The sequence below is a fragment of the Mytilus californianus genome, unplaced genomic scaffold (assembly GCF_021869535.1).
Source record: "Mytilus californianus isolate M0D057914Y unplaced genomic scaffold, xbMytCali1.0.p SCAF_5, whole genome shotgun sequence".
Classification (NCBI taxonomy): Eukaryota; Metazoa; Mollusca; class Bivalvia; order Mytilida; family Mytilidae; genus Mytilus; species Mytilus californianus.
Genome location: NW_026262701.1, coordinates 84,515,294 through 84,587,382, shown reverse-complemented (window position 1 = coordinate 84,587,382; position 72,089 = coordinate 84,515,294). Strand labels below are relative to the sequence as shown.

Here is a 72,089-nt window from a genome sequence, read left to right as displayed (position 1 = left end):
ATGGTAGCTGCTGGTGAAAACATATTTATTGGTATAAAGCGGTGTTTTACTATACATGTTCTTCTTTACATGATAAGATGACAAAATAAATTGACCAAAAGCAGGCAATAATTAAATTGCAGTGGAAGCTTTAAATGTCTTGAAACATTTTTCAATTTCACAGTAAAACTAAAGCTATAATAAATTTGAAACATATAGATAGTATGCAGTGGCGGATCCAGGGAGGGGGTTATGGGAATTGAAAAACCCCCTTTTTTGGACGATCAATGCTTTTGAATGGGGACGTATGGTTGGAACCCCCCCCCCCCCCCCCGTATCCTGGGTTGGAAACCCCTTTTAAAAATGGCTGGATCCGCCCCTGGTATGTCCCCGAAGATAGTCTAGCGGATAGTCATTAAAAAGCAACTACCAATAGATCAAAGATACTAGGGTTTATATTTTTTTTTCGAAGTAAAAACTAAAAGATGTATCAGAACATGTATATACATATATATATAGGTGGCACATTCTCTCCAGACATTATTACGGGTTTTCAATTCTTGACATCGTCCTGAACATGCATGAAATATTTGCCACTGGACATTAAGCAAACAATAATCAACCAATCAATCAATTCATGACAAAATAGATCAAGTTGCCTGAATTTCCCTTTACAAGATTTCATAGTACACACTTTTTTGTGTACAAAGTAATTGCATGGATGATAAATCATACTATTAAGATGGCGTTGTTCTCTAATCAAGGTATAAAGAACCATATGTGTTACTCTTTATTTAAATGAAAGAAACTTGCAATCGTCAAACACTTTTTGTTTTAGATCTAAAGGTATTTAAAATCAATGTAAAAACTAATTACAAACTATGTTATTTAATTTGGAACACAGCATTTAATTTAAAATAGCCAGTGGCAATTTTTGTTTTAATATCTTGATTACGATACAATGAAATCTTACCCTTGTGGTCATTCATGCGTAGTTACTTAGTACACGGAAAAGGTATGTACTATGAAAATTAGAGGGCAAATTCAAGCAATTTGATTGGACGAGAAGTTGTAAGTATGTGCTAACTCTTTTATCGTTTCTATTCTTAATTACATGATTAATTGTATCCTTAACATTCATGATGTACAGGTATATTCCTTAGGGAACGACCATTTAACTTCAATGGGAGGTTTATGGTTTTTCCCTAAAAAAGTATTCTGATCCCCAATTTGATGAAAAAAAATATTGTGGTCAAGCAGATGACAAAAAGAACTATTCTGAATCCAGATTTTCCCCATACTTTATAGTGTTAAATTTTGAAGAAAAAAAATAATTTGATTGATAGTGTCGAAAAACTAAAAAAAAAAATTCTGACTCGGACAAAAAACCATAACCCCGCCACCTTTGAAGTTAAATGGTTGCTCCCTTATTTTCATTTATTTATCTTTGATATATGATTCCAATGAAATGTCAAAGAGATCTAAAAGATTTCTTTTATCATTGCTTCAAAACAAAATCGATTTCCTCATTTATAAAAAAAAACAAGTTGCTTTCTTTATAAAAAGAAAAGCAATACGTGAACCCAAGACCGCTGACTGGTCACCAAAAAATTGTTGCTGAATTTTTGTTTGCTTTTGAATTGAAATAATAAATTGTGAATAGAATAAGATAATGATGATGTTAAAACACCTTTATTAAAAATAAGTAATTGTGTGTAAATTCTTGCACAAGTCAATTGAAAGCAATGTTGGATAGTTGTGAATAGAAAAGTGTATATATACAGCTACTATTTGAATATACATTTTAAAGCTCGACTATTTCATTTATTACTTGGGAATGTACATCATTTTTTCATAATGCTTTTGCAAATCCCAGTTTCTACAAACCGGATATCTAATGCAAATTGCACAAACCAATCGCAAAATAAATTTAAGCACTCAGTTTGCTTTATATTCTGGATGCATTTATTTTATCTATCATATTTTCATATTTTGTTTCCTGCATGCATATGGATGCCTTCAATTTTAAGGATTTCCTGATTTTACTTAAATCAATCCAAATATTCTACAGGAAAACTTGGTTTTGAAGAATATCTTATCTTCAGAAGTTTTATGAATACCTGCCGGAACATGCTCTCAAAAGAACCAATTTATATAAAAAGATATGTAGATATAAAAAGATATGAGGATTAAAATGTTGTACGCCAGATGCGAGTTAATTCTACAAAGAATCGTCAGTGACGGTCGAATAAAAAAAAGTTAAAAAGGCCAAATAAAGTACGAAGTTAAGTAATCTATTCATTGGGTAGAAAATCCTTAGCATTTCGAAAATGTCGAAGTTTATAATAGGACAGTGACTGAAAAAAGAAAAAAAAAAGAGTCAGAATACCGTAAGTAATGATGACCGTGCTTGAAAGTCACATGTCAAGCTTTTACTGTCGTGTCCTAAATTTAGATAAGAAAACCGATAATTCGCATTCACGAGTGAAATTAATATTTATGCATGCACGTGATATTTTTGCGCAAGAAATAGTAAATAGAAAGCATACGCACTGATACTCTGGATAAGAATACGCATTTGCGTCATCCAATATATATTAATCTTATAGTTGAATTCGGATGTCAAACTACCTACCTCAAGTGTTTTGACTCCGGATTCATTGACATTTTATCCGGAATTTTTGTGAACGCAAACAGATAGTGTGCGTGTAAACAGGGTGATGTATAATGTGAATGAATCAAGACGTGTAGGATAGCTGGTCAACACAATGAATACAGTTTTCAAAATCGTACCATAGTACAAATATTAAGATGCTATAAGGTTGAACTATTAAAACAAACAAACAAAAAAAGAATTGAAATTTTATAATAAACATACATTCCTATTAGTGATTTTTTTCCGAAAATTTCGAATATATAAAATCAATAACAGCAATGAAACTCTAGACAACTATGATGTTATGAAGATATTTACATGTGCATGTACATGTATATCTACATATATGATCAATGTTGAAGATTGTTTATGCCAGGTCTCATCATGTCGACTAGTCCGACAAGTTTTGGTTCAGCTTTTAGACAGGAATAATTATAAACTTGCCAGCAGTTCAAACACATGAATACTAGTTATTATTAAGTGCACCTATCGGTCTAGCAATTTTTATTATTGTGCACCAAGAATTATGCCTAGTAATCCGAAACTTTTTGCATGAAGTAATATAAAGATAGTGGAGTTCATGATACTGATGCATTGTGCAGAAACATGAAATATTTTAGTTTGTATTCTTAACAATCCCAGAGTAAGGTTAAATTGTACCAAGGAGATTTACTTATTACCATAATTACGCAGCAGTATTTTGATTGTGGATTCTTTTCAATTTTATTATTTACTGAATGCATATTTGTCACTTGTTAAATGCCTTGTTCAAACGTAAGTTTAATTTGAATTGAATGCGAACCAAGTTCACACAATATTCTTTTTTTTTTTTATTTTGAATTGAATTCAAATCTAATGCGAATCGAATTCGCTAATCACATTCACACACTCTTCTTATTTTAATTCAAATCTAATTCAAATTGGCTAATTTACATTATCCAATTCTCATTAGCACATACTTACAACTTCTCGTCCAATCATATTGCTCGAATATGCTTTATAATTTTCATAGTACATACTTTTTCCGTGAACTAAGTAACTACGCATGAATGACCACAAGGGTAAGATTTCATTGTATCGTAATCAAGATATGAAAATAAAAATTGCCATTGGCTATTTTGAAATTACATGCTGTGTTCCAAATTAAATTAATTAGTTTGTGATTAGTTTTCAAATTGGTTTTTAAATATACAGCTATTAAAAATTTTGGATCTAAAAAATCTTCTTGACAATTGCAAGTTTTTTTTCCATTTAAATAAAGAGTAACACATACGGTTCTTTATACCTTGATTAGAGTACAACGCTATCGTAAAATTGTAATAATTTATCATCCATATGCAATTATATTTTGTACACAAAAAAAGTGTGTACTATGAATTATTGTGAAGGGAAATTAAGGCAACTTGGTGATTTTATTAACTTTCTTGGGGAAATTGATCTATTTCGTCATGAATTAATTGATTGATTATTGGTTGCTTAATGTCCAGTAGCAAATATTTCATGCATGTCTTGAATTGAAAAAACCGTGATCATGTCTGAAGAGAATGTGCCACCTATATATATATATATACATATATACATATTCTGATAAATCTTTTTGTTTTTACTTTGAAAAAAAACACACAAAACCTATAACCTCTGATCTATAATTATTAGTAGTTACTTTTTAATGCTATCCGCTAGACTTTCTATTGGGACAAATATCTATATGTTTCAAATAATTTTAATTTATTATAGCTTTAGTTTTACTGTGAAATTGAAAAGTGTTTTCAAAACATGTATAGTTTCCACTTCAATTTAATTATTGTCTGCTTTTGGTCAATTCATTTTGTCATCTTACCATGAAAAGAAGTACAGGTATAGTAAAACACCGCTTTATATCAATATACATACTTACACCAGCAGCTACCATCTTTTTATTCTGGAGTCACTAGGGCCCGTTTTGAAATAACATATCTTACAATGATACTAGTGAGTAGATTTACAAAACATAAAATTCGTTAATGAGCTCTGTTTTACAAACACCTGTGATACAAGTAGTCAGCCAAAATAAACTATCAATAGACCAATTAAAAGATTACTCAAGTTGTAAATTTGTGCTAAATTGGATAGTCTATGAAAAGGTATATACTATGAAATTAAGAGCTCGGGGCAAGCCCCTCGCTCTAAATTTCATAGTATATACCTTTCCATAGACTAACCTAGACTTAGAAATACATTTTTGAGTTAATTCGATTAAACTTTGGTTTGAACTTTCTAAATTGTAATTCAAATTAATCTATAATAGATTAATTGATAAATTGAATTAAAAGTTAACGTCATTTGGACAGTAAAGCAATGTTTTCAATTTAGACTTGTATATATATATATATATATATATACAAGTCTACATTGAAAACAACGTTCAAACCTATGATTGCGTTGGATAAAAACCACAATTTTTATACGTGTGCATGTAAAACAAATTTCTTGGTAGAGGGGTCTAAATACAGCACAAACAACATTTTCCAAAAGACCAAAAAAAAGTGAAAAAGTCTATTTTAACAAAACGCATTTGACTAGCAGGTCGAACAACGGATGTTCTTAAACCCTGCTGACTGCCATGGCGATTGCCAAATAAACGGATCACAGATGTAACACAATGGATCTTAATCATATTAATTTAATACCAAACAGAAAACAATAAACTTGCGGAAAAGATGGTATACCGCAAACATGAGGTGCAAAAATTTGTACACCATATCCGGATTTCTACAATTAATGTCTCTTCAGTGATGTTAGGAATCGAAACGGTAATTGGAAGGCCATATAACTTACCTCAATTTGGGATTGACTCCAAAATATATATATATAGGCATGCTGTTTTGGCAGCATTAACAATGTATTAGTCAGTGATTTTGTGATAAGGTCTAGGTTATGGTAGGTCAATGATATTAAGTAAGCAGTTGTGTAAGCATAGGCACATCTCATTACCATGGAGAATATTTGGCCCCACCCTCTTAGTCATGGTCTATTGACTTTGAAACTTTGCATAGTTTATATATGTATAAGTTTGTGATTATGTCATTTTAGGGGGAACCAATAGTATTAGGTCAATGCTATTTGGTGTGCAGTTGTATAAACTTTGTCATTTCTAATTTCCATTGAGATTATTTGGCCCCGGCCGCCCCCTCAACATGCTCTTTTTACTTGGAACTTTATCATGCTTATGTTACTTTGAAAATTCATTCATTAGCTTTTGATTAGGTTAGTATTAGGGAAACCAATAGTGGTAGGTCAATGATAATTGGCATGCAGGTGTAGAAGCATTAGTGAGCCTCATTTCCATAGAGGATATTTGGTCCTATACCCCTCAGTCATATGCATGATCTATTGACTTTGAAACTTTTACCTAGTTTACATGATTTAGTTTGTGATTATTATGATGATGTCAGTTTAATATTACCAGTAATCTTAAGTCAAAGCTATTTGGTATGCAAATGTATTGGTATTTAAAAGGTTCATTTCCATGGATATTATTTAACCCCACCTCCTTATTGACAAATGTAAAACAATAAAACTGAAGCATCCTGATTTATGTACAAAACAATTATGAAAAATAAATATGATATACAGCAACAATCACCAAATTAGTGGGTCCTCACTATGGACAGGTATATACAGAATGTGGCGTCTTAAACATGTTAACTGGCAAAAAACTCTCCACTAACATGGGACAGTGTATGTGCATAATCTCAGACATTGAATCTTTAAAAATATAAATTGGAAATAACTTTTGAAAGTGGTAGGATTGGATAGCGTAAACATTACTGTACAAACATTAGTTGATACTTGAGAAATAGCTGAGAACAATGCCTGAGATAAATATTTTCACTAATTCTTCCACAATATTCATCTGAACTTTTGCCTTTGGTTTTTTAATTAACTGCCTATAGCGCCCTTGGTGCTTTGATTATTTGTACTTTGTAGGCAGATCAAAGGATGTAGGCATTTAAGGAATAAACCCTAAGGTTACTGAGGCATTCTAGTACGGTATTTGATCTGACTATCAACAAGTCAATACCCAGGATATTCAGACAGCTTCAATATACTGATGTTATGTTTACATACCATATTGGCTAGAGAGGAATAGAATGGAAATGTTAATTGACTAACGAAGATGTAGACATTTATTTCTGCTGAAATCATGGCAACATCACTTTGAAAAATAAGTTTCACCACTTATATTTAGATTTTCCATTAAAAAAAACAAAGGAAAACAAGATCAACACAAGATTATAAAGAAACATTTAGATAATAAATCAAATTGGACATATATTATTTCGTTTATATGTAAAGAGTGAAATTATAATAAAATAATATATCTTTACTATTGTGTAACATTAAATACCGAACAAGGAGAGCATTTTGTCCAGCTGTGTCCGCCTGTAGCCACCAGTTTCTATAAGTTTTGTATAGAAATAACGTTGCGTCCACTTGTGTCTGCCTGTAGCCCCCTGCTTCTGTAATTATGTCTTTCCACTTTTCTGTGGAAAGGCCTATTGGTTTTGTTCGGACTATTAGGTCTTTCCACTTTTCCGTGGAAAGACCTTTTGCTTTTGTTCTGATTATTAGGTCTTTCCACTTTTCCATGGAAATCCCTTTTGCTTTTGTTCTGTAAATTTTTTTTTTTTTTACTTAACAGTATATACGCTTTTGAAACTGACACCGCTTAACCGAACACTTTCTCTTGTAAGAGTTATCTCCCCAAATACGGTTTTTCTTGTGCGTACTACTCCATCGCAACCGTAAAAGATTACGACAAATTTATTTTACCAAATTACTCGTTACATCCTCAGGTTGTCAAGAATAATTTTGACCAAAGAGATCTGAACATTCCATATGAGAGTTATTTCCCCTTATGTATTTGACATAAGAGAAATGTAATAGAAACTTAAACATCTTAAGTGATAGGGACCTAGGGTCTTCTGATTTGAGGTCATAGGTCCATCAAAAAGAAAATAAGGTCAAGGTCAAAGGTCAAGGTCATGTTTGAATTTTTTGCTTTTGCTTGTGCATGCTTCTCCTATGAAACTGTAATAAATTTCGACAAAAGATTTTCACTTAATTGTTAGTTGTGATCTGTCGCAATAGGAAATTTTTATTCGAAGCAAAGCGGTAACATTCACTAGTTTTCTCCCCTTAAGTGTTAAAAATAAGATGTATTGTACTGTAACTTATTTACAATACATAGTAGAGACCTAAAGTCTTTTGATATGAGGTCCTTACTTAATGATCTTGAAATTAAGGTCAAGGTCATAGGTAAATTTGACGTTCTAGACTTTGACCTTTGCTGTAACTTCATATGTATACATGATAAAGCCATGAGACTTTGTGTGCATTAGGTTGCAAGCCATATAACCTTGAAAAAGCCAACCGGAAGTGAGCATGTGTAAACCGGAAATAGCTATTTTTTGACATAGTAGAGACCTAAAGTCTTTTGATATGAGGTCCTTACTTGATGACGTTCTAGATTTTGACCTTTGCTTTAACTTCATATGTATACATGATAAAGCCAAAGTTTAATATAGAAAAACATTGTGTCCACTTGTGTCCGCCTGTAGTCCCCTGTTTCTTAAAGTTGTATATAGAAATTGCACTGTGTCCAGCTGTGTCCACCTGTAGCCACCAGTTTCTATAAGTTTTATGTAGAAATAACGTTGTGTTCACTTGTGTCCGCCTGAAGCCCCCTGTTTCTTAAAGTTTTATATAGAAATTGCACTGTGTCCAGCTGTGTCCGCCTGTAGCCACCAGTTTTTTATATTTTTTTTCATAAAAATAGCACTGTGTCCAGTTGTGTCCGCCTGTATCCCCCGTCATTGTGTTCAGATTAGTACTGATTTGTTTAAGCCACATATACGTGTCCCTGTATCCCGGACACAACATGCATGCTTACTATATTTTACACCGAAAATAGGACATATCTACCGGTTTACATTCACACATATTGCGGATTAAATGCGTATTTGTGAATCCGGGGTCAAGACACTTGAGGAAGATAGTTTGACAATTGACTATTTCAACTAACTTTGGATTAAAGTGAGGAATGAACATACGTGTAATCGTAAATGCATATCATAATAGACAGTTTCTGTCTTTTGATGAGGTAAGTATGTGGTTTAATTGTCTTTGAATATCTGTTTTTCAAAAGTCAATTAAACCACATGATTACATGACATCTAAATTTCTGCCCTACACGATATTTCATTCGTCGATGAACAAGCACATACAACACAGATTGCCACCATGTAGAGAAAACATTAAAAGACTAATATAGCTGTGAAGAACAGGATGCCCTTCATGTTGTCATGATATTACTACAAATATAGAAAAGACATAAAGGATAATAAAATCTTAAAGTATGAATCTGGATTAAATTTTGTATTGTTAAATGAAAACAATAAGAAAGAGCAATCTTTACAGAAATAATTACCTTCTTTCATGATAAAGTATGATAAATGCAATATAATATTATGGCATTTAGTGATATAACAAGAAAAAAAACAAAAACGGTTCTACAATTCTGTTAGTGAGATTGTGGAAAGGATACATGCGTTTTTCAATATAACGGAACTATAAACAACTGTCTTTCAAGTGGGTGTTTAAGATAGCTATAAAACCAGGTTTAACCCACCCTTTTCTTCGGAAAATACATGTACCAAGTCAGGAATAGGATAGTTGTTTTCTAATTGATCCGTTTTTTTTAATGAATTTCTTTTTTATTTGCACATGAACACAATAGTAAGTTATACACATTTTATGCATAATATAATATATAGGCAGAAGATATACTACATATTAAATATACACAGCTAAAATAGTTTGGTATATTGCAGTATATGATCGTTCCGTTTGATGATATAGTCGAGCGTTTGTCATGTTTTATAGACTTCCCGCTTTTTGAGTTAACCTTGGGGTTCGTAAATTTTGTTGATACTATTATCAATATTTCTGAAAAAAAATTACTTTCGTACACCTCTCACATAAGCAAATAAAAATGACGTATAAATGATTAATGTTCAAAATGTTTGTACTTCACATGCATTTTAGGCGGGATAACTTTTTTGTTTGTTTGCTTGCTTGATTTTTGTGTTTGAATTCGTTTTAAGGATTAATTTAGGTGAGGTTTAGTGATTTGTGTCAGATTTTCGGACTACTTGGTTTTTTTCCTTCAATACAGGGTAAAATATTTTGCTCCATAACACTCATTTTCTTTCCATTTAAAACTTCAATAGCTCATATAAGGTCGTTTACTAAAATTTAAGCAGATTCTAGATTTCTTTTCTTTCGATTTGAGACCCAAATAATACCAATGAAAATATAAGGTAAAAGTCCGAGTCAGCCGTTTCCCGCCATTTAAAAAAAATCAAATATCTCGAAAAGGAGCTCCATAACCTATCAATATTTTAAGCTTATTTTGTTCCTTAGCTAATGCTCTTCCGACTTATTGTATAAATTTTAAATTCAAGATTTTTATAATTTCACCTAAGTACATCCTTAAGTCACTTTTTTCATTTATTTTCTTGTATTACTAATAATTTAAACCTTAACCATGAAGTCAGAAAAAATTAATCGGATCCTAAATTCATTTAAATGATGCATGTATATTACATAAGATTATTTAAAAAAAACAAAAATAAATGTGAGTGTCACTGAACTGAGTTTCACCTCTAATTTGATTGAATATATGGGTTTAATATCCTATAGTACAGCAACGGCCTGGCGGTAAATGTTTGACTGATACAACTGCTGTAAATCGCAAACTCTATAATATAATCTGGCCCATATATGCATAACTGACAATTCATCTTACAAGTGCTCCACGCAACCTCTTTCTAAACTTTTAACATCAATTTTAGCAGCAATCAAAGCCGTGCTTCAAAGTTATTGTGAAACAAATATTCTAGAGGTGGCGTGAATCAGATGTGGATACTTAAAAAATCCAAAGATCTTTTAGAGTACATATAATCTAAGACTCTTTCATCTTGCAATATTATTAAAACATTTGACATTTGTACACTTACTTTTTTTTTAACTAAAAGATGAATTGAAAGAGTTGTTCTTGCTTTGTTTCATAAAAAAAATAATGGCTAACGTAGATACAAGTATCTTGTCTTAGGGAGGGATAAATCGTACTCTGATTCAAACAAAAAATTCTCTAAAAACTGACATTATCGAGATGTTTAATTTATTGATTGACAATATATTTGTTACGTTTGGAGGACGTGTTTTTCAAAACACGATCGTCATTCCCATGGGAACCAACTGTGGTCCTCTTCTTGTCGACTTGTTCCTTTATTCGTATGAGGCTGACTTCATATAGACACTTCTTAGGAAGAAAGAAAAGAAGTTAGCAGTATCCTTTAACTTTACTTCCGCTATATAGATGATGTTCTCTCAATAAATAATTCAAAATTTTCTGACTTTGTTGAACACATCTTTCCCATCGAACTTGAGGTAAATGATACAACAGATACAGTTAAGTCTACCTCATATCTTGATTAACATCTAGAAATTGACAATGAGGGTCGGTTGAAAACAAAACTTTACAACAAAAGAGATAATTTCAGCTTCCCAACTGTTAACTTTCCATTTCTATGTATCAACATTCCAGCAGCGTCTGTACGCGAAGTAAATATCTCCCAGTTGATACGATATTCCAGGGCATGTATTTCCTATCATGATTTCCTTGATAGAGGGTTGCTGCTCACAAGGAAGCTATTAAACCAAGAGTTCCAAGTGATGAAGTTGAAATCACCATTTGTAAATTTTACGGACGCCATCACGAGTTGGTTGACCGTTATGGAATATCCGTTCCACAGATGACAACGGATATGTTACAATTGTCGTAAACTACAATTCAGTCCCATTTTCCCAGAATGTGACTTACCGAATCAAATTTATCACCGGGTTTGTAGTAACATATTAAGCAACACGACGGGTGCAACGTGTGGAGCAGCATATTACCCTTTCCGGAGCACCTGAGATCACCCCATGTTTTGGTGGGGTTCGTGTTGCTCAGACTTTAGTTTTCTATGTTGTGTTTTGTGTACTGTTGTTCGTCTGTTTGTCTTTTTCTTTTTTAGCCATGGCGTTGTCAGTTTATTTTCGACTTGAGTTTCAATGTCCCTTTGGTATCTTTCGACTCTCTTTTGCTTAATTTCTGAGACAGTTCGAATCATCCGTACAGATGGGTGCAGTCCTAATCTGTACACCAAGTTAACTTGATAGCCAGTCATGTTGACGTATGAAAATTAACTTGCAACAGGTTTTATGACTCATTCGACCGGTCCTAGGACCAAAATGATGTTAACTTAAAAAGAAGACTATGTCCTAGGGCTGTTTTTTTACGACTGGCGAAAAGTCAACTTTAGACGTGCCCACTACTACAGTTAACTTCGAAACCAGTCCTGCAATAAGTTCGTCCTTGATAACTCCAATTGAACCAGACCTGGTTAAAAGTTTACATCCGACCAGGACCGCTTTACATCTGTAAAATGGAGGAAATATTCTAAAATATCTTTCTTTAATGTAAGCAATACAGTTTAAATAACTACAGCACGCATAAAACTTTGATAGGAATAAACTTTCTTCGTGATCTGCATTTTAACAATTCGAAAAATATATTGATTATCCAATTAAAAGCAAACAGCTAGCTAGCGCACATTGTATATTTAAAAAATATCAAAGTCTTCAAGTCATTTATATCTAAAACAGACACGGTTTCCTCCGCCTAATTTTTAGACATATACTTCGAATTTGACATAAGCGGTCATCTCAGTATAAGAATCTATGACAAACGAGATTTAATTTTGAAATTATAAATCCCCCCAACCTTAGCAGTAATATACCAACTTCACCTGCATATGGGATATACATTTCCCAACTCATTCGGTATTCAAAAGCTTGCAGCTCAGACTTTATAAAACGTCACCAACAATGTATATAAAGTACCATTTTCACTGTATATGCCGTACATTTCTAATGTAGAATGATAAATAAATAGACGAAAAATTGATGATTTTGGAATAAAATGATAAATAATATATTAAATGGATTGTTTTAATAAACTCATGATACATGTAAGAGTTGCAGACGGGTATACACCGCTCCTACAGCCATACAGATGTGAAATCGATGCACAAATAGGTAAACATCGAGAACATTCCACAAACAGAACGTGCAGGAGATTTTAAATCAGCTGTAAAGTTTTATTTTCAGAAAAATATACCTTTTAACATAATCATTAATGTTGTATAACTTTAAACAGGTTTTGTTATTCAGTTTGTTGAAATTGGGTTAAATTCCACTGTGCTGCTTTCGTTATGCGATTCATGTTTACTGTCGAATAATGATACGTTACTTTCATTTTCACTGTAGGTGCGATTTATTTCAATTGTATATGCGGTGCATTTTTGCAGAAGAAATCTTATTCATTTTCATCAAATGTTAATTCAGCCGACTCGCTGACAAACTAAATAACGACAGAAGGATTTGATAATGCTTACTTTGTGGGTGAAAGTCTAACGAATTACAAAAAAAATTTCGCAAAAATAAGAGCATTTATTGCTTAAAACATTCAGTTCTATGTTTCTAATAATTCGTCAGGATATATATGTAGTGTTAAATTTATCCATTGCAACGACATTTTATCATTGAATACATATACATTGCACAGTTAAACACATTAACGGTCACCGAAAACTATGCTTAAGTTTTGGGTTTCGGTCTATATCTAGGGTACTATACATCACACACTAATGCAACGTCATTAATTAATGCATCTTGGATAATAAAGAGCGTTCACACGACGACCAACATTTTACGCTTGGGTGACTGGTTACGTTTTCAATTTGTGTTTAAATCTTAGGTGCTATACATCACGTAGCGATGCAATTTCATCAGTGCGTATATCTTGGACATAAAAAGAATACGCAATTTTGAAATTACAATGACATATTGAGAACAGTTTATTGTTACAAGTTTTAATGGTTCTATATCACTGGTATATCCACCGTACAGTTGATTTCGAAAGTTGTTGTGTAGCGAAGCGAAGTTGGTAGATAGAACGTCCTCAAAGACTTATAACAGTTAGTATAACATGTTTAGGAAAACAAAGCTTACTGCTTCCTGACAGCATTGTTTATTGTTTATAATACATGAACACCCATTATTAATTTCAACAACAAAAAAAATCATTAAACGCACGGCACATTAAGTTTTCGAGTGAACATACCCTGCTTTTATTTATAGTTTACTCAAGTTTTTGTTACACAAAAAATCTTACGATTGAAATTGATCGTAAGTTATACTGAAATGTGTATGACTTACGAGTATTTTTACTCTTAAGATTTTTTTGTGAAAAGAGTTGCAGAATCTTTGTTTCGCGATGTTTACAAGTAATTCATACACACTTCTATTTAAAATAGTCACAAACAATGAGAAACACGTTGTTATATTTCATTTATGCATGTTCAAAAACCAAATTTCAAATCCGAATTTCGTCATGTTTCGTTGTCTTTATGGTGTTTTTGTTTAGTACCGTTCATTGCAAATTCTTGTACTGTTCGTTGTGCATTTTGACAACTCAAAGCCGATCAATATGGTAAAAAAATGTATATAACATAATAGTACTGCTTGACAACTTTTCAAAGCTTATTTAATCAAGTACTAAAACTTCTCAAGAAAAATTCGACATAAAAATACGTTGCATTCATAGATTTTCTACTCCCGAATATTTTCGAACCCTGACACACGAATTGCAAACTCAGAAAGATGTGGCGCATAGCATCATAATCTTTGTGTGGCCTTGACCTCAAGATCAAAATACTAGATGTTTTCCCGAAATCTCTCAGAAACCGAATTGCAATCATGCAGGTGCTCCCGATGAACGGGGGGGGGGGGGGGGGGGGGGGGGGGGGGGGGGGGCTCTTGATCTCACATTAAACATACACACAATTCAAGTGTTTTAAATTTCAATATGAAATGTTAGAAATGTCAAATATTTAAGTCGTAAAAATAAAAGATTGACATTTCAAAGGAGACAGCATTAATTTTGTTCTTCTCGATATGTTTAGCAACGAAGGATACAGTATTGATACGAAAACGCGCAACAAACGTTACAGTATAAACAAATTCATAAACTGATGACTATTTTAGAAAATCATAACAATAACAATAAACTAGGTGTGTGGGATATATTCTGGAGGCAGATACGCTCACCCCTTATTTCATTGATTTTGTATTTACATTGTGTCATAGATCAAATTTATTCGTTCAGTGTATGTTCACTTGTTTTTGTTAATATGTCTTTTGATTGAGTTAAGCCATTTCAATTGATAGTTTATAGTGTGTCTTTCTATGTGCCTTCGGACTCTATGTTTTGAATTGTAGTTTTACTTTCCATATTCGGTATTTATTCTAATGTAAGCTCCACGTGGTGAAAATCACGTGGTGCAGGAATATATTATCTTGGAGTTTTGGGCTATTTTTTTTCTTTTCGGGCGGGGACTCCAAGCAGACAACATGCATGTGTATAACGGCACTGTAGATTTTCTTATTAAATATAGAGAGTTGACGATCCGGTACATGAATATATCGGTTAGAAAGCAAGGTTCTAATTTTAATTAGATTGGAAAGCTTAATTCGAGGGTTGTAAATGGAGAGCGCAAAAAGGGGGAGGGGGTTCCACAGGGAATATTCAGTTTATCTTATGAACTCTACATTTGAAAGACATTTTTTTTTTTTAATTTAATTAAAAGAGGGAGAAAAAAGTGTTAGACAAATTGTGAATGGTCTTTCTTCCTTTCTCCCATACCATGAAATTGCCTCCGTTGAAATTTTGCAAACATCACATAGAGCAAATTACACGGATGATTAATATTGATCAAACCGATACGTTCATGTAGGTCATAAACTAATTTGTTGAATGAAATCAAAACTTCAACTACTAATGGGTGAGGTAGGGGGTCCACCGGAGTTTTGAGCGAGGATTTCTTGGTATGGGCACAACAATTCAGAATGCATTTATAGCGAGAAGATTATGTTCTCAAATTGATGACAGCGCATATCCCTCTGTAAAACAAGTCTGTAAAACTCTTTGAAAGCAAAGAAATCCAATGTACACAAGCGATTCCCAAGAAAACCTCGACTTCTTTACCAAAACTCTAGCCCAAAGTATACTGTCAAACCAACGTTTAAAAAAAACTGTTCTATAAAGAAATTATCAAAATTGAGTAAAACTGTGCAAAACATTTCATCTAGTCAGAAAATGTAACATGCGTCCTAATCTATAACATGTGAACGGCATTCATTCGGACAGCAATCTTGTTTATAAAATTAAACAAAAAAATACTAAGTATATGAATCTCCAAAGGTCTCCCTTCACAAAACTTTAAACCAACGTTTTACGTTAGTAATCCCAGAGTCTATAATGAAGCCAATGTGATAAAATTCAGTTCCGATCAACTGTCATTAATTCATGTTCGTTTTATTATGCATATATTGCACAATAAAATTCAATATTGAAGTATGTGTTTATTTGCTTTGTTAATCTGCAATATGCACGATTTATTTTGCTAAACAATGTTCCTATACAATGTTTACAAAAATGCATTATCTGTATTTTATAAATTCTATTAATCTAGGCACACCTCCAGAGTCTTGACTAATTGTAAATGTTTTAATTTTCAACAAGTAAAGTGAACAAAATTTTAAAAGCATGGGTGTCATTTTCACTAAAATTAAATATTTATTGCTGTTAACAATTATATGTTATTGCTTTGCATTATATCAATCAATATCTAAAAATACCACATTTCTAATATTAAATCAACAACCACATGCACACATATTACCATGTTACTTATGAATTTGTGTAAGATGTTCGGACTCTCTTGTTTTTTTTCCATCAATACAGGGTAAAATATTTTGCCCCATAACCCCTTTATTTCTTTTCATATAAGACTTCAATAGCCCATAAAAGGTCATTTTCCAAAATTTTAGCAGATTCTTGATTTCTTTTCGTTCGATTTCAGAATTTAATAATACCAATGCAAACATAAGGTCAAAGACCAAGTGAGCCTTTTCCCGCCATTTAAAAAAAAAATATCTCGAAAAGGAGCTCCATAATCTTTCTATATTTTTACCTTATTTTGTTCCTTAACTAATGCACCTCTGACTTATAGTATCAATTTGAAATTCTTGATTTTTTTTAATGTCACATAAGTACATCCTTAAATTAGGATAGAGCGAAGCAGTTCCAAACTTTTTAGAAAGCTCAAACTTGTTATCGATTAGTATCGAATATCGATGCATTGAAAGAGTGTCTACCAAAAGCGTCCATATTTTTTCTTTGAATTACTAGGGAACAAGTTGTTACAAATCATCAAAAAGAGTGAAAACAGCATCAGTTGTTCGAAAAAAAATAACTATGATATCAAATTCCTTTGCAAAACGAACATTTCGATATATATATATAATATAGATTAATGTACAAATCATCAAAATAAAGCGGTCATATGGTGGTCTACCAAAATGTCACAACATCGCTAACTTGACGTTTTTGACGTTCATGATGTAAGCAACGTACATGTATTTTTGCGTTTTGATGTTTTTGAAACGTTCCTATTTTATAAATAGAATACCTAATTAGGGATCTACCATTTGATTGTAAGGGGGGGGGGGGCTAGGATGAAAAATTGTGTCCTGCATTTTTTTTAGTTTTAAGCTCTGTCCTGCCATTTTATTTTTCACTCTATTCGGGCCTGCCTTTTTTTTTTTATTAGTTTATTCTGACTTTTTTTACATAAATTGTCATCCTGCCTTTTTATTTTGCAATGTGTCTCATCCTGCCTTTTTTTTTTAATCAAAACTCCTGTCCTGCCTATTTTTTCAAATTTCATCCTAGGCCCCCCCCCCCCCCCCCATAAAAATTAAATGGTCGCTCCCTAAAATATAAATTTACAATATTTTTATTTCACCTCGTTGAAATGCTTTACTCTTTTCAATATAACATCTTTTTTTGTAATGAAACCTGATTTGAGTACAACTCAAAAACAACAAAAAATTACATTTTTACACAAATCGTCCGTAGACCAAAGGGGAAATTTAAATATTACTTGCATCATACATGTATAACAAAAGTATCAGTGATACTGTTGATCATTTTTGACTTATAATAAATTGACCAAAACTTGTCAACAACTGCAAACAATCAAATTTGAATATTTTTTTTATATTGCAATTAGTTACAGTTAAATTACTCAAAAAATCGTTATAAATGATTTATACATTGTCATATTCATTATTTAACGTTTCTGGATATTAGTATACAAATAGACTTACAGTACATACTGAGCATGCTCAGTAAACATCTGTAAAATGCGTTTGGAGATACTTTTACCCATAATCTAATTTTAAATCAAGAAGTAATTTTTTATGAGTTAAACGAATGAAAGAATTCTGTGAGACAACACCAAACTCTTGTCGGATAATTGTCTGACATTTCGGCCTAAATATCTACACAGGGGACTTAAATTATTGCAATATCGACTTAAATATTTGACAAGAAAATATCTGACAACTTTTCTTAAAAAGACACATTAAATTTACCTGAAGAAGAAAATGATACTATTTTGGAGTGTGCTAGTGTATGTGTTATACTTTTTTAACACTGTCCAGGTTAGGGTGAGGGTTTGGCGCCAGCAAACATGTTTAACCTCGCCACAATTGTGTGTGCCTGTCCAAAGTTGGGAACCTGTAATTTAGTGGTTGTCGTTTGTTGCTGTATATCATATTTTTTTTCGTTTATTGTTTGTACATATAAAATCAGGCCGTGCATTTCATGTTTGAATTGATTTACATTTTTCATTTCGAGGTCCTTTATAGCTTACTGTACGGTATGTGTTTTGCTCATTGTGACCTAAAATTGTTAACTGTTGTATGTCATTTGGTCTCTGGTAGAGTTTTGTCCCATTGGCCATCAAACCACATCTTTTATCTTTTTATTATACCCCGCTTTAAAAAAAAAGTGGGGTATACTGTTTCACCTCTGTCTGTCCATCTATCCGTCAGTCCGTCCGTCCGTCCGTCCCATGAATATTTTCGTTGCATCCTTCTAAGGAACTACATTACAAGGATTTCTGAAATTTGGTTTCAAGGTTTATATAAGTCAGCTATACTGTGTGATGCGTTTTCAGATTCATTACCCAACACTTCCTTTTTTCCGAACACTTCAATGTATATCATTTTACACATTATAGCCAAGTTGAACAGATAACAGTAAATTAAGAATTTTTGAAAACCAAGCCTATCGTGATATTATTATGATATAACATCGTGCTATCATAGCTCAACATCACATACTTTCAACTGTACGTTGTGTAGTTTTAAATGAGCATATTGTATGGTAAGCCTATCGTGACATTCAAATGATATAATAACATGCTATCTTAGCTTAACATCACCTAGTTTCAACTGTAAGTCATGTAGTTTTAAATGAGCATATCGTGTGGTAAGCCTATCGTGACATTCTAATGATATAACAACGTGCTATCTTAGCTGAACATCACGTACTTTCAGCTGTACGTGGTGTAGTTTTAAATGAGCAAATTGTATAATAAGCCTATCGTGACATTATAATGATATAACATCATGCTATCTTAGCTTAACATTACAAAATTTCAACTGTACGTCGTGTAGTTTCAAGTGAGCATATTGTATGGTAAGCCCATCGTGACATTATACTGATAAACCATCGTGATATCTTAGCTTAACATCATGTACTTTCAACGTTGCATCGTGTTGTTTTAAGTCAACACATTGTATGGTAGGCCTTTCGTTTCAATATAGTGGTGTAGCATCGTGTTATCTTCACTTAACATCATGTACTTTCAAACAGATTGCATGATAGACCTATCGCAATATCACAATGATATAACATCGTACTATCTCAGCTCAACATTTATAAATAACAAGTCAGCACCATACATTTTAGCTATTCATTTTATTTGTTATCATAGCAATCGAAGTGGATGACTGAGCATTATCCATTGCAAGCTAACATCATGCAACGTCAACTTCACATCATGTACTTTAAACTCATCGTAACGTGTGTTTGGCATATCATCACAACATCGTGACTTATCATTATATTATCTCAACTAAAGCACTTGTCATTGCAAGTCAACATTGCGCAGATTCAACTTAGCATATTGTAATTTAGAGTTAGCATTTTGATGACTCAATTCCACATCACGCTGTCTTAAGTTTACATTTTAAGTTCAGCATAATGTTTTGTAAATCTCTAATATATGACAGTGGAGGCTCTCCATAGAAAATCCTTAATTTATATATTACATATGTAAATAGTGTAATTTTGAAAATTATATTGACTCGATGTTACTATGTCAATATCATTTTTAAAAATAGTAACGTCGGGTCAATATGTCAAAATAGTGAAAAAATACAAAATATATATTGGGAAACACGTCATCAAATAAACCAATGAGAAACAAGAAACATCAAACCATATGTAATATTGTCAGTTTTTGTATTTCCAATTATCACATAAAACCACAACGAAAATCCATCGCACCTAAAAAAAATCCCACATCAGAAATGATCGCAGTTACAGTGATAATGCATCGCACCAAATGAAAAAAAAAATGAATCGCTTTCAATAACTTTATTCTCAATTCTTTTGCTTTAATCACACATTTGTTTTAACATTAATCGTGTTTTTGTACATTGTAAAGTCATATTCAAATGAAATTGTGTTAAAAAATACATTCAAATCAATTATTTTGTATTTTCAAAACGTAAACAAACACAATTTTCCCATCATCCTTTATTCTACAATAGTAATACTCGCATACTGTTACATGACAATGAAAAGGAACTATCTGGATTCGCACTTTATATACACTGACCAGTGTCTGAGCAGAAAGTTGATGAACCAGGTTTATGTCAAAGAACGCCTCGTCCTTTTTCTAAAAAATAATTCATCGGAAGATACCAAGACCTTGTTGATAAATATTCCGTATCAACTTCACAAATAATACATGATGGTCTTGACGTATATATAGATTCTAGGTTCTGACGTTGTTTGTCATCTTAATGACGTGTTATAGTGTTCTTTTTACTTGTCTTTGTATATTTTTAACTTTTACTGTTTCGTCCATTTTTGGTAATATACTTTTGGCGTGGCTCGGTATTTATACATTCCGCCATTGTGTTATTGTGCTATGGTTATTTTTTGTATTCTTGTCTTTCATTTTCGCTTATGTACTATGTCTTTAGAGTGTCTATATGTCATTTTGTTTTTCTTTGTTGACATATTTGTTTGTTTTTATAGTGATTAAGATTATAACACAATGTTGACTGCTGTACCCCTATTTTTGACATTTTTATCTATTAATCGTTTTGTTTTGTTCACACATTGTTGTCAATATAATGGAATTCTATACGACTGTCATACAAGAGAGAGGTTTATATGGGTAGCCATTCGGGCAAAAATGAACAAAGTATTAAAAACAGACGTTATAAAAAAGTCAAACAGCAATTTAAAGCGAAAACTGACATAAGATTAAAACAGAGGTCAAAAACGAAAACAGACGTCAAGAAGGAAAACAGACCAAAAACTAAAAACAGACATAAATTAAAAAACAGACTTTAAAAATTAAAAAAAACAGAGGTCAAAAACGAAAACAGACAAACCACTTAAAAAACTGACAAATGATGTGAAAATAGAATAAAAACATTTTGAAGACAGAAATTAATGATTATGATAGAAGGAAAATCTACTCTTTGTTTTTTTTACATCCAATGTCAATTAAATCTGGCGTGTTCATAATATATGGGCCAATTATACAGGACTTGATTCTACTTCTATTATAAGAGCTTATGTTAAAGCTAGATTACTGGCAGGAGTGTATACACTGCAATCAAAACGTATAGTAGATTTAATAAGTATAAAGAAAGTGCGATATGCCCGTTGTGTATGGCTGACATTGAAGATACTGAACATTTCCCGGTCCAGTGCAGCAATACAGATACCGTGAAGAGACCGTTTGTAACAAAGCCAAGAACTCTGCTATGCCGCATTGATCATGAAATAGAAAATCTAGTCTTTTCGAATAAGTCAGTGCTATTGAAAGTAATTTTGGATGTGTCAATTCCACAAATTCCAACACTAATAGTGTGTCTTTCTATGTTGTGATGTTACACTAGTGTTCAGGTAGGGTGAAGGTTGGCACCTATTTAAACGTTTAAACCCGCTGCTTTTGTTTGCACCTGTCCTAAGTCAGGAACCTGATGTTCAGTGGTTGTCGTTTGTTGATGTGGTTCATAAGTGTTTCTCGTTTCTCGTTTTTTATATATATTTGACCGTTGGTTTTCCTGTTTGAATGGTTTTACACTAGTCATTTTTGGAGCCCTTCATAGCTTGCTGTTCGGTGTGAGCTAAGGCTCCGTGTTGAAGGCCTTACTTTGACCTATAATGGTTTACTTTTACAAATTGTGACTTGGATGGAGAGTTGTCTCATTGGCACTCATACCACATCTTCTTATATCTATATCTTATTGGTGGAGAAAATAGAGGCCATCTCAAGAGGAATGGTATATGCCTTACATCATAGAAGATGTGCCATACTGGTTTTAGCTAGCAGTTAGGATGGCAATAGATATAAGAAGATGTGGTATGAGTGCCAAAGAGACAACTCTCCATCCAAGTCACAATTTGTATGTCATTTAAGACTGTTTGATATAATACCGGTATAATATATATAAGGGTATTTTACAGAAAGCTTGCCAGTGACAAAAAGTTTAGTGACAATATGTTAAGAGCGGCAAATGGTTTTGCGATACCGAAGGTTGAACATCTCGCCAAGAAGCCTGTTCAACGTCACCGGCCAAGGACATGTACAGCTGCAGTGAGGACAAAACCAAAATTTTAAATGTTATTGTTAAATCATATGTATTTATTTATCATGTTTGTTTTATCTTAATAAATCATAATTGGAAATATAAAGTTTTGACTTTTTTGTTATAATGCAAGTATTCTTATACTTCACTTAAAAATATTATCATACGTAAGAAAACAAAGTGATGATATATAGACAACAAAAAACAACAACAACGCAATGCTATCCTATATAATTTTCGAAGTTTTGGTAATGCTTTACCCTTGAAAAATTACAACAATAAAATATCAAGAATAATTAAAAACCAATTGTTCAGAGAACAATTGAAGGTCTTTCCACTCATAAAGATCTGTTTTGAAATAGAACTATTAAAATTTGGTTTAAAATATCAGATTCAGCGTCTAATGATAGTTTATTGTACACTGATTCCAAAAATACATGGTTTCTATACATTTTTTTCAAAATAAGGGAGATAAATTGTTACTTCCGGTTTGAAAGATGTCACTTCCGGTTTTATTTGATAGTTTACCTGATACTGATTCCAAAAATATATGGTTTAATATACTTTTACATTAAACAAGTACAAAAAATAGCTACTTCCGGTTTACACAAGGTCACTTCCGGTTGGCTTTTCCATGGTCAAGTGGCTTGCAACGTAATGCAAAAAGTCCTATGGCTTTATCACGTATACTAACGAGGAAAAAGCAAAGGTCAAAATCTAGAACGTCAAATTTACCTATGACCTTTAGCTCAATTTCAAGGTCATAAACCAAGGGCTTCAAATCAAAAGACCATAGGTCTTAATTATATATAGTTAATGAGTTATATCACTTTACGCCTAATTTTTAACATAAGAGGTGAGAAAACTCCAATTTAATATTAGCGTACCATTTCAACTAAAATTTATGTATTACGACATGTCGCAACTTACAATTTAGTAAAAATATCTTGTCGATATCTTATACGGTTTTTGAAAAGAAGTGAAAATAAGCTAAAATCAAAATTTAAAATATGACCTTGACCTCTGACCTTGACCTTATTTTCTTTTTTTTTGGACCAAGGACCTCAAATCAAAAGATCCTAGGTCTCTATCACTTATGGTTTACAAGATAGAAATGCATATCACTAATAACAAAGGCATAAGGGGAAATAACTCTCATATGGAGTGTTCATATCGCTTCGGTCAAAATAGGACAAATCATGCGAAGGATATAACGAGCAATTTTATAAAATAAATTTGTCGCTTTCTTTTACGGTTACAGAGGAGATGCAGTCACAAGGAAAACAGTGTTCGGGGAGATAAATCCTACAAAGAAAAGTATTCTTTTACACAGGGTGAATTTCCAAGGCGCATAAACTGTTCGATATCATATACCAAACATCTAAGCGACATCTTGCGAAACAAAATTTATACGCAAGAAATAAAAGTGGCGGAAGAAGAAAAAAAAAAAATAATAATAATCAGAACAAATACAATAGGTCTTTCCACCGAAAAGTGGAAAGACCTAATAATTGACATTTTTATCATTTATGTTAATATATTTAAACTATTTAAAAATTCACATACACGAACTATCACTTAACCCGGATATAAAGTCGGTTCCAAACCGATACCGGTGATAACTAAAAATCGTACATTATTAAAATCGCAATTTTTATTGAAATTGATTTTTTTTTTTACATTTTTCTTCATAGACGAGTGACATTAACCATAAAATGTTATTTTTAATGCACCCACCTAACATACGGCTAAATCATATACCATTGGAAAGCACATCATCTGCACTACCTTTTTTGCTCGGTCGTCAAAAATTCGTATGGTGCAGTTTCTGTCAAATCACAACGAAGGGTCAAGGACGGACAACTTCTAATTTTACAAGAAGTCAGCATTTTTTGCATATTCTGTCTTCTAAATAATGATATTTTGTATGGACATATAGAAATCTGTTAGAACAGATGTTAATAGTAACTTATCAAAAGCACTTTGAAATATTAATGTCGGATTTTTAATAAATAGCGCTGTTTTCCAGAAATTCCATTGAAAATGACAAAAATGCATGAAAATCAAATTTTATGTCTGTGATTCAACTATTATTCACCATAAAACCAAATAACATATTCTATTTAGTGCTAAGGATGTTTTTGACATCATTAAATTACTGCAATTACGCGTCTTGTTAATTAAACAGCCAATTATAACAATCATGCAGTTGGCCAAAATACCGCCATCTGCAAGAAAATAGCTTTTTTAGCTGTTCTTTGTTAAAACAATTTGTATGTAGTGGATATTATGTTGGAAAACACAAATTTTAAAAGTGCAAAAATGTTAAAGGATAGAATACACAGAAAATCCGTGCATATAGGGAAAAGTTTGGGAGCGAAACTTTGATAATTCAATATTTCAATATTTGTATGTTTTCTTGGTTGCTTATACTGCATCTTTCATTGAATGAGGAAGTGAAAACTATCATAAGCTAGCTACTGAAATGTTCTTCATGCCTGGCCAATATATTTAATCCTATCCAACTACGTAATTTCTTGTAAATAAATTGAGACTCTCGATCGCAATTATATTTACTGACATTAATTTTTGAATTGGGAAATCTAGCAATTCGCAATAACAATACATACATTTCCATTAATCAAATTTACTCCCTGAATAGTTTACATATAAATACATTCTAATATAAAGATGATTGATTGATTGTTGGTGTTTGACGCAATTTTCGGTTTAGCACTTTTTGCTTCTAAAGTATTTTGAGGCGATCAGTTTTAAATGGTTTAGGCCCATGGAATGCCCAAGGAACCACCGACCTTCGGAAGGAAAACTGGCAATCCCCATCAACAATACATTAGTTATAGCTATTAGTATCAAGGACGAAGTTACTGTGTAGGTGTCACAACACAAATATACCAATCAGCATTGATCACCTTTTGTAAAAGTAGGCAACCTCTAACCAAACACAGCAGTGTTAATGTTGATGTTTACTTCAGCTCAATGTTACAAGTAAAGTTTCTTAATAGAAACAAAAATATAAATGCATTTGAACCACTTTTATTTCAAATTTAATTGGCCATGATTTTGCATTAAAATTTCAATGTAGATTTGCCACATAATATTTTAATTTTAGGCATTTAAAAAAAAGAGCACGATCTACTATTTTAGTAGATCATCTTTTAAGCATTGGTTGATCATTGGCATATTAAAGATAGCACATGTATATTAAGAATACATATGGTTAAAATGAAGTTATTTTATTCTAAAATATCTATACAATTGTGAGAAATGAAAAAATTGTGGTTGAATTTATCAAGTTTTTTTAATTGGTTTTATGTCATCTGATCTTAAATTATGTTTGTGGATATTTATTGTGCACTGAGCCCTCTGCTTTGATCTGACAGCGACTTTTTGCGATTTTCTCAATTTATTTTCATATTTTTCGGTTCAAGTTTCTAATGGTGAGAAGATCTCACAACAATAATAAGTGATATAAGTTGACATGAAAAAAAACGTACAAAATGTTATGTATAAGTGTTAAAACATGGGTTAAAACAATCTGACCAAAATTAAGATCAATCACGACTCGCCTGCTCATATATCGTATGAGAATAACGAAATCAGAGAACTACATTTTAATAAGATTAGGGTTAACTTAATGAGATAGCTTGAAAGCAGGTATGTTCTGGTAAATTTAAAGCGATTACTGTTTTTAGCGATATTTGAATATGTGTATTATGAAACAAATCCCTTCACGTATAACCTCCATATGTGCACTTTGAACTTCCATAATTCTGCCAAGCAATGTCGAAGGAATATTGTTCATTGAGACTAACATATGGATATGTGAATGGAAAGAACAAAAGAAAAAAGGACATAAGGACAAGATGATTCCTACATTTCTTCTATATCATATCAAGATAGGTAGAGATGGAGAGAGAACTACGAGGTGTATCACAACTGTTTTCCAATCGTTTGATGTGTTTCAGCTTTTGGTTTTGATATGTGATAAGAGACTTTCTGTTTTGAAATTTCACTTGGAGTTCGGTAATTCATGTTGTTTTACAGTTCTGTTGTCTTTTTTTTTTCGCTCAGCTTTGAAATTTATGGTTTTCTTTTCTTTGATTGAAAGAAGGGATAAAATAATATGGAGGCAGTCTCAAACCATGGTCGAAGAAAAACAGAAGACAGCATGACCATGGCGAAAAAGTAAGACAGACAAACAAATCTTCTTAAAACGCTATACCGAATTGTGTGAACAATACATAAACCAGTATGGTGACTACAGTTGTTCATGAAGGTTATTCAATCTTAATTAATCTGAATTATTAATTTTTAGTCATATTTAATAAAACAACTAACAAAGTATATTATAATGGGTTAACATTAAAAGGAATTCGCCGGATTTGACATTGAAAAGCGCATGGTACAGACAGTTTTCTTTCGAACATTGAACGAGCATAATCCTCGTAACATGTCTTTCCACATCGGGAAACTAATTTTTACCAAATATACTTCTTTTGTTCCTTAAAGTTCTTCCATAACCTTTTTTTAAATATGGTTGATCATTATCTACCGATATAAGCAATATTATTTAGCAAAAAAAAGCTAAATGATCCCCATTTGCAGATGGTGTTTTTTGGGGCAACTACAAAAGCTTAATTAGAAGGCCTCATCTGGACCTACATCATATTAATTGCAGTTTAAAATGATGAAAAAATTCCCTCGGTCCATAAACAATAAATCTATTCTATTTTTGACATACAAATATTCAAATTTCAGAAAACATTTAGATTTTATTGCAATTTTATCATTTTTGGAAGTTTTTTCAAGAAATGCAATTTTTTCAAGTTAATATAGCGCAATCAACAGTTAAGTTTGTACTTGATTTGAAATAATGGTAATTTGTTTTATAAGGTTTAGATCAATTTTAGGGAATACAATGCTATACAAGTACCTGAAAATGGCATTTTGTGTAATTATAGCAAACATTTGGAATGCTCAGTTTAGACCTTTGACCTTGATTTAACGAAAAGTGCACCGTACGAATATTGACGACTGGGCAAAAATGAAAGTACAGGTAATAAGCTTTCGAATGATATACAATATAGCCGTATGTTAGGTAGGTGCATTAAAGTCGTTAACTAAGCGTCTTTTTGAAAATTGTCACTCGCCTATCATGAATTATAATATTTTTATGTTTTGAAATGAATTTCAGGTCCTTTGTGCTTATATCAAACTCCTTTGTGCTCCTTTGTGCACAAAGGAGGTCCTTTGCGGTGTTTTTAGAGACCCGTATATTTATTAAATTAAGACTTAGTTTAACAGTTAAGACTTCAATGAACAGTCAGTTGTTAAGGGTACTAGGCTTTGTTTCCTTATTCTTGCACTACTTATAGTTATGATCATATGGGTGAAGTTTATAGTTTATGTAAACGGTTAGATGATTATAATTTGAGTAAAATAAGTAGATTACTTAAATAAATCTTTGCAATGGTCTTAAATAATATATAAGTGAAACCACATACATATATTGTAAGTTACATGGTGTGTTAGTGACCTAATACGATATATATGGGGTCGGTAAATTCCATGTGGGGTGAGAGCGAAGCCAACAACAACAACTTGTTAGCTTTAAATTTGTTTTATGAATTTATTCCAATCGTTCATTATCAATTTCTTCGTCTGTTGAAACCTTTCAGATTTCTTTTTTGTTTTGAAAGGGAAGTAACTCCTTACTAACCCCATATGGTAACTAACCCCATATTTTTAGGACACCCTATATCAAATATATATATATAGTCACCACATGTATTCCTTTAATCAATCACATCCCCAGAAATCTATTTGTGCAACTCATGCTGTGCACAAAGTCTTTGTACGTAAACAAAATGTTTGCCCTTAATTCAATTTATTGTATCACTTTATTGAAATAGGAGTTATACAATTACTGGTGCAGTGTAAGGCGACATATATAAAGTAAATATAGAGGTGTGTAATTGGCTTAGGATGAATAGTAAGAGAGTAAGAACCTATTAGTCCAGGAAATATCAGAAAAACCCTGCACAATATGGTAAAAGCATGAAACTTGGTATATAAGCTCCTAATACCATTCTAAGCAAAATAAGATATGGAGCCAACCTGAAAAAATCAACTTCCGGTTTTTTCCTAGATGGCGGACAAAATTGCAAAAATTCTAAGCTAAATATCAAAGAAATCATACACAAGGTGGTAAAACAAATAAACTTTATATATTATCTCTTTAGACCCTTCTTAACAAATAAAATTATGAAACCAATATGAAAAACTATCAACTTCCGGTTTTTTCCAAGATGGCGGCTGAAATAACAAAAAAAATAAAACAGGTCAATATGACGTTGCAATATTTACAATAAAAATATATCAGATGAGTACAATTGAAAGTAATATATATACAGTAGCTGTTATATGCAATAACACGTTCATTCATCGTGTTTGTGTCGGTAAACCCTATACTCTGCAGTCCATCAGGCACAATCCCCACCACACTTGCCTAAAGCTGTATTCGGAAGGGCGGATTTGAAACCCTTGCATTGTCCTCGACAACCTTTCTTGCATCCACAGTGAACATGTACCTGTAGTGAAGAGGTTGCCTCTGTCAATATTGTCCAGAACGGGTTCTTACATGCCGTTGTTTTGCTTCTTCCAACCATACAAGTCTGGGGATGGAAGAACAGGCTGTTAAAGCAAACACTGTATCCATATCAATCCAGAACGTTTGGCATGTTGGTAAAGCGCCTCTCTTGTTGGTGGTACAGACTCGATTGATCTACCTTTATGTGCAAAGAGTACTTTTCTAGCTTCATTTACACGGTTGGATTCACTTGTCCGATGGTACAAAAAAACAACATATCGCTCCAGCAATGGTAGAATTAAATCACGGTATATTGAACTTGGTTGGTCTGTCATCTGTCTAAAAGCAGCTGATACCTCGGGGAAAGTATTCCATGTATCCCATGCTGTTTTCTTTCCTCGTCCTGCAAATGAAGATACAGTGTCACAACCTGTAAAGGCGTGGAATATTGGTAAAAGCATGGATTCAAGAGGACCCAAAGATTGTGCAATATCATGAATAGGAATGTAACGGAAATGTTTCCCAGTTGCAAATGCTATCCATATCTCATCAGCTTCTGTGTCCTTAAATACAGATATAGCGATCACAATTACGTCTGTATCCACAGTTTTAATGCTGATCTTTTTAAAAACCATCCCTGACTGCATCTGCAACGTGAATCATGACTATCGTATCTGCTTCTTCGTGTTTGTACGGTTGCAGTTTTGACTTGTCTATGTGTGCCTGGTTTGAAATCCTATTCTCTCCAACTGTACAGATAACATTCTTTTCAGTATTTGCTACTTCTACCAACTTTTCCGATAGAAACTGAAACAGCTCCATTTTATTCTCATCAACCCGTAGAAAGTCATGCCAATTCTAAGGGATATTTGTTTGAGCTTGAACTCGCCTTCGAATTCCCTTCCCTTTATTTTGTCTGGTTGCACTTTTGAGGCTGTTTTCTACATATGTGTCCCATACTACATCAACGCGACCAACATCGCTATTTCGGTTTACTATGTAGGGAACAAACACTTTTACCGCATAAAAGAAATAGCATTGGTCCAACCTGACGCTTCCAGCCTATCGCCAATAGTTTTTTTTAAATGGCCATCGCGATATGGGGACCTCCAAACAAAATGAATAGTTTATCTTCGCCGTAACCAGAAGAATCCGCCATCATGAGTCAAAATGGGACCATACGTCAGTGTGATAAGTCAGATCTATCAAGAAAATGTCTTGAGCCGTTAATATCTAAAACAATAGTTAACCCTCAAGTGAATGCAACAATAATTGAATGTGCAGCAGTAGTCAATATGCTCAAGTCTGGTGCAGCATATCATTTCATGATTATGCGGTAAAAATGTTCTTCACTACTTAGTAAACCGAAATAGCGATGTTGGACGCGTTGATGTAGTATGGGACACATATGTAGAAAACAGCCTCAAAAGTGCAATCAGAGAAAAAAGAGGGAAGGGAATTCGAAGGCGAGTTTAAGCTCAAACAAATATCCCTAAGAACTGGCATGGCTTTCTACGGGTTGATGAGAATAAAAGGGAGTTGTTTCAGTTTCTATCAAAAAAGGTTGGCAGAAGCAGCAAATACTGAAAAGAATGTTATCTGTACAGTAAGAGAGAATATGATTTCAAACCAGGCACACATAGATATGTCAAAACTAAAACCGTGCAAACACGAAGAAACTGTTACGAGAGTTATGCTTCACGTTGCAGATGCATTTAGGGAAGGTTTTAAAAAGATCAGCATTAAAACTGTGGATACAGACGTAATTGTGATCGCTATATCTGTATTTAAGGACATAGAAGCTGATGAGATATGGATAACATTTGCAATCGGGAAACATTTCCGTTACATTCCTATTCATGATATTGCACAATCTTTGGGTTCTCTTAAATATAGGCTTTTACCAATATTCCATGCCTTTACAGGTTGCGACATTGTATCTTCATTTGCAGGACGAAGAAAGAAACAGCATGGGATACATGGAATACTTTCCTCGAGATATCAGCTGCTTTTAGACAGATGGCAGACCAACCAAGGACAATATGCCGTGATTCAATTCTACCATTGCTGGAGCGATATGTTGTTCTTTTGTACCATCGGATAAGTGAATCAAACAGTGTAAATGAAGCTAGAAAAGTGCTCTTTGTACATAAAGGTAGATCAATCGAGTCTGTACCACCAAAAAAGGGGCACTTTTCCAACATGCCAAACGTTCTGTGTACCAAGCTGGATTGATTTGGATACAGTGTTATCTTTTACAGCCTGTTCTTCCATCCCCAGACTTGTATGGTTGGAAAAAGCAAGACAACGGCATGTAAGAACCCGTTCTGGACAATATTGGCAGAGGCAACCTCTTCACTACAGGAGCTTGTTCACTGTTGATGCAAGAAAGGTTGTCGAGGACAATGCAAGGGTTTCAAATCCGCCCTTCCGAATACAGCTTTAGGCAAGTGTGGTGGAGATTGTGCCTGATGGACTGCAGCGAGTATAGGGTTTACCGACACAAACAAGATGAATGAACGTATTATTGCATATAACAGCTACTGTATATATATTACTTTCAATTGTACTCATCTGATATAATTTTTTGGTATATATATATAATTAATTATCTAATTACTACCACAATTTGATATTAATAGTATTGTAATTTTCATTGTTATTAATGAATGTAATGTCAGTATTACAAATCTAATCTTGAATCAATCCTAATTCTATCTTATTTTTGGGAAATATTTTTACAAATTCAAATGTGACGTCACTTTATGTGGTTTTTTTTAGAATTTCAAATGTGACGTCACTTCGTGCGTTGAGGCTTTGGCTAACTCGGCTGTGTATTTTTATGTGTTGGATTAAGTTGTTTTATGTAATGTATCCGTTTTTTTCTGTAGTTAGTCCCCACTTCGGTTTTATCATGTATATCTATTATATAGTCATTTTATAAAATTTACTGTTTGCAAAAGTATAAATTATTCTAAATTATAAAGATGTTCTTGTCCCAGGCAGAAAACTCTAGCCGTGTTAGGCGCAACTTTTTGGAAGTTTTGGTCCTCGGTGCTCTTCAGCTTTGTACTTGTTTTGGCTTTCAAACTTTTTTCATCTGAGCGTCACTAGTTAGTCTTGTGTGGACGAGACGCACGTCTGGCGTATTAAATTTTAAACCTAGTACCTTTTGTTAGCTAATATTCATGTGTTTCTTTGTCCTATATGTTCTCCCATTTATATGTATTGTAGTCATGTCATGTAATGTTGTCATTTTAATGTTATATTTAACATTGCCATAAAAGCGGGAGGTTTGGCATGCCACAAAACCAGGTTCAACCCACCATTTTTCTTAAAATGTCCTGTACCAAGTCAGGAAAATGGCCATTGTTACATCATAGTTCGTTTCTGTGTGTGTTACATTTTAGTGTTGTGTTTTTGTTGTGTCGTTGTTCTCCTCTTATATTTGATGCGTTTCCCTCAGTTTTAGTCTGTAACCCGGATTTGTTTTTATCTCTATCGATTTAAGAGTTTCGAACAGCGGTATACTACTGTTGCCTTTATTTGCAACTTCCTTTTGACTTGTTTTAACATTTTTGTTATTTCGGCCGCCATCTTTGAAAAAACGGAAGTTGATAGTTTTTTATATTGGTTTCATATCTTTATTTGTTAAGAAGGGTCTAAAGAGATAATATATAAAGTTTCATTGTTTTACCACCTTGTGTACGGTTTCTTTGATATTTAGTTGAGAATTTTTGCAATTTTGTCCGCCATCTTGGAAAAAAACCGGAAGTATATTTTTTTCAGGTTGGCTCCATATCTTCTTTTGCCTAGAATGGTGCTAGGAGCTTATATACCAAGTTTGATGCTTTTACCACATTTTGCAGAATTCTGATGAAAAATTGGACTTAGCTGCTTGACTATATAGTATGCATACTCTAACGATGTGTGTATCAAGTAACAGATTGTGACAGTAACTTTGATATTTTAGTTACACGAAAGGCGCTTTTAGATTTTAGTGAATGCCATAGTGCATAGACTTTTACAGTGATGTACATAGATTAGTATAACATCTGTACCTTAATTGGACAGCCTAAATGTATATAGTATGGTGATAGAGCTGATCCCTGCACGTAAAATATTGATTTATATAGTTCTATGTTACTTGTGCTTCGGGTTTTGAATTGATCACCTTGCTGGGATAGAATCCCTAGCTTATAATTGGATGTGACAATCTGTCGTTGCGATTTTAACTTGGTGGTGGGTACGCCAGGCAGTGTTGATAACCTTTATACTAGTATCGGAACAATTGATTTATAGCCGTAATCATACTGGTTTCTGAACTGAAATTCTCACTGTCAATTGTTTCCTGCACATGCACGAAGTTGCTTACAGTAAAGCTATTTACCCGTATTACACAACAAAAGTAGTGGTATCTGAGCAGAAAACAAAAAACATAGACGTCTACAGAATTTTTGTCAATGAATACACTAAGAGAGTAGACACCAATATTAATGGACATAAGACAATAAGTCCAATGTTACTAACAATTAAAAGGAACATAATCAATGAATAAAATTTCTAGTATTGTTATTATAATGTTTTGTAAACAAAATGTATGTCAATTAATCTAATCAGCTGACTATTCCCTGGATAGTCAGTGGATCATAACAGGGTACGTCAAGAAAAGCTTGAAATCTTGATGATTTATGTAACAAGCAATATTTGATGAATAAAATTATTATGTTGTTAAAAAAAAAAAAAGTAGTGGTACTCCAGATAGTGGAGGGAAGAACAAAGAAGAAGTGGCGACACCTGTTAGTTCTTGCATTTTGTCTGTTTTCGTTTTTGACCTCTGTTTTTAATTTTTAACGTCTGTTTTTTTTAATTTTATGTTTGTTTTTGTTTTTGATTTCTGTTTTTTAATTTAACGTCTGTTTTTGAATTTTTATGTCTGTTTTTGAATTTTGATGTCTGTTTTTCGTTTTTGATGCCTGTTTTCTACTTTAAGGTCTGTTTTTTAATTTAATGTCTGTTTTCGTTGTTGACCTCTGTTTTCGTTTTAACCTCTTTTTCTAATTTTATGTCTGTTTTCGTTTTTGATGTCTGTTTTTTTAATTTTTACTACAAAAAAAATTTCGCATCAATTTAGAGTTCCAGCATTACCTCTGTTTAGTCAATATACTGAACCGTCACTAAACAATCATTAGTTTTATATCTCCAACTGGTTTGTAGAACAAAATTTTGACCGCATCAACCAAACGTTACAATATTTGTACTTTATGATAAAAATCATATGGCGGTATCATTAATCAGTAAATTTATCAACTCAGGATGGATTTTATAATACAAATGACAACAATATTGGAACACAATGACTATAAAATCTGTTTCACATTTATTAACAGCGCCAGCATGTCCTGTATCTATTCCAAAGTCCTGCACGATCACCAAAAATCAGTAGTTTTCATATTTCAGGATGGTTGGTATAATAAAAATACTTCACAACATCAACCAAAATTGACCACTTTTGCACTTTATTATAAAAACTATATGGCAGTATCGTTAATCAGTAAATTTCTTATTGCAGGATGGATTGCATGATTAAAATGACAGCGATAGTTTTATACAATTACTAAAACATTGTGTCCGCATCAATTGAGAGTACCAGCATTTCCTCTCTTTAGTCACAATACTAAAGTGTCACTAAAAATCAGTAGCTTTCATATCTCAGGGTGGGTTGTATAACAAAAATTTTATACAATAATATAATTTTATGAGGTCGATACAAGGTTATATCGACCCAAGAGAAGCATATAGACTGAGGACGAAGTCCGAGGTCGATATGCTTCTCTAGGTCAATATAACATCGTATTGACCTCAACCAAAGGCTACAATTTTTATTTTATTAATCAACAATAATTGCATGAACAATGTAAAATTGGGGATTTCTAGAATGTATTTTAGTAATATGCTGTATGTCCTGTGCATTATGCTGTTTTTAACCTACGAAAAGCTAAACACAACAGTATTAGCGTGCAAACTGAGCAAATACAAACGTACATGTGATCAAGTTTTAACGAATCACAAATCCTTAAAAATATTCGATTAATAATATTTGACAACATCATCCAAAACTGACGATATTTGTACAAATTATGAGTAAATATCTGTAAAATATAGAAATGCCAGCAATATTGGTACACAAAAATATTGTCCCATCAATTTAGAGTGCAAGGATTAATTTCTCTTTTTTTAAATTCAAAATACTGAACTGTCACTAAAAATAAGTAGTTTTTGATATCTTGTTAATAAAATTTTTGACATATAAAGAATTGGTTCACATTTCATCTTGACTTGGATTATTCTCACTGTCCGAACAGACTGAATATCTCCGTTGACGGCCTAATTGTGTCCATAGAACGGTCCAAGTTGTGTTTAATATATTTCTTCATATGACCAGCTATTTTCTGTAGAACGGTACGGTCTGCTTTGTCTGTCAGATAGGCTGTCTGGCATGCCAGTCTCTATATATAGACTGTCCGTCTTGTCTTCACGGACGGCCCGAGTTGTCTTGTACTGTATATAGCTATTAGCAAGCAATGAAAACAGCGTACCATAGTAATTAAGCGCTCCTTGTGATTAAGTAATGATTTTTTTCATGATACATGTATAAGGATTCGTTATGATATCAGGTGAATAAAATAAACGGTTTATCAGTGCGTCATCTTTATAAAGGTTATTTTGTTCTTAAAAAATTAATACGTATGATTTATTGGGATTACGGGGATTCTAACGAAGTATAAATCTGCCTGGCGAGTTTGATCGATGTATCATTCCGAGTTTTCAGTGAATCATTTCACAGATTGATGGTGATCACGGTAGGTATTTTTCGAGTGAATCGGTCCACTTTTTTCGAGTGTAGATCAGGTTTTTTCAAGTGATATATTACATGCGATCAGATCGATTTACTGATATTTCGCGAATACAATAGTTGTATTCGTGACTGTTAATCTTATTCTGAATGCTATACATATTTTGAGTACAAACGACGCACAATTTCCGTGTAGTTCACTTACAATTCAGTGTTTTATATTGTCCGTGTTTTTTCGAAAGCAACATCTAAAACGCCCCGGGGTTTTTTCAACAAATGGTCCGGGTTTTAAAAAAAATGAGAATAAGAAAGAAGGCAGACTTTGGCTTAAAAACTGATCTTTTTCTAGTTTGTAACTGTTATTTAGCGAAGGACAATATTATTAATTCTTAATAAGTCACAAAAACATATTACTATGTTAATCAAATTTAACCCTTTTCAATTTAATGATAATTTTCTGTTGTGAAAACATAAGTTACCATAACCTTGCAGTATTCGGATGCATAAGACATCACTGGGTCCTTTTTAAAACGGTCTTTAGAACCGAGGAGAGGGACTCATAATCTTTTCAATTTCATGTCATGCTGCCTTTGTTTTTACCGCCAATACTATTTTATGATTGATATATATATATTATGGATGTCAATTCGGTGAAGATTTACTAATCGAGTACTCGTCGGATTTACCGAGCGATACTCGAGTACTCGCTTGGTACAACATTTACAAAATGGAAACACAAATTTTATCCTGGTATATATCTATGATGAGTTTATTAAAACCCATTTTATGTATTGTGGGTCGTTGTCTTATGAACATAAAACCCTCAACATTATTAACTAGGACTACATAATAGTCCATGGAATTTTGTACCATAATTAATTGCTCATTAATTTACTACATGTACTAATTATGTAAAATGGCAATAATCTAATCAAGTAATTAATTAATTTCTATAGAAAAATGATTACTCAAACAACAGTATTTGGGAACCGTAAGAAAACACATTTAATGATAAAAAAAGGGTGATGATAAGAACTAACTGATGCCTGTCATCATCTTCTGAGGGTCGTGATGAAAATATATACTTTGACGGTACCGATTAGCTTAAAATGTAAGCCTTGGAAAAGTGCTCCTGTTCATAGACTACCTATGTTTGGAGGAATTTCAAATGACAGTTAAACGCAAACATTCAAATCGTATTTTTAATTTTATTTATTTTGATAAATATTTTAATTTCCTAGTAGGCACTCTCAATAAAAATGATTTTTCTGTTGAATTTTAATAATGCAACAACATTCTAACAGGAAACCGATTAGTCGAGTATCATTTTGGTAATCGATACTCGGTACCACCGAGCGATACTCGAGTACTCGAGTACTCGTTGACATCCCTAATATATATATATATATATATATATTACAGTGGGACGGAAAAACATAGAGCAAGAAAACTAAGGAAAAGCAGTAAAAAATCAGAAAAATTCAATATAAACCCAAATATTCTACTAAAAGAGCCCCCCCCCCCCCCCGAAAAAAAAATAAAAAAAAATTACAATAACATTTGAATTGAATGGAATATCTTATAAAAAATGAAAACAACACTTAATAAATTTCATGCGCTTTTCTGGATTTACTTTCGCCCAGAACGCTCAAAGTCGAATATTTGAAAGCTAAGAATATATAGGAACCGAAACATTTGAAGAGCTATATGACCAAGGAACTCAAAAATAGCCAAATCCATCCAAGGTCAACTTTGCCTGATGGAGTTGATACCTTAGTTTGTTAATATTTTTTAAATTTATAAACGGAAAATTTTAAATGATTGATTGTTGGCTGCTTAACGTCTAGTGGCAAATATTTCATGCATGTTCAAAACGAGAACCAATTAACAATAAATCCAATATTTAGGTCCTGTAACAGAGGACGTTCGAAATGAAGGTCGGGAAAATTAGGGTATATTGGATATAGACTGAAATTTTGCCTTGTAACAGGCCACCTACTGACCCCAAAGAGCTGTTGCAAGGGTTCTTGACGTGCAGTGAGCGTGGCATTCTCTTCACGCCAGATTCTGACCGGACGTGGCTGCGTACTTGAACATCCCGCACAGCCAAACGGACGCCCCACTTTGGCAAGGGTTTTACTGCCGGTCGGAAGCGGACCTAAGTGGCTATATTTCTATTCATTTTTATGAAATGTACGTGTTAAAACAGCATTATCAAACTGGTTTATTGCATTGTTTCGTGCTTTGAAAAGTACTTTATTTGAACCTTTTCATTGTGTTTTAAACGCAAATGCACTGACATATCACATTTAAGCCATAGGAATTTTGTTTTCTCGCTCGATAAAACAAGGACGCACTCGAAAAAAACACGGACTGCTCTCGAAAACACACCGACATATAAAATGAATTTACTCTCAAAAATGTGCTTTTCAATGTAAAAACCAGAATTTGTGTATATTGTCTGTATATCTAAGGAGAAGGTTTCATATCATTAAAACGTTTAATCCCGCTGCAAATGTTTGCACCTGTCCTAAGTCAGGAATCTGATTACAGTAGTTGTCGTCTGTTTATGTAGTCCATACGTGTTTCTCGTTTCTCGTTTTTATATAGATTAGACCGTTGGTTTTTCCGTTTGAATGGTTTTACACTAGTAATTTTTTTGGGCCCTTTATAGCTTGCTGTTCGGTGTGAGCCAATGCTCCGTGTTGAAGGCCGTACCTTGACCTATAATGGTTTACTTTTATAAATTGTAACTTGGATGGAGAGTTGTCTCATTGGCACTCATACCACATCTTCCTATATCTATATATATATATATTCCATGTAAGCATTTCCGTTGACATTTGCATTGGTCTGGTATAAAAATGGCTTTAATCTATATTTTTGAATAAAGCATTGTAAGGCTAAATTAAACGCTTTTAAAACAAAATAATGTACTAATTTACCTTCTATGATATTAAATATAAGGTTCCAAAATCTTTTTACGTCTTACCAGAAAAGAAGTCTGTCTGTTTATATTTTTGATCATATTCACTCGAAAAAAGTGGTCACACTCGAAAAAAACCCGATCAAATCACTCGAACAAAAACACGAATCCAGCCGGACACTATACCTACCGTGGTGATTTGCTTTACAATTTGTAGGTGTTTTACTTTTAATTTGGAGCACGAGTTAAAATTCTATGCAAATTAGTGAGTTCTTACTTTATTTCTATACAAAAGTTCGCATGTTAAATTCGTGCTAAACTTGGGTTTTTGTGAATTTTTGAAAGGAGTTAATTCGGGGATATTTTGTTTGAAAAAAAAGTAAAAAGATTATTCTATGTCGGTCCATTATGGAACAACTTGCCCTAATGTCTCATGACACTTGTCCATTTTTAAACACGTCGTGGTTTCCACTCCACATCACCAGCTATGGCATTATTCGATGTGTATTCACCAACCCCATGAAAAATCTCATGGCCTTGTTTTGGATTGCCGATTTATTCGGTAAAAGTCCCTGGTTCCCCAAATACATACACCATAACTGATAACTGATCATAACATATAGTATCGTACAGTTTGACTAATCTTGCATTTAAAATGCTACAATAAATCTTGTATGCAAATGGAGCTATAGAACTATAAATATATATAAGATAAAGGATCTCTAGGATCTGATGTGGAACATTTTGGTATTGAGGTTATAATTCCCTTAATTATTCCACATATTTTGGTACATTTCCAGAACTGTAAATGAAACATAAGTTAAATAGTTTTATGTAAAATAGAAATAACCAAAACATTCTTGCATAGCTCAGCTTGAAAAAGGTCAATACTAGCACTTTTACAAGTTTTTGCATCCCTTACAACTTTATGAACCTCATTTTAGTAATTTCATTATCTAAATCAATACAGAAAATGTTTTTTTTTAAATCGGAATGTTCAACCTTACTCCACTCTGTATTTACATTTGGGTTTAAGAAAATGTGAAAACTGTTTTTCCATTTACTTAAAAAAGATTCTAAATTGTCATCTAGAGTAACTTTACGGAATATGCATGTCTCTCGTTACCTATACAATTTTTACCAATTCGACGCCAAAACTGTCACAAGTAAATTTGGATCATTGTCATTAATATTAACTATCTATAGTTCTTCCTGGCAGCGGTACCAATATTGAGGCATAGGTTGTTGTGCAAGCCTTTCAAAATCTTTGCGATTATCAACATATTTTTACGTGAGTGTTGTTTTAAGGTACCCTGTTTGCAAGTTACATACTCGGTCATTTTTTGACGTGCAAACATTGTTCCACTTAGTTGTTATAGATTTTGATTCCACAATGGTTTTCTAATTTATTTTTACCATTTACCAACTCGCCCCACTCATGAAAAAAGGGTAAATCCCGATGATTGTATGCCTACCAACTCGCCCCACTATTGAAAACGGTAGTTTAATTCCGATGAATTAACTTAAGGTCTGCCAACTCGCCCCACTTATGCAAAACGAATGAAATCGTTTGATTCCCGCTGAATGTAGGCCTACCAACTCACCCCATAATAATGAAAAAAAGTCTAATCAGGTGAATAAAGGTCTGCCAACTCGCCCCACTTATGGAAAGATTTTTTTTTTTTCATAAGTGGGGTGAGATGGCAGGCTTAAATTAAGCGAGATATGACTTCTTTTCGTTAGTGGTGCGTGTTGACAGGCCTAAATTAAGCAGGAATTAACTATAAGTCCTTTTCAATAGTGGGGCGAGTTGGTAAACAAGAGTAGGGGAGTTAGAAGAAAGTGGGGCGAGTTGTCTTGCTTCCGTGCGATAGCATCATTTCTTGACCTGGTTCTCACTAATTAGCGACAAGAAGCGTCAAGAAGCGACAAGAAGCGACAAGAAGAATAATTTAGCGACAAGAAGCGACAAGAAAACATTTTTTTTTATTAAGATTACTTATTCCAAATAAATATTAAAAAATATGCATTTACTTTTTTTTTAATATATGGGCAGAAATAAATTGATATTTTTTTTTATTATATTGACAGAGACATATATATACACATATATGTGTATATATGTCTCTGATATTGATAGATGAAGAAATTAAACATTTGTAAGGAAGAAAGGGATCGTGTAGCTTTTATTAAATATAAAGAATATGTTTAAGATAATGTATGTACTGTTTTCATCAAAGTCAGAGTATGAATAATCTTCAATCAACATTAAACTATGCATAAACATGATAAATATCGTTAAATGAGGCAATATACAAAATAAAATAATGAAAAATATTCACATTTTAATTATGTTTTCCTCTTGTTTGATTTCAGTTCTTTGTATTTCACAATTTGTGTCTGTATTTTCTGGACAATGATGCACAAATAATGCATTTTGCAAGTTTATTATATATTGTACAAAGAGAGTTTTAAAAACAAATTATAAGATAAATATATTATTGTTCTTAAACACACGTAAAATTAATATCATAATACGACAGGGTAAACGTAATACTTGCTGTAATCCATAATAAATAATAAAATATCACAAATAAATGTAGCAATTAGATCTATGTTAAAAAAAAATTGTGATGCTTTATTACTATAAAAATGACTTTTTCTATCTATGTATTGGTAGAATATTAACTTTCTTGTCGCTAAAATTGTTTCCTTTTGCATATTCTTTTAATATTTATTTGGAGCAAGTAATCTTAATAAAAAAACAATCGCTTACCTGTATTTCAGAGGAGAAGATTTTTAAATGTTAGCAAACTTGATGAACAAATTGTGTAAAATTGTCTTTAAAGGGCAATAACTCCTTAAGGGGTCAATTGAAAATTATAGTCATATTAACTTTTTTGTAGATCTTACTTTGCTGAACATTATTGCTGCATACAGTTTATATATATCTATAATAATATTCAAAATAAAAACAAAAAACTGCAAAATTTTGTTAAAACTACCAATTCGGTGGCAGCAACCCAACAATGGGTTGTTCGATTCGTCTGATAATTTCAGGGCAGATAGATCTTGACCAATTAAACAATTTTACCCCGTCACATTTGCTCTAAAAAGATTTAGTTTTTGAGATATAAGCCAAAAACTGCATTTGACCCTTATGTTCTATTTTTAGCCATGGCGGCCATGTTTGTCGATGGATACAAACTTCGGATACAATTTATAAACAAGATACCCTAAGGAACATTTAGTTAAAGTTTGAAGGTAATTAGCCCAGTAGTTTCAGAGGAGAAGATTTTTAAATGTTAGCAAACTTGATGAACAAATTGTGTAAAATTGTCTTTAAAGGACAATAACTCCTTAAGGGGTCAATTGACAATTATGGTCATATTAACTTTTTTGTAGATCTTACTTTGCTGAACAATATTGCTGCTTACAGTTTATATATATCTATAATAATATTCCGATTATAACAAAAAAACTGCAAAATTTTGTTAAAACTACCAATTCGGTGGCAGCAACCCAACAATGGGATGTTCGATTCGTCTGAAAATTTTAGAGCTGATAGATCTTGACCAATTGAACAATTTAATCCCATTTCAGATTTGCTCTAAAAGCTTTAGTTTTTGAGATATAAGCCAAAAACTGCATTTGACCCCTATGTTCTATTTTTAGCCATGGCGGCCATGTTTGTCGATGGATCAAAACTTCGGATACAATTTATAAACTAGATACCCTAAGGAACATTTAGTTAAAGTTTGAAGGTATTTGGCCCAGTAGTTTCAGAGGAGAAGATTTTTGAAATAGTTTACGACGACAGACGACGACGAACGACGACGGACGCCAAGTGATGGCATAAGCTCACATGGGGCCCTTCGGGTCCCGGTGAGCTAAAAATGTTTTCTTGTCGCTAAATAGTGTTCTTGTCGCTTCTTGTCGCTAAATATATTCATCTTGTCGCTTCTTGTCGCTTCTTGTCGCTAAAATTCTTCTTGTCGCTAATTAGTGAGACCGCTTGACCTTGACCATGTTGACATATGGCGGGAAATAAGGTTTGATTAGGATGCCAGGATAGATTAACGATGTCGACAGACTTGATTAATCAATTTAAGGAGAAATTTACAAAATGTTTTCGCAGATTTGTCTTTGATTATGTAAAACAAGAGTTTGATCACCTTATTTTACGTAATTGCAACGGCACGGGGCCGTGGTCTTTCAGCGACGCAACGGTTGAATATGTTAAAGGAAAAACCTTCCCTGTACATGTGTGGATTAGAAGTGTCTATTTGGATCTTGCCCGCAAATTGTTGATTCCAGAGAGCATATATACAACAGAGGAGAATCAAATGTTCAAGTGTTTCATCGAAGCCAGTGAGTATAAATATACATGTATAATAGATTAAAATTGTCATTCCTTTAACTTTTCTTCATCATGTTCTCACCAAGGAAGTCATTCGTATCTGATGATTCGTGCCAACTCCGATTCGTACTAACCAATTCGTTCCAAGTCACCTGGTATAATTTGTTCCAACTTATATTTTTCAGGCAGACAAGGAAAACATTGTTCAATCCTGAGTCTGAGACTATGTGTTATAGTAGTCTCAGTTCAATCATACTAAACAGTCAAGGGTATAACTGTATAGGGTTATTAGAGAAAAATAACATTCATTTGTTATTGTGAACTAAAAAATCCAAAAACTGTGATAACATATGTATGTTACATGTTTCAAAGGGGCAATATACTGTACATCTTTTGTTTTGTTATAATGTATACAACATGTACAAGTTCTATTTCAATATTATTATTGTCCTTTATGTATACTATAGGTGCAGGATTTTCTCGCTGTGTTGAAGACCCATTGGTGGCCTTGGGATGTTTTATGCTCTTGGGAGGGTTGTTGTCTCTTTGACACATTCCCCATTTCCATTCTAAATTTTAAACTATGGAAAGATATAACAGTTCATAGTTTTCCAATCATGCATAGCACACCTATGATATTACAGAAAGTATATGCCTGTAATAACTAAAGGGTGTTATTACAGCATCTCTACATGAGTGCATCACTTCAAAGCCTTTGCTCAGACAAATATCATGCTTAATCACAATGTATTTTAATTTATTAGAAGAAATAATGATCAGAGCTGTCAGCATCTAATGAGGTTCTGCGCAAGCTTCCAAGTAATACCCAAGTGTCTCATATAATAAGTGACATGCCTGTAATAACTAAGCCTTGTTATTACAGCTAAGTTTATCCCTTAAAAGCCTTGTCTCATTGATTTACCAAGGCTGATAAAACATGTAAAAAATGTATTAATTTAATTGGAAAATTAGTTATCAAGGCTATGTTTTAAGTTACTGTGCAAAGTTTTAAGAATTCCCAAGTGCCCACTAAATATTAAAATATGTACTATTAATATTTAAGAAATAACAAACATATATGTTACTGCAGATTAAGAAAATTTAAAAAATAAAGAGTAGACAACTCATGAAAGTATCTGTAATAACACATGTATGATATTTTCTCTAATAACCTTAAAGAGTTATACGCTTGACTGCTAAACCCTCAAGATTATTACATTTTCTTTGTATGCTGCAGCTGGGACTATTATACATTGTACCAACAGGGATGGTACTGATTGGTCTGTTGAGATTTCGTTGTCCTGATAGCGGATTATTGATTTTTTGTTTTGATTGACAGCTTATCATGTCACCTGGTGGTTAAAATACTTTATTGCTATTTATTCCTATCCTGATAAGTTCTAAAATTAAACAACTTTTCAAACCAGTTGAAGCTACAATGTATCTGGGGGCCTTGTTCAAACAATGTATTGTGCATAAAACTTTTTGCATTGGGGTGGGGATTTCAATCTAGATTTTTATACAACCACAAAAGATTGGTGTTCGTATATTGCTATTACGTCGTCGTTGCCGAAGACATTTAGTTTCCGGACAATAACTTTAGTTTAAGTGTATGGATCTCTATGAAATTTAAGCAAAAGGTTCAATACCACAAAAGGAAGGTTTGGGATTGTTTTGGGGGTGATGGTCCCAACAGTTTTAGGAATTAGGGGCCAAAAAGGGGCCCAAAACAAGCATTTTTCTAGTTTCAGGACAATAACTTGTGTTTAAGTATTTTGATTGCTCTGAAATTGTACCACATTTTACAAAAAGAAAATATCTTCAAATATACTATTTTTTGGAAAAGGGGGGGGTAAATTTTTTTTCCTTAAGATTTAAGAAATTATCAATTTTCCCCCAAAAAAATTGGGGGTCACAATTTATTTTGCTAATTCTTTGTATATAGTCTGAAAACAGATTTACTAAGTTAGTATTGCACAACAGCAAATTGTATTGCAACAGCAAGAAATCTTAAATTGAATATAATTTCAAATCATGTAACCAATTTCAAGTTCTATGACTACATTTATTCTGTGTCGGAAACCTACATGTATAATATAATAATGTGTCAAATATTTAATTACAATCCAAATTCAGACCTGTATCAAGCTTGAATATTGTATCCATTTTTAGCTCACCTGGCCCAAAGGGCCAAGTGAGCTTTTCTCATCACTTGGCGTCCGTCGTCCGTAAACTTTTACAAAAATCTTCTCCTCTGAAACTACTGGGCCAAATTTGACCAAACTTGGCCATAATCATCATTGGGGTATCTAGTTTAAAAAATGTGTCCGGTGACCCGGCCAACCAACCAAGATGGCCGCCATGGCTAAAAATAGAACATAGGGGTAAAATGTAGATTTTGGCTTATATCTCTGAAACCAAAGCATTTAGAGCAAATCTGACATGGGGTAAAATTGTTAATCAGGTCAAGATCTATCTGCCCTGAAATTGTCAGATGAATCTGACAACCTGTTGTTGGGTTGCTGCCCCTGAATTGGTAATTTTAAGGAAATTTTGTCGTTTTTTGTTATTATCTTGAATATTATTATAGATAAAGATAAACTGTAAACAGCAATAATGTTCAGCAAAGTAAGATCTACAAATAAGTCGACTTGACCAAAATGGTCAGTTGACCCCTTAAGGAGTAATTGCCCTTGATAGTCAATTTTTAACCATTTTTCATAGATTTTTGTAATCTTTTACAAAAATCTTCTCCTGAAACTACTTAGACAAATTTAACCAAACTTGTCCACAATCATCATTAGGGTATCTTGTTTAAAAAATGTGTCCTATGACCCCGCCCGCGAACCAAGATGGCCGACATGGCTAAAAAATAGTACATAGGGTAAAATGCAGTTTTTGGCTCATATCACTGAAACCAAAGCATTTAGAGAAAATCTGACAGGATAAAAATGTTCATTAGGTCAAGATCTATCTGCTCTGAAATTTTCAGACCAATCAGGCTACACGTTGTTGGGTTGCTGCCCCTGAATTGGTAATTTTAAGAAAATTTTGCAGCTTTTGGTTATTATCTTGAATATTATTATAGATAGAGATAAACTGTAAACAGCAATAATGTACAGCAAAGTAAGACCTACAAATAAGTCAACACGACTAAAATTGTCAATTGACCCCTTAAGGAGTTATTGCCCTTTATAGTCAATGTTTTACAATTTTCATAAATTTTGTAAATTTTTGTAAATTTTTACAAAATATTTTCCACTGTAACTACTGGGCCAAGTTCATTATAGATAGAGATAATTGTAAGCAGCAAGAATGTTCAGTAAAGTAAGATCTACAAACACATCACCATCACCAAAACACAATTTTGTCATGAATCCATCTGTGTCCTTTGTTTAATATGCACAAAGACCAAGGTGAGCGACACAGGCTCTTTAGAGCCTCTAGTTGCCCTTACTGTTTAGAGTTGGACCTCTGCTGTTGTATCCAGCTGCGCTCGGTGAAGCACATTTTTTGGAAAATGACGCTATCAGCGGCATGTTTCCGATACCATTGACCAGAACTTACGGAAGTCGATTATTGCCTCCGCCTACCGCACTCGGTTTCATATTTACTATTTTACATACTAACTGGAATCTGCTTGTATTACGCTACACTCGAACAAAGTGTTGTAGTCGGACGGGAACCAGTTTACATACTTTATTTTATTTACCAAAAAGATATCTTGACCTGTCCATATGTTTTTTGTTATTAAATGGTATTTGGAGCTATCCCTTTGTTATATTTTTCATATTTTTTCGAGCTTTCACTTTTATGCACATGTCTTACAATCGTAAACAATCGGTATGTATACATGATAAATAGATCCGTTTTGTTATGGTGTTGGACTTTTTACCCTCCAATGACCAGCAATCGCTAGACAAAATAGTTCTTCTAAATAATGTCAGCCTTTCATGCCATTTCAAATTTACAATCATTAAAAAAAGTGAAAATCGGAATCATTTTGATATCCATTGGATAGAAACTGGTCTTTATCCAGATTTACGAAGATTTTAAAAATCGGAAATTAGTAATACGGTTATAACCACGCGGTGCGTATCTGTATCTGTATCGAGATGAATTCTGCCAATGTAGGCACACCTCCAATGGAGTTGAATATATATAATATCCTTCACCACACAATATAATAATACTGCCATTGCATGTGTAATGCAAATATATTTAAAAAAAAAAAATAATGTAAGAGTTGAAATTGATTCAACTATCCATAAGCCAATTGACCAAATAACAAAGATTTGCACAATGAATCTTTGTTTACAAAACAGGATTTCGGAACGTCTCTAGTTTTTAGATCGTAAGTAACGATAAACTCAAACTGAAAGTAAACAGTTGTTTATAAGACGCAGGTTTACTCACCATAAACAAGCTGAAACGTTCAGTATGGCATATATTTTAGGTTAAAGACGGTCCCATTCATTTAAAAAGCATTTTGAAAGTAGACGATGGGATTATTTCAGGTTTGGGGAACGAGTAAATTATCACAAAGTTCATTTCTTGACGACCTCATAATTTCATCATGTCGATGGTACAAATCGATTTTTACTGTTTACTGTCGCTTCTCATGTTTTGTATTTAAACAGTCGTTTATTTTTAAACCCGAACCAGGCATATATGCATTCTGTAATTATGCAAATCTTCGTTCTTTGATCAATTGGCTTATGGATAGTTGTATCAATTTCAACTCTTACATTATTTTTTTTTAAATATATTTGCATTACACATGCAATGGCAGTACCTTTCCAATTACTATTTATGTGTTGTGTCTAAATTAAAGTTGTAACACTTTATAGTGACTGGAAAGGGAAGAAAAATTCATCAGATGAGAAAAGGCTGAAGATACTTCAAACGGCACCAAATCATTAGATACTGCATCTTATAATAAGAAACTGAGATTTGGATAGTTCCACTTCAAGGTAAAAATGTTTATCTCTTGTGAAATGAAATAAAAAAAAATATTGTAACACTGTAGTTAATTAATAAAGATACTATTACGTGTATTTCTGTATTGGCCTTATTATTGGTTCTCGGCCAGCAGTCAAACGGCACCGAATCATTAGATATTGCGTCTTATAAAAGGAAACTGAGATTTGGATAGTTCCACTTCAAGGTAAAAATGTTTATCTCTTGTGAAATGAAATAAAAAAAATATTGTAACACTGTAGTTAATTAATAAAGATACTATTACGTGTATTTCTGTATTGGCCTTATTATTGGTCCTCGGCCAGCAGTATTGGCCTTCCGCTTCGCCTCAGACCAATACACCCAAGACATGGACCAATAACAAGGCCAATACAGAAATACTTGCGCAATGATATTATAGAATGACATTTTGGTTCAATAGTGGGAATCAGCCCCTCAACTACTTTTTACATAAATATTAACTTCTGGCTTCAACGCTTTGTTCGTCTTGTCTGGAGATCTTGCTGTAGTTCCAGTTCAGCAAGCATTTTAGAGACGTATCCTGTCCCTCCTCTTTTAACTTGTAATCTCTGGTGATAAATTTTGCTGCTTGACATTGTATCCTTTCAAGCTTTTTTTTTTTTGTTACCGTGTAGGGGTCCCATACTATGGCTCCATATTAAATTATAAGATCCATTCCTAAAGATCTAGATCATTGTTCTAATCTGACACAAATTTCAATAACTGGAATGCTACCCAAGTTGAATATATGGTGACCCACGAGAACAGCATTATCACTATTGAAATTGTGTTTAATACCATGATTGTTCAATGTCATTAACTTAAATGGAGACAGACATTTGACCTGAAAGACATGAAAGGTGGTGTATTAGTGCAAAATCAAAAACTAACTGACTATGATATATGGTTAAAGGATGAATATCAATTACATGGGTCAACATGGTCAAGGGCAGAGTTGTTATAAAATAACAATATGGCAGAGAAGTGGTTTCAAGTTTCATATAAAGCGACCTGACTGACATGAAAAAAAAAATCGAAGGAGTATCCCTATTTGTCTAATCTTCAAGGTGAAATAAAACTAGTAAAACAATATTATACTATTGTCTAAATATACAGAAATATAATTTGCTTCAACTAACAGAAATAACTAGGTCACTAGTAACTTATTTAATGAGTATGTGGGGTATAAGAGCTTGCTAACAACAGGCTCTTCATAATCATTTGGTTTGAAAAGAATACTAGTAGTCTATATTCTTGATTTAGAAAAATGTAATTGCAAGAAAAAAATCACATTTCTTAAAATACTTTAGATCATTCAGGTAGTCTTTATTTATATGTACAAAAGAACAGCCAGTAGTCATTGGATATTGTAGATCATTCAAATAGTCTTGACCTTTTTATTAGTACAAAAGAACAGCCAGTAGTCATTGGATATTGTAGATCATTCCGGTAGTCTTGACCTATTTATTTATACAAAAAAACAGCCAGTAGTAATTGGATACTGTAGATCATTCAGGTAGTCTTGACCTATTCATTTGTACTGAAAAAACAGACACATATACGAATGTCAATTATATGCTTACAAGACATGTTGCAATGTTAAACTTATTACGGTATATGAAAATCAAGACTTGCATAAAAAATATCACAATATTAGAGACAGTGGCGTCATTTTTCCTCAGAGCTTTCAGCTCTTTGATTATTTTATGGTGATTACACTGATGTTAACGCTGGTGATTATTCCAACGATGAAGTGCTGTAGTAGCCATCAAAGGTTGCTAAAACTTCAATTACTGAATCAAAGCCAGTATATTCTTGCCTTATGTGTGCCATAGAACTGAAAATGGTCACCAGATTCCGTGGGCATATGAGAGGTCAACACAAAATAAAAAAGATGTGGTATGATAACCAATGAGACAACTATCCACCAAAGTTCAAATGAAGTGGATGTAAGCAATTATAGGCAACTGTACAGCCTTCAACAATGAGAAAAACCCATACTGTATAGTCGTTTATAAAAGGCCCCCTATGTGAAAAATATGAAGCAATTCATAATAAAGAAAACTAACGTCCTAATTTATCACAAAACAATTTAATTGCAGTATCTAGAAAAATATTTTTATGATTTTTATGCCGTAGCGGAGGGGGCATTAAGTTTTACCCTTGTCTGTCCGTACGTCCCAAAATTGGTTTCTCTAACTTTACTTTGCCTCAACCAAATGTCATGAAACTTAAACACAATGTTTATTACCACAAAACACAGATCAAGTTTGAATTTGGGTAGTGTCGCTTTTACCATTTTAGAGTTATGCCCCTCTACAAATGGAAAAATTGCTGAATTTTTCGTTTCCGTTCTCTAACTTTAGTTTACCTCAAACAAATGTTATGAAACTTATGTGCAATGCTTATTACCACAAAACACAGATCAAGTTTGAATTTTGGTGGCCTCACTTTTACTGTTATTGAGTTATGCCCCTTTACAAAAAGAAAAATTGCTGAATTTTCGTTTTTGTTTTCTATTAAACTTAAGTTTGCCTCAAGCAAATGTTATGAAACTTAGTGTATACACAATGCTTATTACAACAAAACTCAGATCAAGTACAAATTTGGGTAGCGTCACTTTTACCTTTCTTAAGTTATGTCCCTTTATAACGTTATATGCAAGCGGGGGCATCATCTGTGTCCCATGGACACATTCCCCATTTAATTTTATTTAAATTGTCCGTCATGGACCCTACTAACTAGTAGAATAAACATTGTGATCAATGACAGAAATGATTTTCTTGGATAAATGTTAATCGTTCGTTTTTTCAAACATCTGGGTGATGCATTGTTCATTCATTCGGAAAGCTTTGTGCCTGTAGGTAGCAATGTTAAGAAAAAAAATTTGTGTTTGGATGTAGGACATTCTAAAAACACGGAACAAATCACGAAAATGCACTGATTTTCGAAAAAAAAATGATTGTAAAGGAAAAGATAAATGAACAAATAACTAAAGAGATTAATAATTGTGAGAGGTGGCTTTATCTGTTCATTGTTTCATCAACGACGAACTCGTCAGGGTCAGGGAAGTTGAAGAAAAGTCTTCCGCAGAATACATATAATACAATCTGACAATACAAGGGCTTTTCACTGGGAGATTAAAATAAATGCAACAGTTGAATACTTTTGCTCGTATGAAGACACATTAAGAGCTTATAATTTTGTTTAAACACAGTTCACAAGTGTGAGGGACCTGGGACTTGAAACAGTCTAGAGTTTCTTACTCACAACCTCGAGCTCTGTAACCCGTAACAAAATAATATTAAGGTATTAAGGGTATGTACATGTATGGAATTTGAGAAATTGGAACATATATGAGGACAAGGATATTGAAGGATTGAATTTTTTTTACATATTCTTTATAGGCACAATAAGGTGTATGGTTTCATGTTTTATAAATGTACCTGTCCCAAGATTTCTTTCTTATTCCCATCTGTTTGGCCTTGGATTTACATGGTAGGAGGTGTAAATGCACTTTTTCTTGGGGAAGTGCTGCCCATTTTTTGTTCAAGTTTGGATTCATAATTTTTCAGTCATTATTAGCTCACCTGGCCAGAAGGGCCAAGTGAGCTTTTCTCATCACTTGGCGTCGGTCGTCGTCCGGCGTCGGCGTTAACTTTTTACATTTTGAACTTCTTCTAGAGAACCACTGAATGGAATGAAACCAAACATGGCATGAATGTTCCTTATGAGGTGCTGACCAAGTGTTGTTACTTTGTAGCGGATCCATCATCCAAGATGGCTGCCAGTGGGGGACTTAGTTTAACATAGGACCCTATGGGAAATACATACAAATGTCTTCTTTTAGAGAACCACTGAATGGAACGGAATCAAACATGGCATGAATGTTCCTTATGAGGTGCTGACCGAGTGTTGTTACTTTGAAGCCGATCCATAATCCAAGATGGCCGCCAGCGGGGGACTTAGTTTAACATAGGACCCTATGGGAAATACATACAAATGTCTTCTTTTAGAAAACCACTGAATGGAATGAAACCAAACATGGTATGAATGTTCCTTATGAGGTGCTGACCGAGTGTTTTTACTTTGAAGCCGATCCATAATCCAAGATGGCCGCAGTGGGGGACTAAGTTTAACATAGGACCCTAAGAGAAATACATACAAATGTCTTCTTTTAGAGAACCACTGAATGGAATGAAACCAAACATGGCATGAATGTTCCTTATGAGGTGCTGACCAAGAGTTGTTACTATGAAGCTGATCCATAATCCAAGATGGCCGCCAGCAGGGGACTTAGTTTAACATTGGACCCTATGGGAAATACATACAAATGTCTTCTTTTAGAGAACCACTGAAGTGAATGAAACCAAACATGGCATGAATGTTTCTTATGAGGTGCTGACAGAGTGTTGTTACTTTGAAGCCGATCCATAATCCAAGATGGCCGCCTGCAGGGGACTTAGTTTAACATGGGACCCTATGAGAAATACATACAAATGTCTTCTTTTAGAGAACCACTGAAAGGAATGAAACCAAACATGGCATGAATGTTCCTTATGAGGTGCTGACCGAGTGTTGTTACTTTGAAGCCGATCCATAATCCAAGATGGCTGCCAGCGGGGGACTTAGTTTAACATGGGACCCTATGGGAAATACATACAAACGTCTTCTTTTAGAGAACCACTGAATGGAATGAAACCAAACATGGCAAGAATGTTCCTTATGAGGTGCTGACCAAGTGTTGTTACTTTGAAGCTGATTCATCATCCAAGATGGCATCCAGTGGGGGACTTAGTTTAACATAGGACCCTATGGGAAATACATACAAATGTCTTCTTTAAGAGAACCACTGAATGCAATGAAACCAAACATAGCATGAATGTTCCTTATGAGGTGCTGACCAAGTGTTGTTACTATGAAGCCGATCCATCATCCAAGATGGCAGCCAGCGGGGGACTTAGTTTAACATAGGACCCTATGGGAAATACATACAAATGTCTTCTTTTAGAGAACCACTGAATGCAATGAAACCAAACATATCATGAATGTTCCTTATGAGGTGCTGACCAAGTGTTGTTACTATGAAGCCTATCTATAATCTTAGATGGCCGCCAGTGGAGGACTTAGTTTAACATAGGACCCTATGAGAAATACGTACAAATGTTTTCTTTTAGAGAACCATTGAATGGAATGAAACCAAACATGGCATGCATGTTCCTTTTGAGGTGCTGACCAAGTGTTGTTACTTTGAAGCTGATCCTTCATCCATGATGGCTGCCAGATGGGGACAATGTTTAACAAAGGACCCTATGGACAATACATACAAATGTCTTCTTTTAGAGAACCACATACTGAATGGATTGAAACCAAACATGGCATGAATGTTCCTTATGAGGTGCTGACTAAGTTTTGTTACTTTGAAGCTGATCCTTATCCATGATGGCAGCCAATGGGGGGACTTCTTTTAACATAAGACCCTATGGGAAATACATACAAATGCTTCTTATAGAGGTGCACTGAATGGAATGAAACCAAAACATGGCATAAATGTTTCTTATGAGGTGCTGATTAAGTGTTGTTTCTTTGTTGCCGATTTACTGTTCAAGATGGCCACCAGGATTTTTTATTAAATTACAGGACCAATATTAAACCAAATTTGGCCTCACTCATTATAAGGGTATCTGTTATGATTTTAATCTATTTTTACATGATTTCCTAAAACCAAAGTAGAATCAGGTGAGCGACACAGGCTCTTGAGAGCCTCTAGTTTTGTATCCCACTACCAAACAGTATAGAATTTCTTTGCACAGAATGTTTTGAGAAATAAAATGTAAAGAATTATTCTTGTTTCTGAAACACAACTCAAACAGCTGTCCAACATGATGTTTTTCAAATGTTTTTCTGATTGATTTTCTTTATGTCTGAGGGTCATGTTGAAAAATTTGGGATGTTCAATATTGAATATATATACAGAAAGACTAATTTTAATATCACTGTGTGCCTATGGATAGATAGTCTCTTGAACATATTGCTTTTGAAAACCAAATATTTGCTGTTAGAATGAAGTTAGTATCAATTTTCTTACCTAATCACTGACAAGAGATGTCAATGTCGTGACACCAATAACATAGTGGTCATATAAGCAGATATACTGTAGTTTTGTTATGACCATGATTAATTGACTTTTATGATATGTATAAACATAGATATTTCAAGATTTTATCTGAGTTCATTAAGGGAATTAATATTAGTAGGCCTTTATCATGTTTATTAAATTGAGTGGTTATTGTCCCTAAATTGATGGTCTTGTAGTTTTGTTTTCATGCCATACTATTGTTGTACAAAATTCAACTGAGTTTTTAAAATTTATTACACAATACAAATTAAGCAATGCATTTATGAAGTTCTGTATTCCTAAAAATAGAAGTAATCAAAATTAATTTTTATCTTAAAAATTATCCTTTCTTTGGATTCCTTTTCTTCATGTATTTGATTGACCTGAAAATAATACCTCACTTTGGAGATAGAATTATAGTATATCTAAAGGATTATAACCTGAATGAAGGGTTTACCTAACCAGTTCATTAGATTTAGAAAGTCTGCTTTTAACAGACTGTCTGGAAATTTACCTACTTGTTCCACAATTTAAAGGATTTTGGAAGTCTGCTTTGCGCTCAGTATGTCTGCTTTTACAAGATGCATACTGATATACATATGTAAATTGATTTTATAGGTCATAATAACATTAACAGAATTGATGCATTTTTTGTAATGGATTTTTTTTCTATGCATTTACTTGGTTGTACACCTGATTTTATCTGGTGTTCCCAATCCCCTAAGGAATTTTTTCTAGTAAAGCACTTTATCATAAATGTCTGATTCTGAAGATTGAGAAACAAATCTGAAATTTATCAAGTAAATTAAAGTTCCACTCTTTATTGATATACATTGTACCAACTAAAAATGACTTGCATATAAACTGTAGACAGTATCTTCCATCTTGACATTTTTTTTTACAAATTACCTTTTATGATAATGAAATAAAATAATTTGCCTACCTATGTACATATATATACCTACCCACATCTAAAAAGATGGGTCAGAGATGGGCAAACAAACATATTTTTATTATTGGCCCTACATACCTCATTCAAGCCTCCCCAAGTCAAAGTGGACAGCAGTTCTTTAGCAGTTTATTAGCATTCACAGTTCTTACTCGACAGCTGTTCTTTAGCAGTTCATTAGCATTCACAGTTGCCAAATTCAAGGCAATAGTTAATTTGCATATAGGCATTACAATAGCATTCCATAGCAGTTTCTTAGCAGTTTATTTAGCCTTCACAGTTATTTAGCAGTTTTTTTGACGAAAAATTTAAATGAGATTCTCAAAAACTGCTATCTTCTCTGAATATTCATGAGAACTGCTATAATAACAGCTATCAATAATGAATATTCATAGAAACTGCTAAGTTGTACATTCTTATATGGCTTTCTAAACTGCTAATAACTGCTATGGAATGCTATCAGATCTGTCAAAAGTTGGAATACAAAGGTACACATGAATATACAGTGTACAAGATATGAATGCAAAAATAAAATTCTAATATTTTACTGCAAGTCTTGTTGAAATTTCAAAAAGTTGTACCAACTTATATTTGTGATTTGGGCAGTAACTGCAATCAAATGACTCTATTTTAATCCAATAACAGACTTGTTAAGGGGTGTAAACATGCTTTGTGAGTACTGTACCTGGCCTTATACCCCTTATTAATTATGTCAGTGGCAGAATAATAGGAACAGTTAAGAATTATAATGCACTTTAAATATCAGTGCTTATAAAAAGCAACGAAAAAAGAAAAAAGAAATCACCAATTCACCAACACTCCAACTGACTCCATTTTCAGAAAACGACATCTGTAACAAACATAAACTTTTAGCTACCGCTTTACAAGCAGAACCAAATACAATGAAAGTCCCAACTATGTATTGGCTTCCGAAGCTACACAAAACACCTTACAAATATAGATTCATTTCGTCTTCAAGCCATTGTTCCACTACTAAATTGTCTATTCTTCTTACCAGTACACTTGGTACAATCAAAAACCTGATAATAAATTGTTCAAATAAGGCATTCGAAAATAGTGGAATTAATTACTTTTGGAGTGTCAAGAACTCGTTGGAAGTACTTGATAAATTGCATGCATATATTGGTGATTTTGAATCTGTTCAAAGTTTTGATTTTTCTACCCTATATACCACATTGCCTCATATTCTCATTAAGAAAAAATTCACACACCTAATTAAATGGGCATTTAAAAAGTCAGAATGTGAATATATATGTTCAAACTCTTTTAGGTCATTTTTTAGTAGCAATAAACAAAAAAACTATGTCAATTGGACATGCTTTGATACTATATATGCCCTTGAATTATTACTAGATAACATTTTTGTTCGCTTTGGAGATTCCGTATATCGTCAGGTTATCGGAATTCCAATGGGGACTAACTGTGCACCACTTATTGCGGACCTTTTTTTGTATTGCTATGAGTTACAATTTATGACAAAAATCAGCAAAGACCCATCGAAACAACATCTGATACACAAATTTAATAATACTTTTAGATATTTGGATGATATTTTGGCTCTCAATAATGACGACTTCAGTATGTATACTAAAGAAATTTATCCTGTTGAACTTACTTTAAATAAAGCTAATACTAACAATGACCACTGCCTTTTCCTCGATCTTGATATCTATATCATTAACGGAAAGCTTAATACTAAAATATATGATAAAAGAGATGATTTTTCATTTCCTATCGTTAATTATCCATTTTTAGATGGTTACGTTCCCTTGTCACCATCTTACGGTGTTTATATATCTCAACTTGTACGATTCGCTCGTGTATGTAACAATGTTTTAGATTTTAACGAGAGAAATTTATGTATTACTGAAAAATTATTACACCAGGGTTTTCGATATCACAAACTAGTCAAAACATTTACTAAATTTTATCATCGGTATAAGGACATCATTCGTAAATATAGCTCAACATGCAGACTTCTTATACGTTCAGGTATTTCACATCCAATTTTTTATGGAAATATTCTTTATAAAGCACAAAAATGTCAGTATTCACCTCTGAAGCTAACAAAACCTTTAAATAGACTTATTAAGAAGGGATATAGTTACGATACTGTTGTCAGGTCATTAAAGATTGCATATTTTGGCGTTAATATTGATTCACTTATAGGGTCTTTGCATCGGCACTAAACACATTTATTTAAAAACCAGTTGTTGGCATGACACGGGTTATGTTCTTCTCATATATGTTATGATGGTATGATACTAAACCCCTAACGGGAAGGATTGTGCCTGATATTCATATGATGAAGACATAATCTTTCAATCAGTTTAATTGAAGTCTGGAGCTGGCATGTCAGTTAACTGCTAGTAGTCTGTTGTTATTTATGTATTATTGTCATTTTGTTTATTTTCTTTGGTTACATCTTCTGACATCAGACTCGGACTTCTCTTGAACTGAATTTTAATGTGCGTATTGTTATGCGTTTACTTTTCTACATTGGCTAGAGGTATAGGGGGAGGGTTGAGATCTCATAAACATGTTTAACCCCGCCGCATTTTTGCGCCTGTCCCAAGTCAGGAGCGTCTAGCCTTTGTTAGTCTTGTATTATTTTTAATTTTAGTTTCTTGTGTACAATTTGGAGTTTAGTATGGCGTTCATTATCACTGAACTAGTATATATATTTGTTTAGGGGCCAGCTGAAGGACGCCTCCGGGTGCGGGAATTTCTCGCTGCATTGAAGACCTGTTGGTGACCTTCTGCTGTTGTCTGTTCTATGGTCGGGTTGTTGTCTCTTTGACACATTCCCCATTTCCATTCTCAATTTTATTATTCAATAAGAGGTTACTTAAGAGACTATTTATTACCTTGACTAAGTGATTTTCAGATTAAAAGTTATTTTATTTTTATTATTATTTAATTACCAAATGTACTACTAATTTCTCTTCTACTATATATATTTTGTGTGGACCAAAAGAAAACAGTTATCTCCTCTTTCTCTTTTGGAATTAAACAAAATAATTCTTAATACATGTAATATATTATGTTTCCACTTTCTGAAAAAAATTTAAGTAACATACATTAACTTCATTAAATGGATTGTTTGGTCAATATCAAACAATCAGCTATATGTGACCTAGCATACCCAACTATATCAGTCCTATTCAGGACCGATAACTCTGTCGATAAATATTGTCGGGTATACAATGTTGTTGTAATCAGAGCATTTGTATTATATGTCTCTGTTGAAATGTATAACAATACAATAACAAATTTTTTTACACAAGTTTAACTTTATATCGATTTATTGAATGCCTGGATTTTGCTTAAAATATTGAATTAAAAAAATAAATAATAAAATCATATTCAATGAAATCTCGTTTAATTTTTTACGAAATAATACAAAATCCATTTAAATTAAAATTTGAATCAAAATATTTCTTAAAATAATTATAGAAACATAAATATTAGTTTGATTATCTTTTAAAGCAAAAATTATTTTTTATAATATTCATATTTTCTTAAAGTTTATTATGATACATACTTCTTCTGGTTTGACACGGGGAAGAGAAGATATTTATTTGTACAGTTATGAAAACTTTTGTATATCACAAAATTTAAACTCTGGTAATACATGTATACACAGGATGTTTAATATGTCACCTGGTTGCTTTTGGTTTGCACGTCTACCTGACAATATATTGTTATGTAACATTACATCCAAAGTCAGAGTTCACCTGTTCGTCAAGTGATGGGATCGTGAAGGTATGGAATATTTATCTATAATAATTGTTGGGATTTTTTTCTCTCTTGGGACGTAAATATTTTTTTGTTCTAAAAGGAAAGTATAAATATATTTCTAAAGAAAGATGAATTATACAGAAAACAGGAAAAAAACCTTTTAAAAAAGAAGAGAAAAATTTTTATTATAAATTTTATTGTTAACAATTTTCTGGTAACAGTATATCCTGGATACTAGTATCTGTCAAAATAAAATGTTCCCGTGTCACACTTAAAATAATATTTTTTTTATCAAGAAATTTTGAAATCAATCATATCGAAATGTCACCAAAGAAAATAACAGAAACATCAGAGATTCTACATGAAAAATTAAATTTAATCAAGGAAAGTCTTACTATACAAATCCTCGATTTGATGCAACATTTCCATATACATCATCCGCCATTTTGAAAAATCCCGAAATATTCACTTTTTTAAATCGATTTTTGACCGAAATTGCCCAGAAATTAAACTGTTTTAAATAGTATTTTTCGCCAGATATATGTTTGAATATACTAAATCGATTTGCAAAGTTTTATTTTTATTAACGGAATTTCTTTATTTGTTATACAAGTAGACATGGGTATCGGTACATTTAGCATTGAGTCAACGGAGAAATAACGAGAAAAGGTACATGTTTTTACGATTCTCCAGTGACAGAATTTAATCAAAAATTAAACTGTTAGGACCAACATTGCTTGATAGAAATATGTTTGAATATCAAGGATTGATTTGCAAAAGTTAGAAAACGGGTCAGGTTAATGAGAAAACTAAACTTTATTGAAGCACCTATGCATTTTATATGGGGCAATATAATACAAAATGGCGGCTAGTATACGTCACAAAAGTCACGTGATGTCTGACTTAGTTGGATATGGTTTCCCCAATATTCCCTCCCTCTTTTTAAACTCTTGAATATGATTTATTTTTGTTTTTTTTACAAAATTGTATTAAAATATTCATATTTTTATTTTCAAATAACATCTTGCACTGTTAGTATATGCTAGTATTTTATTACAATCCTATCATCAGATATTCTATTTGAATAAACAACTATCCCCCCTTTTTTGGGGCTTTCTGTATTATTTCTGTTTTTCCCTACTAAGTTATGTCAGAAAATACACATGCATTATCTGTAACTTCAACTTACTGTACTGCAGGTGTGAGAAATTATTCCATTTAGCCCAAATTAAACTTCATAATTGACAAAAATATAGTTTCTCATTAGCAAGTATTTACACACAGCTTGGAGCCAAAATGCACATTTGAAAATGATCAAATAACCTTCAAATAAAGGTTTACTATCAAGCTGAAAACACAGCCATATCCAAGCATTTTTATAACAAAGATTAAAACCAAAACTGCTATCAAACTGCTATTGAACTGCTGTCATAACTGTTGTCCAATTGACAAATTGACAACAGTTTAGAAGGTACATCCAGACTGCTAAGATGAATGCTAAGAGGAATGCTAAGAAATGGTGAAATAAGGTAGTTTCTCAAACTGCTATTAGATGGGATGCTATGAACAGCTGAAAGACTGCTAAAAATATGAAGAACTGGTAAATAACAGCTAATAAACTGCTAATGATAGCAGTTCAGTTTGACTTGGGTCTTCTCAAAGTTTTGAAGGACAAGACAAATTTGCACCCATGAATAACTTTACTTTTCAATACAATTTAGGCCACAATTAAAAATATTTTGATTTGCCCAAACCCTACCAAAAGGTAGAGACAGTGGGTAGGTAGGTAGGTAGGCATTTTCTTTTTTTTTTCAGCAAAGAGAAATTAAAGTGTCAGATGTTTTTTAGTCTTCATGCCTATCTGATTAAAAAAAAACTTTTTTACATCAGGACAATAAAAGATTTTGAGAAGGCAGATGTTTTCTGGGTAGGTAGGGTAAGGGCAAACAAATATATTCTTTTTTATGGCCTGATTCAAATCGTTATCTTTCCGTCAAAGTGTTTGGTTTTAGGTGACATTATTTAATGTCGTTTGTGGGCTTGTTGGGCATAAAATCTACGTCAGTACGTTGAGCTAAGGGAATCAACAGGGATAACTTCCTTATATGACTGTTTCGAATAACTGTTTTTAAAAGATAAAATTAATATCCTGAGGGTTGGATAATGTACATAACAATAAAGACCAGTGTTTGAAAAATGTCAAGCAGTCACAATTACTTTGTCAGTTCAAAGATACAGGGATCCAGTTAGCTCATGAAATGTTTAAATGATGTGAGAAATAAGTGTATTGTAAAAGAGTATTTCTGGTAATGGAAATGAAATGGATCAAACGTATTACTGTGAACTCTTGTTTGTAAATAAATAGATGGAGTGCTTTAAATTATTTATTTTTGTACAATTTCAAATAATCATAATGCATATATGTTACATTTGTTAATAAATCTGGCATTATCAGTCAGGGGACTTACTTCAATGAATGATTTCTAAATCACTGATTCTAGAAACATTTTGTCCACAAATTTTGGAAGTAAGAGTTGTCTTTCTTTGATAATCACCTACATGTATTTAAGTAGTACAAATAAATCACTAGACTAAGTGATTTAATTTTATTGTAGCTTTAAATATACAATCCGATTCCGCAATCTAGCTTAAGTTTCCCTCATCCAAATTTTATGAAACTCATACACAATGCTAAGAACGACAACACACAGACATAGCTCGAATTTGGGTAGTGAGTCAATTACCCTTCAAGAGAAATGCCCTTTTTAGCTTGAAAAATTGCGTAGCTAGAGCGGGTGCATTCGTGTCCTCAGACACTTTCTTTTATTTTTCTTCAGATAAACATCAACAGTGTCTTGCACAGTTACTCAGAACAGAAGGAAAAATCAAAGCAGAAAAGATCAAGTGTCTTCTGGCCATGCACTACTTCAAACCATTGGCTTTTAATGGTGAATATATTGTCGACAGTTGCCATGGATATAGAAAATGTGAACTGTGTAATGAACCAGTCAAGGCTGATCAAAAACTGACCTCCTTTGGTAAGTGTAGAAAATAGGTCTACATGTATTGTATGGACATAATATATTGTTTTCCAAATGTTAAAGGGAGCTTTTTGCTGAAAAATTTATGAAAAAAAATGAATCTCTTCTGATGGGGCCAAAACCGGTAAATGACAAGAAATTATAGGTTGTTGGAATTTTTTCGGGTGAAATTAGCCCTGGTGTTTATGGTTTGTTGAGATAAATCATTACTCCTACAGATTTCAAGCAAGACCGTTTTTTACTTTGCAGAATGATTGTACAAATATTGAAGGTGTGCATATTACATGGGCGTATATACCACCACAATAAAATTAAGCTGTTATATTATTTGATGGGTCTGTCTTCCATCTGTAGACACATTGCTTTCAATGCAGCAGCTTTTGTTCCTGATTTCCAATAAATTTCAACACAATAATTCTAGGTACAAATAAAGCTTAGTATTGTAAATGGAGGGTCTGGCCCTACCCGTTTGAAAAAAGGGCCAAATAGGGCTTTAGAATGGTTTCAACTTTTGGGTATGGAGTGTTCATTCTTGCTTTTCTATTTCAAGTCTGATTTTGACCAAAAAAAATTGAGGGTATATTTATTTTATTGAGTATACAATAAGGATAGGAGATGGATTTTATTTTTGTTCAAGTATATTGTTTTTCTTAAATTGTTTAACATTTCACAGCTGTATAACATGTTACTTTAATTATTCTTCCCTTAGTTTATTTATTTTGTATTTACATTGTATCATAGATCAAATTTATTTGTTCAGTGTATGTTCACTGGTGTTAATATGTCTTTTGATTGAGTTAAGCCATTTCAATTGATATTTTATAGTGTGTTTTTCTATGTTGTGATGTTACACTATTGTTTCAGATAAGGGTGATGGTTTGGTACAAAATGTTTTAAACCCGCTGCAATTGTTTGCACCTGTCCTGGAATCTGATGTTCAGTAGTTGTCGTTTGTTGATGTGGTTCATAAGTGTTTCTCGTTTCTCGTTTTTTATATAGATTAGACCGTTGGTTTTCCCGTTTGAATGGTTTTACACTATTAATTTTTGGGGCCCTTTATAGCTTGCTGTTCGGTGTGAGCCAAGGCTCCATGTTGAAGACTGTACTTTGACCTATAATGGTTTACTTTTATAAATTTTGACTTGGATGGAGAGTTGTCTCATTGGCAGTCATACCACATCTTCTTATATCTATTTAACTATCGGCAGCCATTTTTGTGAAAAGGGGTCCAAGGGGCCAAAAACTATACGTGTATATACAAATGTATGGTAAAAAATCAAAAATCCTGGAACAACATGAACAATTGGGACTAAATTAAACTTAACTGGATTGGTCCTTAGATGTTCCCTGTCCAGAGTAATGTCCCTTGGAACCCAGCCACCAATTAAGATGGCTGCTATTCTTGAAAATGGAAAATTTGGCAAAAGATAATTGAAATCTTCTCCTTTGAAATTACTGGGCCAATAGGTTATCAAACTTGAATGGTTTGGTCCTTGGGTTGTCCCTTTTAAGATCATAGAGTACGACCCCAGCTACCATCAGAATGGCATGTGTTACTAAAATTATAACTTAATGCAGACTTAGGCTTGTGGTATATCACAAGACTCAAAATGGAAAGTGCTGTTGAAGCGAGATGTGATTTGTTCATTGTAGCATCTTGGAAGCTATATTATTTCCCAAAGTGCTGATGGTACCAAAAATTTAGTTTGATGCAAAACATAGACTTGTGCCATGTATGTAAGCTTGTGACAAATCATAAGACTTGAAATGGAAAGTTCTCTTGAGGCATTATGTCAGTTATGCATTACAACATTCTGATAGCAAAATTTTTCCCAAAATGGCTGCTGTTCCTATAAAACTTATGTCAAATGGTTAAAAACCAATTTATATTAAGCCTGAATTGGCATAAATTTGAATTGTAGATGGATTATGAGTGCTTTAACATATTGAATGTTTGCTGATTATGCAAACTAGACATAAAGTAGCAAATCTATCATTTAAAAAAATCAATTCAAAAACTACTTGGCCAATTTGAACAAAACTTAGCCCAAATGGTTTTTGTCAACCCTGCAATATTTATGTAGCAAAAGCTAGACATAGCAATCCTAGATTCTGTCGGCAGTGTCAACATTTATGTTCAGTCTGTGGTTAAAGTTTTTTTAGACATCAATAACTTTGTTAATCCTTCATGGAATTTTATGAAATTAGGACAGAAGCTTGTTTATGACCAAAATACAGTATCCAGAGCATAATTTTGAAAATATTTATTTTCATTTTTCCATATTTTACTGATAAATGGACTTAGTTTTTTAATGCCCCACCTACGGTAGTAGAGGAGCATTATTTTTTTTACGGTCTGTGCGTCTGTTCCTCTGTCCGTCTGTCCCGCTTCAGGTTAAAGTTTTTGGTCAAGGTAGTTTTTGATGAAGTTGAAGTCCAATCAACTTGAAACTTAGTACACATGTTCCCTATGATATGATTTTTCTAATTTTAATGCCAAATTAGAGTTTTGACCCTGATTTCACGGTCCACTGAACATAGAAAATGATAGTGCAAGTGGGCATCCATGTACTATGGACACATTCTTGTTTTACAGTTAACAAGTAGTAGTCTGGGGTTAAATATAAAAATAAGGTGATGTGGTATGATTGCCAATGAGACAACTATCCACCAAAGTACCAATGAAGTGGATGGAAACAATTATAGGCAACCGTAAGGCCTTCAACAATGAGAAAACCCCATACCGTGTAGTCGGCTTTAAAAAGCACCTGACATGAAAAATATGAAACAATTCAATTGAGAAAACAAACGACCTAATTTATTACAAAATAATTTACGAAAAACAAATATGACAGACATGAACCAACGACAACCACTAAACAGGCTAGGACAGGCACATAAAGAATGTGACAGGGTTAAACATGTTAGTGAGGAGGATTTTGAAAATAAATAACTCAGCCTTGATAATCACAAAAATAAATAGTTTGTCCTGTGTTAGTTCGAAAATAAATAACCTGACTTACAATGTATTGAAAATGAATAACTCGGCAGGTCTTTAAGCCATTTTATAAATGCTATTCGAAAGTATGAGGTGGCACCAGATTCTTCTTAAAATTCATCTTTTTTCAAAAAAAAATTTGGGAAACACTTCCCAAATCTCTTAATAATAAAGGTATAAATATTATTCAAATATACTTGAAATGTCTGAAAATGGGTTTCATTTAACTTGAGGTATATTGGCTCAGGAACACTTACCTCACTTTTATTACAGGGCTGTAACTACATTGAGATAAATGCCTTTATGTAGGAAATTTTAAAACCAAAAGCTTGTCTTCATATCAAATTGTTTTCACAATTGTGTTTGCAAGAAGCAAGTTCTGTTCTCCCTTGGACGTAACTACCTTAAATTGTATCCCAGTTAAGAGCTACATCAAGTTGTAATTGAAATGTGTTATTAAAAATTACTTGACAAAGTTATATCACTGATAATCAGCCCCCTCTTAACTTAATTTGAATAAAACCCCATATAATTTACAGGTATAAAAGATTTAAATTCTGCATGCCGAAAACAGCAACAAAAAAAAAAAAAAAAAAAAAAAAACAGCAGCCACATACTTTACTATGTGAATTACATTTTTACTTTATTCTTCATATTGGTCTTTTGATGTTGTCCATAAAAACTTAAGTCTTACGCTGAATCTATACATTTTGCTTTGAGACCAAAATATTGTCAAAAAATTATTAAAACAGAACTTGCGTTTTCAGAATAAGAAAGGGACTGGGAATGCCCAGAAAGCACGATTTTGCATCATTTGTTCTATAGTTTCTTTGGGCCTTCAGCGGCTTCAAAACCCTACAAAATTTTTTTGCCTCGCTCCGCTCGGCGTAAATATGTTTGGCAATACTTTTAAAAGAGGCTAGTCACAGCCCAACTCTAATACCGTGTATGTATGCAATACATGTATATGCAGTTTGGAATTCAGAAGATTCATTTCCGCAGAGGATGATGATTAATTCTGATTAAATGTTTTCAAATATTATCAATATAGTTATGAAAATGAATAATCAGTCCCTTGTTTTAATGAAAATGAAAAATCTTGCTTCAACAGTGCAGAAAATAAATAATCTGTCCTCTTAGTTTACAAAAATAAATAACCGATCCAAAACAAATCCTCCTGGCCCCCCCCCCCCCCCCCCCCCCCCCAGAATATCAAATGGTTGTCCCCTAACCTTCAAGACCAAGAAATAGCATTTAAATAAAAATTTGATTTTTTTTTAAATTCTGTATTTTACTGATTAATGGACTTACTTTTTAAGTCAACATTACACTTTTACACTGACAGCAGCAATTGCAGGTGAGACATAGGGTTCCATGGAACCCCTAACGAATAGATAGGGCTATAACTAAATACAGAAAAAAACAGCTGATGTTACTTAAAAAGAAATTTCAGCAAAATGACAAAATCACTTTATTTTAAGCCAGAATGGGCTCAAATTTAAACAGTATATGAGGTTTTCATCATGTACATATGCTTAAATGGAATCAATTTTGTCAGATCTGAAACAGGAGCACTTGAGGCTCTTCAAAAATTTATGTGGCTGAATCCACTATGATTTAATAGATAATGGTACTGTGAAGTTAAATAATTCAGGGCTGTTTGAAGTCATGAAAATTTGTCGCATTAAATTATTTGAAAATATATATAATATATATACAACAAACTATGTAAATGTACATGTAAATGTTATGTTGGTTTAAATCTTATTGAAAAATAAAATTAGATTCAAAATTGTACAAAAAACCACTTATATATATATATATTTTATTTACTGTTTTTTTTTTTTTTAATTTTAATTTTCTGGTTTACCTTTCTATTTTTTCATTTTTTTTCACTTTCTTCCATCATTTTTTTCCCTACTTTTTCTCTTTTTTTTCACTTTTTTTTCAAGATTTTGGAGGGATGAAAAGGGGTGCTTATTATACACAACTGTGTACTATTCACGGCTAAATACGGTAAACATGGTTCTTTATGAAATACACAAGTATAAGAATACTTTTTAAAGTTTACAGTATTTGTCACTGCTTATGAAGCTAAAGTTTATTCTTTCATGTCTATTCTTTCTTAAAGGAAACAGTTTAGTATGGCATGGTCAAGCTGATATATTTGTAGCAAGAAGTGTTGTTAAAATTGAGCTAGAAGAAGCACTCAATAACATGAGCCTGAAAGAAGATGAAGAGGAGGAAGGTGTTGAAGATAGTAAATATTCAAGCATGGCTGAGGAATCCAAAGAAGAAGTTAAAACACTATCACATGCGATTGCAGAAGCAATTGTAAATGCCTTTTGTGAATCAAGAGGAGATGAGTCATTGTTTGACAAATTTATTCCCTCATTCTTGGCAACAGAAAAAAATATCAGAATTATTCTGTATAACTGTAAGTTTGATAAACTTCTTTTAAGTACTGAATTTCCAATTTGGGATGGCAAGCAATTGAATATCAAAACAATGATGCAAGTGTGGCTAACAATTAACTTTTTGGAGAAGATGAATAATCTGCCCTGTGCTCTTGATAATTCACAGGAATCTAAGTTCAAAGAGGTTGTTGGAGAAAACTATGGAATATACTTGAGAAGCATGACACGGCCAACTACAATATTAGAGCCTAGGGATTTGGTACATATGGAATTAGATAAAGCAGACCTCAAATTAATAATGGACACTAATTTAGAATTTTTTAAGATGTATGAAAGCCTGTCTGAATCTGGATCCTGATCTTTGTGTCTATTTGAAATAGCATGATGATCTCTTATTTTGAACATTGTTTTAGACAGATAAATATGTTGGCAGATATTAAAGCAATTTTACTATTACATGTATTAGTGTACCAATATAATTGTCCATCGCTGAGTTAAGGATTTATGCAGTGTAAAGATTTTATATATATACAATATATGTCATGTATGTACATTGTCTGAAAATATAAAATTTATTTGTATGAACTTTAGAAACATGACGAAGAGGGAGGCTTGCAGAGCTTTTCTCTTCTTTCGTAGCGAGTACAAATAAATTTTATATTTCTGACTGTACATTATGTAACATATATTGTTTTTTCTGTAATTTACACCAGGCATTTAAAGGTTCAGTTGTTTAAACATGTGTTAAATCCAATAGTTGTCTATGATTTTTCAAAGAAATCAACATAGTTTAAATGTGGACAATTGATAGGACTCCAAAATGAACTATTACGCAAAAAGAAATATTCTCATTAGGCCTGAGAACATAGTTATCTCGCAGTGCATTTCTTTAGAAAATAAATTAAAAAAATTGCACCTGCTTTAAATTATCTCAAAAAGATTTTTACAGTGTATTGTACTACTATTGGGACAAATAATATCAAAATTATAGAAAAGTCTACCAGCTCTAACACAAAATTTTGACAATTCTATGTTAAGGGGGTCTAAAATTCAGTTTGACAGCTTCAGACATACTAATTTTTTACCTCTTTTAACTGGACCAAATCACTACTTAATTTAACATAAAGATTCAGCACCCAAATATTTTTTAACATGTAATTTCATCCCCTTACTTAACATTTCATGCATAAAATATAAAGAAAAAATTTGGAAAGTGTATGAAAAAAATTTGCAAGTTATACACTCTCCACAATAGGGACTATATTTGTAGACAACGAAAAACAAAGGACAATAAGTTGAACTCTGCTTATGAAAAAGTGGAGAAAATCAATAATAAAATGATGCCAGTGACGATACTGATCAAAAGTTCTTTCTAAACAACAATCGTACATTTTAAAGAAGTTATTTGTTAAACTGTGTTATTAGAAATATACATGCAAATCCACAATGTTTTATGTTTAGTATTTATCGAGATAATTGTGAAACTGGAATTTAAAAAAAGTTAATCTTTTGTGCATATTGATAAAAAAAAATTTGGAAAAAATCTTGCACATACACAATCTAAAGATCTTTTTAGATACCAAATTTCGGAGTGTTCCTCAAAATCCTTAGCATATAACAAATTCCCAAAATATACCCATTCTTAACATCAAAGTTAAGAGTACATGGGTCTGCTCATGTCAAAAGAACATTCATTATAGAAATATTGTTTTTTTCGTGAATATAACAATTTGAAAGTCTGTCAAAAATTGAAGTTAAATATTTCTACAAAGTAGGTTATCAGTTAAAAAGTTTTACTCACCTGCAACGAAAGTAACAGTATGCGAGACATCTAGGTATTACTATCTGGTGGTGGTGGCGATATAAACTATTTGTATAAAGCTTTATATTTCAGAAGGTAGAAGACCTGGATGCTTCATATCTTTTATGCAGATACCTTATGTTACGAAGTTTCTGTCTGTCATATGTCCATTGTCCTTGACCTCATTTTCATGGTTCAGTGACTGCTTGGAAAAAAATCATTGTTATTTTGTCATGTGAATTTCTCTCTTGATGAGTAATTGGATAACTATATTTGGTATATGTGTTCCTTGCAACGTCTACATGTCCGTCAGACAGAGTTCACCTGACCTTGACCTCATGTAATGGATCAGTGATCAAGGTTAAAATTACGTGATTAGGTCCGTTTTCCAAACACTATAAGTAGTAGGTCAACTATATGTGGTGTATTGAATGATTGTAATGGGTACATGTCAGTCTGTTTTTGTCGCGCCTGCGACGAAAGTCGCAGTATGCGAGACATAGGTATTACTATTCGGCGGCGGCGTAAACTATTTGTATAAAGCTTTATATATCAGAAGGTACAAGATCTGGATGCTTCATATCTTGTATGCAGATACCTTATGTTAACAGTTTCTGTCAATCATGTATCCATTGTCCTTGACCTCATTTTCAAGGTTCAGTGATCAAGGTTTAAGTTGATTAGGTCCGTTTCTCAAATACTATAAGCAGTAGGTCAGTTCTATATTTGGTGTATGGAATAATTGTAATGGGTACATGTCAGTCTGGCAGGTTTCATCTTACCTTGACCTCATGGTTCATTGGTCAGTGTTAAGTTTTTATGTTTTGGTCTGTTTTTCAAGTACTTTAAGCAATAGGTAAACTATATTTTGTGTTTGTAATCATTGTTGGGTGTACGTACAAGTCTGTCTTGCAGGTATCATCTGACCTTGACCTCATTTTCATGGTTCATTGGTCAATGTTTAGTTATTGTTTTTTGTCTAGTTTTCACCTACTATAAGCAATAAGTAAACTATATTCGGTGTATGGAATGATTGTAAGGTGTTCATGTCTGTCTGGCAGGTATCAGCTGACCTTGACCTCATTTTCATTGTTCATTGGTCAATGTTAAGTTTTTGTGTTTTGATCTGTTTTTCAAGTACCATAAGCAATAGGTCAATTATATTTGGTGTATGGAATGATTGTAAGGTGTACATGTCTATCTGGAAGGTATCATCTGACCTTGACCCCATTTTTATGGTTAAATGGTCAATGTTAAGTTTTTGTGTTTTGGTCTGTTTTTCAAATACTAATAGCAATAGCTATTAGGTCAGCTGTATTTGGTGTATGGAATATTTGTAAGGTGTACATGTCCGTCTGGAAGGTATCATCTGACCTTGACCTCATTTTTATGGTTCAATGGTCAATGTTAAGTTTTTGTGTTTTGGTCTGTTTTTCGATTAGCATACACAATAGGTCAACTATATTTGGTATATAAAAAATTGTAAGGTGTATATGCCTGTCTGACACAATTTCTCTGATCTTGGCCTTATTGTCATAATTTTTTAAAAATGTGAAGTTTCTGTAATGCTTTTAGTAAAACCTTTATATTTAAGACTTTCAACATAAAATCAATGGTCAGTAAAGCAGGGGAGACATTTAAGTGTGTGCCCTCTTGGTTTTTCATTTTTGACTATTATTTTGAAAATTATAATAGATAGAGATATATTTAATTAGGAAAATTGATTAGCAAGACAAGATCTACAAAAAAGGTCAATTGGCTTGAACACTGGCTAAAATCTAAGTCGGCTCATAAATGGAGTTATTTACCATACCATTTACTTGTTTTTAATCATATGTCCTCAATATAACTTTTTGGGGCATTATGATACTGTAAACAATAGTTGTATTTCAGATCTAACCTTCATTCTTGTAAAGAAAATAAGCCACTGCCTTCGATATTTTGAAAACTATGAATAAAGGGAGATAACAGGGTTAAGATAAATGACACCACGAGTTGGTTATGATGAACTGGTCTTCTTTGTTCAAATTCTTGTATTCATCGTCTGACAAAACACTTCAGTCAGAGCAGTTACTTACAACTTGAATTAAGGAAGTATTAAAGCTTTGTGGATTATGTTTAGTGAATGCTTCCCACTCTACCAAAACACTGATTGTGATATATTGTGAAAAGACCCCCTTCTGGATTATGTTTAGTGAATGCTTGCAACTCTACCTATAAACTGACTGTGATACATTGTTAAGACCCCCTTCTGGATTATGTTTTAGTGATTGTCTGCAACTCTACCTATACACTGACTGTGATACATTGTGAATAGACCCCCTTCTGGATTATGTTTTAGTGATTGTCTGCAACTCTACCTATACACTGACTGATACATTGTGAATAGACCCCCTTCTGGATTATGTTTAGTGACTGCTTACAGCTCTAGAGTACCTATACACTGACTGTGATACATTGTGAATAGACCCCCTTCTGGATTACGTTTAGTGACTGCTTACAGCTCTAAGAGTACCTATACACTGACTGTGATACATTGTGAATAGACCCCCTTCTGGATTATGTTAAGTGACTGCTTACAGCTCTAGAGTACCTATAAACTGACTGTGATACATTGTAAACTGACCCCTTCCTTCTAGATTATGTTTGGTGAATGCTTCCAACTCTTTATATT

At 33.0% G+C, this 72,089-nt stretch overlaps 1 protein-coding gene across 1 annotated transcript; it reads left to right on the top strand.

Annotated features, from left to right (window-relative positions):
• The first annotated feature begins 43,015 nt into the window (after positions 1–43,015).
• Positions 43,016–68,070, top strand: LOC127701679 (uncharacterized). Its single transcript, XM_052205675.1, has 3 exons — positions 43,016–43,360; positions 61,996–62,196; positions 67,329–68,070. Exons 1-3 carry the CDS (start codon positions 43,072–43,074, stop codon positions 67,970–67,972), a joined length of 1,134 nt encoding a protein of 377 aa, XP_052061635.1. The 5' UTR covers positions 43,016–43,071; the 3' UTR covers positions 67,973–68,070.
• The last annotated feature ends 4,019 nt before the right edge of the window (positions 68,071–72,089 follow it).

What these genes read in the sequence shown, in the direction of transcription:
- LOC127701679 (XM_052205675.1), top strand. Translation starts at nt 43,072, where the DNA reads ATGTCGACAGACTTGATTAATCAATTTAAGGAGAAATTTACAAAATGT. An exon ending in CAAGTGTTTCATCGAAGCCA is followed by an intron (nt 43,361 to 61,995) that starts GTGAGTATAAAT and finishes ATTTTTCTTCAG; the next exon opens with ATAAACATCAACAGTGTCTT. An exon ending in TCAAAAACTGACCTCCTTTG is followed by an intron (nt 62,197 to 67,328) that starts GTAAGTGTAGAA and finishes TCTTTCTTAAAG; the next exon opens with GAAACAGTTTAGTATGGCAT.